The sequence below is a fragment of the Ctenocephalides felis genome, unplaced genomic scaffold (assembly GCF_003426905.1).
Source record: "Ctenocephalides felis isolate EL2017-DRISC unplaced genomic scaffold, ASM342690v1 CF-g0.4_SCAFFOLD_01604, whole genome shotgun sequence".
NCBI classification, from domain to species: Eukaryota; Metazoa; Arthropoda; class Insecta; order Siphonaptera; family Pulicidae; genus Ctenocephalides; species Ctenocephalides felis.
In genome coordinates, this window is record NW_020537758.1 from 36,208,291 (window position 1) to 36,273,711 (window position 65,421).

Sequence of the window (65,421 nt, forward strand, 5' to 3'; positions counted from 1 at the left end):
GTTTTTTAGATATAACTTAGCGAACAACAAATAGGATAATTCTAATAATAATAAGTTACTAACTTTTATAACAATAGTTATAAAGAAATACTATAATCAAAATTCAAAATATATATTTGCATTATTATATTTTAACATTATTAAATGTATTTCAGAATACATATATACAAATATAAATTAAATTTATTGATCCAAAAATTTAAACTCATAATATAGTATATTGATAAATATTTCCAATATGAATGAATATTTTCAATTTTTTCTTAGAAAAAAAAAACAGAAAAATACACCTTTCTCGGCCTAACTGTATATAACCCTTTAAAAAATTTAATATTGAAAGTTGAAAGAATATTCATCCAAATTGGAAATATTTATCAACCAATATACTATATTATGTGTATAAATTTTTGGATCAATAAATTTATTAGTTTTCTCAGAAAAAAATCTAAAAAATACATCTTTTTTGGCCTTCTAACTTTATATAATCCCTTAAGATATAACCCCTTTAGAAATTTTATATTAAAAATCGATATTAATTCATATTTTTCGGTCGTCTAACTACATATAAAAATATCTTTAATTTAAAATTTAAATAAGTTAAAAGCATATTTTTATAGATTTTTATATAAGAAAGAATAAGCATATTTTCCAATATGAATATTCATTCATATTGGAAATATTTATGAATCAATATTCTATATCAAGTATAAATTTTTGGATCAATAAATTTAATAGTTTTCTCAGAAAAAAATCGGAATGATTCACTTTTTTCGGCCTATTAAGGGTATATAACCCCTTAAAATATGACCCATTAAGAAAATTAATATTAAAAGTTGAAAGAATATTAGAAATATTTATCAATCAATGAACTATATTATATGCATTAATTTTTGGATCAATAAATTTAATTTTTCTCAGAAAAAAACAGAAAACATCTTTTTTCGGCCTGTTAACTGTATATAACATCTTAAGATATAACTCCTTAAGAAATTTAATATTATAAGTTAAAAGAATATTCATTCACATTGGAAACATTTATCAATTAATAAACCATATGTGTATAAAATTCTGGATTAATAAATTTAATAGTTTTCTCAGAAAACACCCTTTTTCGGCCTTCTAACTGTATATAAAAATAAATTTAATATTAAAAGTTAAAAGAATATTTTTATAGATTTTTATATAAGAAAGATTATTCGTATTATCCAATATGAATATTCATTCATATTGGAAATATTTATCAATCAATATACTATATTATGAGTATAAATTCTTGGATCAATAAATTTAATTTTTCTCAGAAAAAACACCGTTTTTCGGCCTTCTAACTATATATAAAAATAAATTTAATTTAAAATTTAAATAAGTTAAAAGCATATTTTTATAGATTTTTATATAAGAAAGAATATTCATATTTTCCAATATGAATATTCATTCATATTGGAAATATTTATCGATCAATATACTATTTTTGAATCAATAAATTTAATTTTTCTCAGAAAAAAATCAGAAAAATACACCCTTTTCCGTTTTCTAACTGTATACGTGTATAATCTCTTAAGATATAACTCCTTAAGAAATTTAATATTAAAGAGAATATTATTATTAATATTTAATATCAAAAGAATATTCATTCATATTGGAAATATTTATCAATTAATATACCATATGCGTATAAATTTTTGGATCAATAAATTTAATAGTTTTCTCAGAAAAAAATCAGAAAAATTTTTCGGCCTATATATATATATTGTTAGGGGTTATATAGTGTATATAACCCCTTAAAATATAACCCCTTAAAAATTAATTATTAAAACTTGAAAGAATATTCATCCATATTGAAAATATTTATCAATCAATATACATATGCCATATTGGTACGTTATATTCCTACGAATTCCTTGAAAAATTTAACAAACATTCATAGATAATAATGACACATTCAATGTGCACATATATTAATTATGAAAATGAAATGACAGAATGCAATATTACTGATAATTTGACCACTTAATATGTAGAAAATATTATTGATTTCATTATCTAAATTAATATATAGATATAATAAACCTGACAATGCACCTCCATGTCCTACCTATGATTCATGGTCAAGGATACCGGTGCCAAAACAGATGCACAACTTGCACACGCATGATATGTTATCAGAAATAGTTATTCTCTGTAAAAAATAACTTATCACTAATAATCACTCACCACACATCGTAAAACCAATCCCATGTGATTCATGGTTCTTAATAATATCGTAAAACTGAACTGTTTAACCATAATTTCGGCTTTTTCATAACTGAATAAATGACCCCACAACACAACTGTCAAACACGTGAACTAAACACTGACTGGTGAACAGTTGTTCTGGGGAAGGAAGGGAAGGGCGCAACTTCATGGCGGATGGGACGCATGCGTGCAACAGGAGCGCATTGGGAAGGATTTAGAAGGAAGCAATTGGTATTAAGGAATTTGAAATACAGTGGTACCAACCCTTGCGAGCTTAATTCGTTCCGTAAGCACGCTAGCGTGTCGAAATTATTAAAAAATGACTGAAAAACATAGCAAATAACTAAATTATCATTATACTAGTTTTTGAGTTTAAAAAAACTATCCAATGAGCATTATTTTTTTCTTCAATTTGTTATAGTAATTTGTATCTACGAATTTTCGCTCATATCTCAAAAAACACGTATGACGAGTCGCTCGTAAGGCGGGGTACCACTGTATTGTATATTATAATAAATTATAAGTAGAGAAGAATGGAATGCATAACAAAGTCTATTCAAACATAAATTTTATTATTTTTAACTTCTCTCAGGATAAGTTTTAGTAATCACAAAAAATCAAAAATATTTTTTTTCTATATCTTTACGTTTCAAAACATTCCGAAAATTCTGGCATACATTAGAAAAACTAGATGTATGTGCGTATGTATGCAAGTATGTAAGTATGTATTAAAATATTAGAAAATTAAATTATTATTTAAATTATTAAGAAGCCGACCAACTCTCTGTCACCATAAAATTTAAAGTATTTAACAAACATATGAGTATCGCTGGACAAATTTTTTACCACTTTTGGCAATATTTAAATAAAATAAGTACAAACAAATTATGTAATAGTTATATATATATATATATATATATATATATATTATAACTTTTAATAAAATTTATTCAATCTTCATTCTTAATTTATTTAGATTTAGTACTAATTGATAATAATGTGCATTAAAATTAGTTTAACAGATTTAACTACAAAAAACTCGTATACTGAATAAGTACATTTTTAACTTACCATAAAAACTTATATGGTTGCATAATACGTTGATTCCAGTTTTAAATATTGTTAATATTATTTAAATTCATAAATTTGTGGTTATAGTTGTTATCAATGAAACCTGCTGTTTAATTTTAGTATAACAATAGATTTTTAACCAAGAGATCGTGCTTTTAAGAGAAATTTATGTTCTTGTAAAATTATATTTTGTTTTGTTACTTCTAACTAAATTATCTTTGTACCAATACATCGTACATATAAAAATGTGCATTTTTTCACGTAAAATATTTAAAACAATCAAGCTGTCAACAATGTATATATACGTCTCAGCTCCAATAAAAGTGTTAGTGTATATTATATATATATATATATATATATATATATATATAATTTACGTCACGACTCTTATAATAGTGTCAGTGGCAATATTAATAAAATGCATTTTTATATTTGCGTATGGACGTACTATATTTAATCAGTGGCATCGAAAGCAATTTTTTTAGACATTTAAGACTACCTCTTATTTTGAGATTGATGGACGCCCACGCAGCCCACGTGGTTTCGACGCCACTGTATTAAATTAATGATAATCTTGAAATGTTTTAATTATTGAAGGAATGAGAGTAATACGCCTCTGTTTTAAAATCTATCTATCTGACTCAACTCATTGTCCGCTCATTTATGGGAGCGAGGTTAGTGACTGCTTGGAAAGGAACGGAGAAATAAAGAACTGGAATTAAAGAGAAATATTGCACCTAAAATGTCTCAAGACATTTTTATGATTCATAATTATGAAATATATTAAAAGACTAAAATGTTTATTATTAGAACTGCGAATTATTTTAATAAAAACATTGCAAGATCTTTATCAACAACAACAACAAGATCTTTATCAACAACTGCATTGCTTTCAACCCCTAATCTTTCAAAACCTTTTTGAATTTTCAAAATCGGTTCAGTAGCTTTCGCAAAACATTTTGTATTTAACTGCTAATTCCAATAATGAAACGGCTGAGCCGATCTTCGTGCAAAAATGATCAATGCCATCAGTACTTATCGCATTCAATGAAATGGTATTTCGAAATACCGAGAGATTGATCAATCTTTAAAATCGATGCTGCCATTGAGAAAACATTTATAAAAAGTCACATACTTTTAATATTATATTAATAAAATAAACCATTGACATATATACATGGCAATATATTTATTAAAATACTGTTCGGACGTATTTTCATTTTATTACATTGGCCGTGAAGGCGACGGTAGGCTGCTACCATACCTCCTGTATCAGGGGTATTATTGTGATTTTTATTGTGAGAGTTTGATATGGTTTGAGGGAACTAATTGTTCACTTCCAAAACTAAAGTCCGCGTAGCAACATGTACATAAATTATACCAACAAATTAGTGTTTAATACAGTCCACAGCTACGAGGGTAACCCATCAACAAACTGAGTTTTTGAAGGAGAGACTTAATACATTCCATAAATACGCAAATACACATACATTTTTATGAATGTACTCTATTCTTTAGATGAAATTAGATTTCGTTTGTTAAAATCCATTAATATTGAAATGCTTATATTTGCATGTGAAATTAGTTTGTGTTCATTAAAATTCCCTAAAATTGAATTGTCTATTCAATTGTCTATTGAATCTTTGTTATTGGACGTGCACGGTAAATTAATTTATATAATTTCTCAATCTGATAGTCTTGAAGATAGCAAAAAATATTTTTATTGTGATTTTTACGAAATGACTCAGATAAAAATAATAAATTAAACATAGATATCAGTTAAGAACGATTTAATTCGATGAAGAATACAAATGTTAAATACTAAATAGAATTAAAAGTTCCACTCTGCAAAAATCAATACGGTAAGTTATTTCCCAATATTGAGTACAATTGCTACCAGTTGCCCGAATTCGGCAATTAATTTTAAATGGCTTATGAATTTGACTTATTTTTTAATTGTGAGAAATAAAGCATTCGGCTATATTCTATAAAAGACATTGACCCTTTTTGAATATGCATTTATAATGGGTAACAGTTTATACGTATTACAAATATACGAAGATAAATCAAATTATAAAAATTTACTACGAATCTGAATTACTTTTTGCAAAGGTAGTGCCAGCGGTTATTGGGTTTTTTAAAATTATTTTCACAAAACAGCCACAATATTACTATGAGTGGAAAATCATTATTACAACTGAATAAATTTTGCATATTAACTTCCCATAAGGTATATATACATGTATATAAGTTAATTTTATAAGAAGTTAAATTTGTAAGAAGTTAATTTTGCATATTAACTTCCCGTAAGGTATATATACATGTATATAAGTTAATTTTATAAGAAGTTAATTTTGCATATTAACTTCCCGTAAGGTATATATACATGTATATATACCTTATGGGAAGTTAATATGCAAAATTTATTCAGTTGTAATAATGATTTTCCACTCATAGTAATATTGTGGCTGTTTTGTGAAAATAATTTAAAAAACCCCAATAACCGCTGGCACTACCTTAATCGTGAAGATATGCAAAAAAATTCATTTCGTTTTGAAGGTTTCTGAACAATTTGGCATACCTCAGAAAAAATGGATGTGTTTGTGTAAACACGTGTTTTGTATGTCCGCATTATTTCGTTCACGTTTTCGGGCGCACGGATCAACCGACTTCAACGGTTCAAAAAACATTCGATTCCAATTGATAGGGAGATGTGCTGATTAGTTTTTGGCAAGGACAAGTCCAGTCGTTTGGGAGATACGAAGCAAAGAGTGCAGAAAATAGAAATCGAGTTTTTGAGAGAACTGAGCATCCGATTTGAATGATTCAAAAAACATTCAATTTGTAATGATTGGGAGAAGTTGTGTTTAGTTTTAGGCAAAGACATGTGCAGCCGTTTGGGTATACTACTTTGGAGGGCTAATTGTGAGAGAATTAAGCATCCGATTTGAATGATTCAAAAACTTTCTGCTTGTTTTGACAAAATAATTGCTTTTGGAAATAAATATTTCAATTTTTTCTTTTCAAATTCAAAAAAAATTGTATATCTAAAATAATTTAGATTTTAATTTTAATTATTAAACCTCACTTATATACTTTAAATACATAATTTTAACTTTGCAATTCAGTTTATGAATATGTCTTATAAATATTAGATAATTTATAATAATATATTTCAAAACATTTAATAGTCCTCGAACATATTGTTACGATACCGGAAGTTCCAGCAATTTGCTTTAAGGCGCGATGTCATACGCAACTAGTTCACTTTGAATTAAGAGTTTTCGAGAAAACTCTAGCTGGCTCTTACAGTTCGTCATTTTGTTCGTATGTCCAAGCAACGGATAACCGTTTTAGCGGCTCGTATCTCGAAACACTCGTAAGCGGGGGTACCGCTGTATACTGTATATACAAATATATACTCACTTTTACTCTCACTTCCACCGTTTAATGATATGCTTCAAATTAGCAGATAATCATCTTTCTTCTGCTCTGAGTTCGTATTGTGCTCGGTAACGACAACGCGGCAACAATAGATAAATAAGTATAAAGGTTCTTTAAGAAGCAACGATATCGACCAGGAACCCTCAGATTGTCTGTGGACGTCAGAATGATATTGTATTGCGAAGAGTTCGGTTTTCCAGTAATCTCTAGACCTCACACTCTGCCGTTTTTCCACATAAGTCAATGAACGGCAATGCCCGATTTCAGTGATGATAAAAAAAATGTAACTCTATAATTAGTTTTATATCAACCTATTTATTTAAAAATCATGCTTTAAATATTTACAAATTTAGTTAAAACCTATTTGAACTATGAAAATCCATGAAAGGTATTAACACTGATGTACAATTATTAACAGTTTACGAAAAACCCTTTTTTACAAATTTTATACTTAATCTAGTACAATGTAAACTTACATATAAATATATATTCAATATCTTCAAATGTACGTACTTATGTACGTATATAGATTTTATACATATTTTATAAATATGTAGCCTAAATTGTATAAACTATAAACTACCTACTCAAAATATACAATGGTTAATATTGTATGAAGATGTAAACAATGCTCTGTATTTTAAATCTGACTATTATTTACATAAACCTCATGGAAAATCAAAACTAACGATATGCACATTATCTATCTCAAAAATAAAATGAAGCCTCAATGAAGTCTTTTCAAAATACGACATGCATATTATTAAATTGTCAATAATGTTAAACAAAATTGGAACACATTGACAAGATATATGTTTCTAAATACAAAGATGTAAATATATAACTATATATTATATTATTTAGATATAATATTTAATATATGTATATATTTATATATTATTGTTTATTTAGATGCATAAATCTTCACATAAAACCTGAGCAAATATAAACAAAATTGGGCAAATTATTTATTGATAATCATAAGAAAATGATTTGTTAAAACTGTTTAAAATAATTATAAAATAAATATATTAAAATATAATAGATTTAAAACTTTAAGATTATCACAATAAGATATTGATTAAAATATATGATAAATAATATAAGGTTCCGCAGTTCAAAATTATAAAATAATTCAATTCACAAAGTACGAACTTATCTCGAGACAGTGTAATAGCATTCTTGCAATTTGATACACATAAAACAAAGTTTATAAAATATTAAAATATTGCACATTTCATATTCAGCATTGAACAATAAAACTTGTGCTATTTACACAAATAATGCACAAATTCTTCAATTGTATTATCATATTTTCAGAAACTCATTATATTCTTTGGCAACTCATATTTTACGTATTTAATTGTATTTTCTATAATATTGAAATAGATAAAAATAAAAAAAATGCAAAGCATTTGTCATTCACAAAATCTATGTTAACTTAATGAATGAATTGAGTTATTCAATATTATGCGAGTTAAACTACGTTATTTTATGGTTATTGTTGCTTCAAAGTTAAAATTTTGATTATTGACAATATCATGTTATTTAAACAATCATGTCTCAATGATATGATCACATAAAATATGATTTGCTATGAATAGAATCAATTTAAGAAATAGATTTCTGTGTGTTCACTCATATGTATACACACTGTACATATTCTGTAAATATACATATACATATATACATATGTATATATATATGTATATATATATATACGTGTGTATGTGCGTGTGTGTGTGCTAGAGGGTATGTACATGGTATTTTACTGTATACAATTTTTACAGCTGATCTATACATAATGGTACGGCAGTATTGTTTTTATAATAAACTACATTCTCTCCGCTAGGATATATAGTCGAAGGTTCATATGTACAGACATTAAAAGCTTTACTGAATTCTTTGAGGTTGTATTCTTGCATTTCATATGGAAATTCATATGATATTGCTCCTTCTGTAAAAGCAGCAACAACTCGATAACCTCCAATGCTGACTGACTTCAAACTATAAATATATTTTTATAAATTTTAAAGAGATATTTATTGATTTATTATTTGTGTACAAACAACTATTAAGGAAATTATAACTCCTATCGAATAGAAATGCTCTTATAACAAAACCATCACATATTGAAAAAAAATATATATATGAATTTAAAGACTTGTATTATTTGTATTATTTGTATTTATTAGTTTATAACATAGAATAGACTATATCTGATAGGAATTTAAAAAAGGCAGAAAAAACTCAGTATTCGGCTGACGCATGTAAAACAAATATTTTCAACTATTTTGCTTATGAGCATGAATTTCCAGATTGAACAAAAAAACAAATTATTCCAAAATAATAAATAAAACTCCAAAAGATGTGGAAATATTAAATATTAATTCACATACCTTCCCATAAATACCTCTAACTGATATACATGTATCACTTTAAAATCGATCCAACTCTGATCAGTCGCAGTAAGCAGTGAAAATCTATTTCTTGCAGGATGAAAAATTAAGATGTGTAATGCAGATCCCTAAATCATTAAAAAATGATTATTATAAAAACTCTTGTAGTTCATTTTGATAGTGATGTTTGATAAAATAATAATAACTTACTTTGCTACCGCATGAGTCCATTCGCGCCCAAACACATTGTGTGGAAAACTTTTCCGGGCTAAAGATTGATTTTGAAATTGATGTTAAATTGACAATTTTGAGTATAGTTTCATACCCATGATGCCAAAAAACAATTTTTTCAGTATTGTAACCCAATATTATATCCGCTACAAATGAAAAGAAAATAAACATTAAATTAAATTCATTTATTACAACCCAGTAAACCACAAAACGTAACAAAGCCATGAACGTTACGTAACGCTGGCACGTCCGCACGAACCAGGTACGTAACCTGGGAGGCACACAGAAGCATCTATTTCGCGGGCAAGAACGTAACGGCTGTTTCGTTGCACACTAATACACCGCGGTTACATTTTTGCTACGTATCTAAATTGAATAAAAAAGCGTGTAGGTGTCTTTTATGTTACATACTTATTTAATTAAATTTCCTGCAAATATAGAATATTAATAATAATTTCGGATATTTAGTAATTTTATTAAATATTATCATTTACAATATACAAAATTTACATATTACATAGTTAACATTAGAAAACTAAAATTTGATAGTCCATAAAATGTTAGCCTATAAAAATAATTATTTATTTATTCATAATATGTATTATGTTTAACTCTCTTGTTAGTTAAATCAGACTTGGCAAAGTTAAGTCTTGAGTTAAATATGTTCAACTCACTTGCATCTGTTAATGTATCTAAAATAGAACCAACCATCTTAGAAACATTGTACACAAATTTTGAATTGAAAACATTGTGAACAAATTAGTCATTTGTGAACATTACCTCTAACCATACTCATTATTTGAAGTTAATGACTATGTAGTTCCTACGATCATATGACAGAGATAATTATTCCATGAACACACACTCAATTTTCTTGCATTGATTTTATCCTACTAATTTTCAAGATCTGAATTACCTAAAAGTAAAACACTACAAATTCGTACTAAATCATATTAGTTAAAATTCTCTTCATGTAGAACCTTAATATACCAATTCTGTAATGCAAGATCATCAGACTCGAAATATTCAACAATTCATGTTCTCTTCAACACTTAATCCATATAATGTGTGATATCCGGTGCATTCTTTGTTTTCCTTCTTGCATGTTTCTTTGGTGACAATTTATCTTCTTGATTAGAGTAATTTTCCCTAGTTTGAATTCCATTTTGACATAACCCATAGGGGTTATGAGCACTCTTTCTCTACAATTTATCAGTTTTTGCTTAACTGAATAGTTCTAATACTAATGAAATTATAAAGAATATGTATGATACCATATATATTACACTTATCTACCTCTAATATTCATATCATATCACTGAATTGAGGTTATGTGATTTTTGATTGGTCTGTCAGAAATTTCAATAATTTTGTGATAAATCAATTATCACAATACATAAACAGAATTTGCATTGCACATGACCTATATACTGAAAATAACTAATTAGTCATTAATATAATAATTTGTAAATTAAAAAAAAAAAACAGTGCAATTATACTCACTTTTGCTGGTTTCGTATTAAATATGTGAATTTCCTAAAAGTAAAACATTACAAATTAGTACTAAATCATATTAGTTAAAATTCTGTTTGTGTAAAACATTAATATACCTATTCTGTAATACAATATCATCACTTAAGAAATACTCCACAATTCATTTTCTTTTCAACACTTAATCTTAATATGTGTTCTTATTTATCGATATGTGTTCTTATTTTTCTTCTTGCATGTTTTCAAGCCTTGCTTGTTTTTTTTTTGGTGACAAAGGATTAATAATTTCTAATATATTATCTAACTTTGTATTTATCTTCTCTATTGGAGAAAATTTCCCTAGTTTGAAATCCATTTTCGTAGGGGTTATCAGCACTATAATTTTCTCTACAATTGAAAACCAACTTATATCAGTTTGTGCTTAGCTAAATAGTTCTGATACTAATGAAACTATAAAAAATGAATATGTATAAAACTATATAACTTACTTCTCTTTATTCATATATCACTGAATTGAGGTTATGTTTCTGACTGGTGTGTTAGAAATTTCAATTATTACATGACAAATCAATTATCACAATACATGAACAGACTTTGCATTGAAGGCGGCCTATATACTGCAAATGACTAAACATTATTATAATAATTTATAAATTAAAATATATTTCAGAACAATTAGACTCACCTTGTTTGCCGGTTTCATATTAAATACTTTTCCAGCTGACTGTTTAACTAATTTCTACAACTGATTTCGCACTAAATATAAAAGCAATTAATAAAAAACGCTTCAATAAAGGAAATATCTTGCATTTCAAGCATACACGATAAAATACTCAATTATGCGTCCACGATGCACTGACCGAGTTAACCTATATTTAATTTGACATTTCGATCATAAAACACTTCACGGCTATTGCCAAAAGCAAATGTATGTGACCGTGCAACGTACCACGCCACGTACCGACAGATACGAACAAAGCAGTATTATAAACGTTTAAACGCGTCGACGGTGGTTAAAGCTCACAACTATACGTAACAGCATCGGTTCGTTTACTTAACATCAGTTTCGAAACGAAAGTTACAAAATGTGTTACGTGGTGGTAACTTCTGTGGTTTACTGGGAAGTTATTTAGGTTACTACATAAAACTTCATGTAAAATTAATATATTGAAAATTAATAATACTTTTAAATTAATTTGTGAATAATTTTTGGAAATTTTTGGTTTACATGTACAAATATTTTTTTGGAAAAATTATTTAACTGAAATTAAATGTTCATAAATAGTTCATATTCAGAAAACAAAAACAAACTTACCATTAACGGCTTGTAAGTTTGTGCATCTAAAATCTACACTTGGTAATGTGATTATATCATTATTGCTCGAGTACTGTTTAGGCATGAGATATTTCTTCAAAATAAATAATGGTTTGTCAGAAGATGTATTCGTAAATCCTACAACCACAGCTCTATCCGAAGGCAAAACTGTGAAACATAGTTTATTCACAGAACTGAAAAAAAAACAAGATAAATGTATATTATAAGAAAATAACATAAGACAGACTTTAATAACAGAACACTTCAATTATTTATAAATCATAAAATTATAATTTTTATTTTGCTAAGATTAAAATGATATCTAAAATGACTTTTTAGTATAAACGGTTTAAACTCAATTTTATATTTTGAATTTGTTTGCCCTTAATATCCAAATGAAATTATAAAAAAAACTATATAAGATATTAAAAACTTATTATTATACATAATATTAATATAATTAAATATATATTTCTGCATGACAATATTCTATCAAATAATTTACCAGTTATACCAATTATCACAGTACTCTAATAAAAGTTATCTGAAACATTTTTAGTACAATACAATTATTTAAATATATCTGCTTCATTAGTGAATAATAAAATCAAACATTTTCTTTATATAAAAATAAAATATAATTTAAGCCAGGCAGAAATTTGTAGGATGTATATGTCATTAGTATGAAAATCCATAGACAATTTATATACTTATGATGCATTTTTGTTAATATATTTCATAAATATAAACTCACCATTGTGCATAATCAAGATGCAAGATACTTCTTTCAGGATAATCTTTAGTCGATCTATTGCGATAAACAACTGCAGACATTTCACAAACAGGACAATCATGTGAAGAACTTAACTTTCTTGGTCTCACTAATACTTCGACGTAAGCAGTAATTTTGTCAGAATACATAATCTGATTTGTCAATTGGTCAAGTCTCTTTTCTAAGATATTAAATAAATAGATAAACAATATGATAAAACAGATTTAAAGTGAACTACAAATTTACATAGAGTTCAAGATAACAAATATAAGTAAAAGATATATATATATATATATATATATATATATATATATATATATATACATATATGTGAAATAAATAATGAAGAGAAAATTCTCAAAAATAAAGAATGTCAATATAAGGTTTAAATATGTTAGTATTTTAGAGCTACAATCAAAATTAATTTTTAAAATTGAGTTATGTAAGTTATTTAATTCTCTACTAAAAATTATAATATTTTATACTAACAAATTTACCTGGATCATTTTGATATCGAGTTAAAAAGCCTTTATGGTGCCACAGTTTTGGAGATCGAAAGAATTTAAAACCAGTACAATGTTCATAAAAATGCACTGTTTTTTTTCTTACAATTATCACAATTTCATTTTTGATAAAGAAAGATTCAATTTCGTCTTCTTTGTTATTTTCAACATAGCATAAAGATTCAATATCACTTGTTTTATTTGTATCTGAACAAATATCATCATAAAATTTGTTAGAAAATTTCGATATATTTCCTGAATCAGTTTCTGTACTGCTCAACTTTTTATTATCATTTTCAATCAATGTTGTAGAAGATATTTGAAGTTTATTATTTTTCTTATTATTAATATATTTCAGAAGATCATGCTTGTTGTGAAAAACATATGATGCTTTCAACTCTTTTGGTTTATGAACCATTTTCTTCAATCGAGGCATTTTCTCGCAAGAACTAACTTTTTCTGTTTCATGATTATGGCCATTACTAGAAATTCCATTAGATGTTGTTTGACTCCTTTCTCTGAGTCTCCGAAAACCACCTTCATTGTTAAATGTAGTTGTAAGTTTTATTTCACCTGATAAATCAACAACCTTAGTAGGGATGGTTTTTTTACCAGAATTCTCAATGAAATTATCATTATCTTTTGAACTATTAGATTCTGTATCATTAATCAAACCGTTATCAAATGTAGAACTCAAACAAGGAGATTGTTGCAAAATATCACAGTAGACTTTATTACTAAACTTATCAAATATTTCTAAGGATCCGAAGTTTCTATTAGATAATAATGAAGTATCATTAATCTCATTTTTTTCTTTAGATTTCTCGAGCTCTTTGCTATCAACCGGTATGTTATTTCCTGATTGAAGTCTTTTCAGCCGAACATGAGGCCTGATGTTATTACCTAAATCTAAATTATTAATACATTTTTCTTGTATTGTTGTTTTAGGAATAATTTGTTTATCTAAAACTGGTTTTTGTGTTCTTGAACTGTTTGATTCACTATCGTCACTGTCATCACTTCTCAATGATAATTTAATTGATTTAGTTGCTTGACTAATATTGGCCACAAAATTTTCACTAAAGTTTCTTTTGTCTTGTGAATTAGGCAATTTAAAGTTTTTATTTGTATCTATTGAAGATTTATATTTTCGTTTAGACAGCAATAATTTTTTCTTGTTGTTTACTGAAATATTTGATGGCAACTCACATTGTGATGTGTTGTTAAATATACGAAGATCAGATATCGGAGAATTTTTTAAATTATTAAGTCTTAGTTCAGGTGAAATTGGTTCCAACACTGGAGGCTTATCATTGCAAGTGTGTTTATTATTGACTGTAATAATAGTTTCATTTATCAAATCATTGGGACATTCACCAGCTTCAAAAGCTTCATTCTCTTTTCTAAGCTTTAATAATTCTTTAGCATTTTCTTGTATCTGTTTTTGCCTTTCAACACGCAATGAACGTCTTTTTTTATTCTTATTTTCATTCTCCAAGTCACTTCTATTTTCCATTGGCCTTCGTTTGTCTAATTTAAGATAATCAAATATATCATTTTTTATATCTTGTTCATCATGCTTTTCTGGATCAGACATTGAATTGTGTGTCACCAGTTGTTTATCTTCTAAATGCAATTCATTTTCATCAATATTTATATTTGGATTAGTATTTTTAAAATCCAAGCGAATTTGTATATCCGATTTACCTTTATTGCTAGAACTAGTCTGCTCATAAAGAATATTGTTTGGACAAGGTGTTCCACTGGATGTTCTTAATCTAACACTTGTATCCTAAAATATAAAATAATAATGAAAAAATTATATATATATATATATATATATATATATATATGTACATAATCAATAAAGTTTACCTACCATTAACTTATTTGGACTCTCGAATTTTATCATCTTTTGATCCTTATCAATTTCTTCTTTAGATATTTCAACAAACATTTTGCTCTGCTCCCAATTCTTGCACATCTCATAAGAATTACTAAAAATTAGAAAGCATTTAAACTATTTATAAAATAAAAAAGTTAATTCAATCAATAAATTTTCTAAGAAATATTGGTTTTATTCATATATTATTGATGATACATTCATACAGCTTGATGTCGATTAGAATATGTTCTGACAGAATTGAATATAAATCAAGAAGCAAGTTAAATTAAATATATGAATATGTAAGATATTTTATAATTAATATAATATTAGATTAAAAATGAACATTATAAGCTTACATTAAATTCTCGAGTAAGGTGCTGGTATTGTATTTAGTTATAATATTGATATTGCAATTTTATATATGTCTGGAAATACTATATCGAAAATATAAAATTATCAAATTTCTTATACACTAATATAAGCTTAGCTATCAAATGCTTACTTACCAAAATTTTTATATACTAATAAAAACTTACCACAATTTTATAGCATTTTTTTCAAAACACTCAAATTGATGTAATTGTGCGCTTAAAGTATTAGATATTTCATCCTTCTTAACACAATTTTTATCAGCATTGCTGTCCTTTGCCACGCTATTTGTTGCTTTAACAATATTCTCTGTACTTAACTTTCTCTTGTTTTGAAAATTATCCGTTGTAATATTGACTGAAGGAATATTATCCTCAATGGACCCTTCTTGAAGTAATTTTAATCTTGAATCAAGTATTTGTTCATCATCAACAGTAGATTTTTTGTTTAACAAGCCATTCGAATCATTATTGATAGAACAAGTTGTGCTTCTGCTTGATGAACAATTTTGTAAATTTTTTAGTTTAGCATTTTGCTTAGTGTTATAATTATCAATATCTGGCTTTTCAGTTACAGAGCAATCTTCATCAATTATAGAAATAAGATTATTGTTTTCTATATTACTAACTTTACTAATTACTTTATCAGAAATTTCATAATTATGATTATAATTTGTACTTCGTGCTGCTTTATCGATTAGGTGGTTGTAATTGATATTCAATGCATTTGATACACCATTATCTTCTGAATCTGAAGAATCATCTGAAATATAAACTACATGTTCGTCACCTGTTTCTTCTTTGCGTTCCTTGAAGCTTTCATGATTAGAATCATCAGTATCTCCTGTCGTGAAATTAATATCTTTATTTAAATCTACACCACCGATTATTATATCATTAATTTTCTCTACTGATAAACTGCAACCATCATCATTAGGGAATTCATCATCTGATGAATCAATTACATATATTTCATTATTTATTTCCATTTGCTGTTCCTGAGCAATTTGTTTGGATAATCTCCAAGTTTTTGCCATCTTGTACCCATTTCTCAAACAGGAAATGTCACTCATAATATTTTGGTAGCATTAGCCATATTCTGATGCTTCTAAAATTTGTTTACTGCATTAATCATTCAACATAAAACAATTATATACATAAATATTGTTGCTGGTCTAGCATTTATTTCTTGGCAAAAGTGAACTGATTACGAATTAATCATAAAACAATTTCTTGAAATAAAATTGTCACATGACTGTTGTAGAGTAGAATAAATATTTTCGAATATATTTTTAATATAATTTAATATATAGTTTTGTGTTTAATAATTATTTTTTAATTATTTGTTTGACTTGTCTATCCATGGTTAGCTTCATACACTATACACCATTTTCTAGTATATGTTTATTTAGACATTGGGCAACACCAAAATATTACAAAGTAGCAGACATTTGTCACACAGCGACGTTGTCGGATCGAGATTTCCGAAAAATTAATTAAATTTAACTTTTTTAGGCTAAGCTAAGGTAAAAAAAAAACCTTTAAAAGACGACGAATTTTTTAATATAAGTTTCAAACCAAAAGTCAATGAGTACGATTCTAAATTCTATCTTAGCGCCGATACTTCCTTTGCAAGTACCGCTCAAATTTTCCGTTAAATATAAATAGAATAATTTTTATACAACACTAGTTGCAACAGAAGCCTTTGCAATAATGGGTTTTCTAATGTATTATATATATATATATATATATATATATATATATGATATGATAAAGTTGTTCTTGAGCATCCATCCAGTAATTAAAAACAGTTTTATTGAAGGAAAATGTTTTTAATATGAAAACATACGTTTCGGGTCTTGATTTGACCCATCTTAGTCCATACAAATAAATTAAAAAAAAATACAAAAACTCACGAAAACGTCGAATTATATGAACAATTTTGAATAATTGTTAAAATTGTTTTTATAATACAGTTTTTATACAAAAGCTTTTTTCAAGCAAGGCATATGTTGCCCGTTTCAATGTATTATTGAACACACATACACACATACATCCATTTTTTTCAGGTATGCCAAAATGTTCAGAAACCTTTAAAACGTAAAGATATAAAAAATTTTATTTTCGATTTTTTTGCGATTACTATAACTTACCCTGCAGAAAGTTAATAAATGTGATGAAACTAGTGCAAAAGATAACGATTTTGCCATTTTTATTCGACCACTAACACTGGCATAGAATAGGACTAAAATAAAATTAATACTTTTTTATATTAACTTAGACGTACATCTGGTTTTTCATATTTTATTGTTAAAAATTATTGGGTAACATTAGCAGTAATGTTGACAATCTTATAAGTTTAATATATGTCAGTTACATATATTTACTGCATTATCTCATTTTGGTACAATTAATATGGCATAAGAAAAATTTTGTACTATTAGTAATTTGTTTTAAAATTAAATGTTGCAAGTTGAAAAAATAAAAAATTATGTGATTATTTGGGGGCATCAGTAACATACAATTATGCTAATTTGAATTTTTATTTAACGTTGAAACAAATTACATTTAAATTGTATTCTACAAAAGAATATATTCATCAAAGGAAAGTATTCATCAAAGGAATAGTGAAATTAACATCAAATAAGGTATAATGAGTTATGCTTTTATTACCATATGTGTTACATATTAATACCATATGTTTTGACTGAGATCTAAAGATATATGAACATAACTTAAACAGCGACTTATATGTTATTGTGCCCACATGAATAAATCCATAATTATATGTTCAAATTATATTCAAACCTTCATAAAAATTAAAAATCTATGTTTCCATATATATATAGATATATATATATATATATATATATATATATATGATTTTTATATTATTTAAACTTATACAATTTTAAAGTTTTGTTCATTGATAAATAAAAATTTACTTTTACATCATACTACACATATTAAAACTATGATTATAAATACTTTAAGCAAATACCTTACATTAAGTTATCTTCGTGGTAAAAAGAATTATTTAATCGTAAGCGAGTTATTATAACACAGATGTTTCACATTTATAATAAACAACAATACATACAAATATAAAATAAAAAAAAGAATAAAAAATGATTCTAAATCTTCACATTATATAGTGTCTCTAAATTAATATCTTAGGTAAAACCTCTTACAACATTAAAATCATTTTTTATGGAACAAAATGAGAACACAACCAAATAAATATGTTAATTAAAAATACACATATCTAATTAATTTTATATAAATATATTTTATATTGCAAATCTTAGTTAACTATAAGTTATTTTCTTAACCCTACGACTATCAAAATATGATGACTTTTTTTGAATCTTAATAGAAAATACTAGATCTTTTTACACAATTCATAAACTCATTTTCATAAATGTAAAAAAAAAAATTCAAAAATATTATTTATTTAAGGCTACCGCAAAAATATATTTATGTCATTGAATAGAAGTATGATAAAGAAAGAAGTGTGATCAGTAAATAGCAAACTAGCATGATGTTTGTAGCATAATTATTACAAACCCAAGTCGAAGGTAAGATATAATTACCATCAAATGCTTTACATTTTAATGCCACATTTCACATGCATAAACTAAATGAACTTAAAATAATAAATTGCACAATTTATTTTGTTTCTATATATTGTGTGCTAAAATTTGTTGATATATTTTTTTAATAACTAGAAAAAGAAAACTTATTTATCACAGACTTCACGAAACTATGAGTACTAAAAATATGTAGTAATATAAAATTTTTAGACTTTCAATTTGTGATTGAGGTAGTATGGTAACCATTCATGAAGCCAAAAAATTTTAAACATCTCATCAGAATATATTGTCTATAAAAATACTACTATTTAAAAAATAACAATAATAAATAATGATAAGGATAAAATAAAATAAATTAAATTAAATAAATATTTTTATCACCAATATCATGACTAGAAAGATCTAATATGGAATCACATATCAGTAAACTTTATGGACCGGCTCTAAAATGGTTTATAAAACCAATGCAATCGCAATCCTTTTACAAATTATATTTAAAATAAAGTGTGTTAATTCATCGAAGTTTCACAGATTATAATATGGCTGTATCTGCCACATTATATTAAATTTGTCAGCTTAATATTCATCATTTTAAAATAATCCCTTATGTACATTGAATATTTATATCTTCTAAATGTTTACATCTTCTAAGTCTGAATAAGCTACAGCAAATATGGAATGTTTATTCCTATCTACATATGTATATAAAAATGGCATGAATCAGAAAATAATTTGAAAAACAGCTGGATGTCAGCATCCAACATCCAGCTGTTTAAACTTTATAGTAGAATTTTCTACGATTTAATTAAGTTTAAAAACAACGTGTCTCTATAATAAAATATAAAATTTGCAGATGGCATGCTATGCATTGCAGGTTTTTTGTTCTAAATTTAAGTTGTTTCAAATATACGCATTTTATTTAATATAAAATATTTTATGCAGCAGATTTACTGCTAAGCTTTAAAATGCGTAAGTGTAATATATTATACGCATGACTAACTAAATCTATATGCAGTACATATTATTTTCATTGATAATATTAACTAATGACTGTGGTTATCCTATTTGGAAGTTTGTGACTATAGTATATAAGCAAAGTGAAACTAAATGTATATATTATGTAGGCATATTGTAAATTAAATCATTTTTAATATTTATTCCCTCAAAAAATATGAAGCAAATAAATAAAATCAATCTCAAAACGCATCTTTTGCGGCCGACACGAAAGCCATAAAATCAGCGCCCTGAAGCGAGGGGACGTCCGAAGCGTTCCCCATATCACTCATTCAGGAGAGTAAAGACTGCCCTCCACCTCCTCCAGGAGGTTGTGGGAGAGGCGTAGGTGTAGCCACCTGAGCACCTACAAGTGTGGTAACAAATATTGAAAGTTGATTGAAATATTCCAGTAATGTCTAAGAATAATAAATACACGAAAGCAAAATAAACTACAATGGTACCCCGACATACAGGTGACCTGATATTGTCTGGCATATGAACAAAATTTAAGATACATACAAGCATTGAGCAAAGTTTTCTCGAAAAATGTTAATAACAAAATGAAAATATGAAAAGTTTCATCATTTGTAACAATGATTTCCCTACCATGGAAATATTTTAGCTACTTAATTATAGTAAATTATTTTATAATATTATTAATTCTGTAGTAATGATTTACCCAAGAATATATTGAGGATTATTATTATTATTATTTTTTTTTTTTATTTTCATTCTGCAATCTATAAAAATAATTATATTTAGCATTAATTGAGGATTATTTTAACGTTTAAAATTTTAAGTATGCGTTAATATAGAGCTAAAAACCTGCGTTTGCTAAAAACTAATCACATGCTCTCCCAATCATTACAAATTGAATGTTTTTTAGATAATTCAAATCGGATACTCCATTCTCTCAAAAACTCGATTTGTATTTTCTGTACTCTTTGCTCCGTATCACCGTAATGGTTGGACCTGCCTTTGCCAAAAACTAATCAGCACATTTCCCTATCAATAGGAACGATTCAAATCGGTTGATCGGTGCGCCCGAAAACGTGGAGGAAAAAATACGGACATACAAAATACACACACACACACACACACACACATACATTTTAAAGATATGCAAAAATTTTCATTTTCGATTTTCGGCCCGTTACCCCACGGGAAGTTAAAAGTATTCATTTGAGCAACATTGCAAACATATTTTGCCTAATTAAAACAAATAAATAATTCCTAAAATCAATTAAATTAAATATGAGTGAATACCTTGCAAAACATGTGCTGTTATCATTGAAGTCTGATTTGACACACTGGTAGTATTATTCTGGTGATTACTTGCACTTTGAGGAGTAGGATTACTCCCATTACCAGACGTTGGACCAGATTGCTGGCTGAGTTCTGCCTTGACCCGGCGCGCTATATGCGACCGGGTGTGTTTGCGCAAGTGATCTTTGCGATAGAAACCTAGGTGACATTAATACATTACTACAAAAATAAAAATTAATAAAGAGATAAAAATTACAAACCTATTTGCTTCAACTTTCAATTTATACAATAAACTAATAACTAATTACATAATTGTATTTTATGCATGAATTTCAAGTAAATTTTTGAATAGTAAGTAATTACCTTTAATTAAATAAATTACCTTTTCCACACTCTGGACAAATATGTCGCTTTTCTCCAGAATGAATGACAAAATGAAGAGTCAATTGTTCCTTGCGTTTAAACGCTTTCAAGCAAACAGTGCATACGTAAGGTCGTTCAGGGTTATGAGATTGTTTATGCCTGGTCAAATGATCTTTTCTTTTTAAAGCAGCATTACAAATATCACAAACAAATCTGTTTAAGAAAATGCAAATAAATAAAATTTAATTAATGTGTTTATATATAAATGAAGACTTTAAGTGGTGTTTACCTTCGTTCTAATGTATGACCAACAAGATGTTGCTCCAGCAATTCTTTCTCTGGGTAAGCCATTTGGCACTCAGGACAGCAATATAATGTAGAACCATCTAACGCAGTTGTCAACCGAATTTCTCCTGGTTTAGGTCGAGGTTTTTTTTCCTATACGAGTTAATATTGAAATACTACTATTCACATCTGAATTAAAAACTAATCATGTCATTTCTAATTATTTATGATTGAAATATATAAATTTTTAAGTAAACATATATATATATATATATATATATATATATATATATGATAGTTTTGTCGACGTTGATACATATTTGTAATATTTTTGCAGCCCAACCATCAAATTAAAAAAAAGATTAAATAACAAAATTATTTATTCCATTAAACGTTTCGCCACTTGATGTGTGTCATCATTCAGTAAACTAAAAAACATATAACATAAACACACAGTTGATGATAAATATAAATATATAAAAGGAGGAAATTATACATAACAAACCAGGAAAAACAACAGAAAACATTAATTATGATGTAAAATTGATTGAACACTGATATGTGTAAAATAATAAAATACTATTTTAAACAAACGAGAAATAGGAGGAGCACATATTGCCCTCCTATATTTGATGTTATTGATAGCATTGCATTGTGCGCACTGTTCAAGGTTAAAAGTACACCGCAGTACGAAAGGGGAAAGAGAAACAGAGAAGAAATATAATAATAAAATATAATTTCCTCCTTTTATATATTTATATTTATCATCAACTGTGTATTTATGTTATATGTTTTTCAGATTACTGAATGATGACACGGTTCGACGGTTGGGCTGCAAAAATATTACAAATATATATATATATATATATATATATATATATATATATAATATAATTTTAAATACCTTTGGAGCCTTTTTCTTCTTTTTTTTCTTAGCCGGTGCATTATCAGTTGTTGTACTGGTGTTGTTCACAACCAAGTTCATGTTACTTGTACCATTTCCAACCAGATTTAAGTTTGAGCTCTGACTAACAACACCAACAAGATCTGCTTGCTGATTATTAAGGCTTTCCTTTTTAATGCTCTCCGCAGAGTATTTCAGAAAATGATGCAGAGACAATGGTAATGTAGATGCTGGCAGATGTGATAAGTAGTCAGCGACAGTGGAGCCTGGTGCAGCTAAACTCTGCCATGTTGCTGGCATCGCAGTTGATTGATTATGATGGTGAATTGATTGTTGATGCATAGCTGTGTAGTAAATGAGTTCAATAAATTTCAAACATAATAGTTTACTTAATATACATTTTAATTTTGAAATTCATAAATTATAACTTAAGGGTGAAATAAACTAAATAATCTCATCTCATCAAAACTAAAAACACCATTATAAATACTTTGTCCAAAATTAATTAAATAAATTAAATAAATCAATTTTCTACATGAGTAGATTTACCATTATTATATTCATTTTCTCCACTGGCAGGTCTATCATCTTGCTGTTCTCGTTCCTGTTTCACTGATTTATCATGCCTTCTATCTTTATTCGCTTCAGGTAACTGTCCACTAGCTTGCATTATAGCACATAAGTCCTGTGCAATCTCATTTCCATTTTGTCCAGAACCTGCCTGGTTGTGATAATTTGAATTGTTAATTTGTGTGCGCCCTTTATCTTCTGTGCGATTTTGTACATGCATCTGAAAATTTTGCTTTAATATAAATGTTCAAGTAATGTAAAATAGAAACTTATTTAAAATAAAACTAATTCTTCAATAGTTGAAAAAATAACTTAAAGAGTTAATAGCTACTATTTCATTTATTATAGTTTTTAGCAGATATGATAAATATCTAAATAATCATCCACCCAACATTTTTAATATATTTTAAAATCTAAACTATGACATAAATAAATTTTAAAAATTTTGTTAAATAACATACCTGAGAATTTTGTTGAATATTATTGGGTTGCGAATAGGGAACTGCTATATTCGCTGATGGTGTGTATTGATGAGTAATATTCGAAGCAGATGTGTGGTATTTGGAAGTTGAAACTAAATATAAAATTTTGGATTAAAAATAGAAAAATTCAACTTCATAATTACTGTAATAATAAAATTAAATAAAAATCGGACTTGATATTAAGAGATGATAAGTATAATGCATAATGATACACATAATGAATACATGTATGTATCAAATTCAAGCGATTACATTTGCTTATTGTACAAATACAAAATAAGGTTTTCAATATGCTGATAATAATTCCGATCAATTTAATATCTCACCATTATTCATCATATTGTGTTGGCTTGTATTAGTATTATTAGAACTAACAATTGTTCCAGCATCAGTCTGTCTGAATTTTCCCATATTAACGGGGACTCCTAAAGGAGTATGGTGTTGATTAAAATGGGCCATATTGGCAGTATGGTAACGATTAGTACCATCTTGTGTCATTAAAGAGCTAGTTCCATCATGAGTAAACTTTGCAGCAAATTGGTGTATGGAAGGAATTGTGGCCGGAAAATGGCCCCCGAATGGAGAGAAATTCATTGTTATGGAGTTTGTAGGTAATCTAAATCACCTGTAATGATATAAAAAATAGTTTAATATTCTTTAAGTATATGGCATCTACATTTATCACATTTAACATAATATATATTTAAGGAAAAAATAATTTATTTATTAATAAAGTTAAATAAATTTAGTAGAAAAATAATTAAGAAATCCAGATGTAAAATAGTATAAACATTATTCAAAATAACTAATTAATAAAATAAATATTAAAAGTGTATGACTAATTCCTTCAATTGTGTTTGTAGTTATACTAAACTAATAAGGTAATGAACAAATTACATAATAATAAAAGCAATCGGATTATAACAAAAGCAACGTTACTATAAGCTCTTTCGCTTGGCAAAAGTTAAACTTTTCGCAATGAAGGAGCTTAAAGCTCCGTATGAACGACGCTGTCGCCATCAAGTATTTTGTCATTTCCCATCCCATCCCATCGATTATAAAAGCTTTTACTTTTACCGGCTGTTTACGTTTTTATGAAAGGATCAATCAAGAACACAACACTCTCAAAAGCTGTTATTTAAGGAAAATATTATTGATAATTTATTTGACTCACCATTTCTATATAATAATTACTTTCTTTATTAGAAATATAATCACTTTAACAAGAGAATATTCAATACACACAAACACCACTTCAAATTGCAGCGAAGGGACATCTATTTCGCAAGGGTTGAAATAATAAAATGGCGTAGTGATTTCAAAATGGATAATGCAAAGATGGATAATGACATCATTTCAGCATAACGTATTTTATACTTATAAAGTAGAAAAAAATATATTTTAATACATTCCATCCATATAAAAAATTTCAAACCGAATTTAACCTTAATTAAAACAAAAATAAATGATACATGAGCTGATTCAACAGATGGAACCCCCAGCTCACTCAAGGACTGAAATATTTGTAGAACATACTAGTTAGCGGGTATATAACCATTAAAATATATTATTTTCTAATATTATCCAGGAATAAAACTGTCACTTGCTACGCTTAGAGAAATCGTTATCGTAAAGAATTAATAAAAACCATTTTGAAACTATGAAAATCTTTACTCAATTCAAATAGGATTCTAATGTGATACTAATAAGATTCCATACCAATATCCATGGATATAAAGGATCCAATAAGCTTATCATTGGATTGTTGTTTCTTCTCTTTTATATATATGGAATTAAATAAATTTTCACCCCTCGAGATGAATGTTACCCACTGAAATAAATTTTCATGTTTTTTCATAGATATTTGACTTTGTACCCTCGAAACCATTTGTTAATTAAAATACAATAAAGTTGAAAATATATTATTATAATGAAATTAGTTCATAATACTTAAATTTCACTTTCAATCATTTTTACCTCATATATTAAAAAAAAACTAACAAAAAACACTAAAACAACAAATGGTAACAAAGACCCGCAGAAAACAACCAACCACCTTTCATTTTATATAGTTTATATAAGTAGAACCAAAATAAAACTTAAAACAATTTTAATCTCATCATCATAATATGCTTAAATCCAATTAAAAATCAAATGTTATACAAACATTTTATATAAATCATTTTATTTTGTATCAATAAAAATATTTTAAGTACAAGCATGATTTAAGTAAATCAAACAATCCACCAGTACCCCAACGGGCTATTATAAATAATCTATTAAAAATATGAAATAAATAATTATGTTTATATATTTAGAATTCTCATTTTACTACACACAACCAAATCTTCATAAATGTGTACAATACTCACTTAAGAAAAGAAACATTGTTTGTTTATATATGATTACATGTCTTTACACTACCAATAAATTTATTATTTTGAAAGATGCATTGTTATGGAAAATATAATTATATATATATATATATATATATATATATATATCCTATTTCAGTAAAGATTCTGTTAAATTGAAAATTATATTACTTTATTCATCATTCTCATAAACAATTTGAAATGTTTACTTAATTACATATAGTAGAAATTTAACATAATATATATGTAATTAGTGGCAATCATCTAAATACATATATTACATATTTTTATGTACAGTTTATAAATATAAAATATATATTTATAAGTAACCTAAATATATTATTTTTTTCAATAAGAATATATTTTAAAATGCTTTTAATATGTAACAAAACTCGTCAAAGAATTCAATAAAATAAATCTGGCATTCAGTTTGAGCACTTGGCAATTACAACCTAGGTCATATCTTTGTCAATACAATCTAATAAAATTTTATAACAGTGATTTGGTCATAATACTATTTGATTAATATAATTAGATAAAAACATAATAATTACTTTAACTAATAATGATTGTTTCACTAAAGACATTTGTTTTCCTTTTTAGTAGAATTCATCTTGGCTTATAAGGATAATACTTTATTGTTGAGTATTATTTTAAGTGTATATATGTGCATATATACATCGTTGTAAAAATGTTTAATTAATTATATGATTTATGAACACTGTGCACGCCTAAGTAGCAAATTATAACTAAATATAATATTTATTTTCTCTAAAATTATATCACTACTAATATGCCTGCATTTTATTGTCCCAAATGGACATGCTTTCATAAAAATTGATAAAGTGGCATTAATAAAATTATAGCCTTGGTTAATAAATGGCATATTTGCAAACGGTATGTCAATAACGCCTTAATTGTATTTAAATAAAAAGTATTCATTAAATAATATAACTTTACTCTTACAATTAGAGCCACTGATAAATTTAGAGTAATTTACTAGTTTCATTCAATTTATGGACAATAGCAAAAAAAATTAATCTGAAACATCATATTGATAAAATCAAATATACAATAAAATATACCTATCTAGAAGAACACGCACGCCCATACCAGATATAAAAATACTTTTTTTAATCAATATAGATATTCTTTAAATTCAAGTATAATGTATCTTTTATATTATAGTTATGGATAGAACATACAAATTATTAATAGTGCAAAAAAGAAACTCTAAAGTATGCAGTAGCTCTTCATATAAATAAAACTTATAAAAAACCATTAATAAAATAAAAATGATTTTTAAAAAGAATATTGTCTATTTTATAAAATCCTACACCACAATTTTAAAAATGTAATGAGAAGTCAATATAAAACTACTTATTTCTTACATTTTCAGAAACAACTTTAAATTCTTTTGGTGTCTTGTATCAGTGGCGATGCATCAAACTCATTGCTCCTGTTTCAGCAGCGGAAGGTAATACAACTGTGCTCATGTTGGGGGAAGTACTTTCTGAACTTACAATGTTCTCTTCATGTGGATTCGGAGATGGTATTAATTGTGGAACAGTGATTTGTACAGGTAATGGTAAATTACTTGTAGGTACCTGGAACAAAATAAAGATCACCACATAAATATTTATATTTAAAATATGTAGTTTCTATGAAAATTGAAGGGCATCTTCTATTTAAAATATAATATTATGTAAAAGTTGCTTTTCTACTTTTATATATTTGAGAAGTATGTATTATTGAGAAGTATGTATTATTATTGATGTATGTATGATTGAGAAGTATGTATTTCTCTTATAGTTGGGACAGATTTGCAATGAACTACATATACTTATAAATATAAATTTTATCATTGAATTACCTGAATAGTTACATTATTTGGTAAGGTTATAGAATGTTGAGTTGGTTGTTGCATTTCTGAAGTATTGCTATTGCCTTCTGTAGGTTGTTGCTGGTTTGCAGCGGACTGTTGGGATTGCAGCATCATTTGTTCTTTCAATTTCCTTGTAACATGGGAACGTGCATGTTTTCTTAGATGATCCTTTCTATAAAAACCTACACCAAAAATATATATTTTTGTTATAGCATGTATGATACTATTTCCTATTGATTAATAATTTCTAATATTCATTCCCATAATTTTTAAGTTTTAATTAAATAAATATATATATATATATATATATATATATAGGGGCTGAAAATATATGTATATATATATATATATATATATATATATAGGGGCTGAAAAAATTTTTACAAATATATATATATATATATATATATATATATATATATATACATACATATAACTTCTTTCAGTTTAGATAAAAATACCTCAGGCAGTTAAATGAGTGGTCAGATCATTTAAAATTATAAAAAAACATTGTTAATAATAATCAAAACAAGCACTAATTTGTAACTGACCTTTGCCACATTCTTCACAAACTTCAGTCTTCTCTCCCGAATGTATAACAAAATGTAAATTCAAATGTTCTTTACGTTTGAAGCCCTTCATGCAAATAGAGCAAATAAACGGTCGATCAGGATTATGTCCTAATTTATGCCGTTCCAAATGTTCTTTTCGTTTCAAACCTGCACCACATATATCACAAATAAAACGACGTTCTATTTTGTGGCCAACTAAGTGTTGTTCTAAACATTCTTTCTCTGGATAGGCCATGTGACACTCTGGACAACAAAATAATGTGGTGCCGTCCAGAGCAGTTGCAATTTGTACTTGTCCTGGTTTTGGTCGCCTTGGTTTTGGAGGTTTCTTCTTGTATTTCTTTTTACGCTTGGGTTTATCTGTTGAACCGTCTATTAGAAATAAGTAAAATAAATTAGAAGTATGAATATGTAAAAATGTGTAAATATTTGAATTAGGAAAGAAAGATAATATAGATGATTCAAGATTACATTCTCATACATTGTATATATAAGAAAGTTAACAATTATAACAAAGGCTAAAAGAAATAAGAAATCTCAGCTCACCTTCTTGAGTTTCTGCTTCCTCCTGAGCATTATTATCTGGCAGGATATGGGTTTCAGGCAAAGCGCCACACAGGGGCGAACTCTCCACCAGTGACTCCCTCTTAATAGTCTCGGCCGAGAACTTGAGAAAATGGTGCAGAGACAGCGGCAGGGTCTGTGATGGCAAACGATTTAGATATTCGGCTAAATCGGTACCCGGCGCAGAAACAATCGACTGCCAACCGGGGGGCATCTGAGTAATACTTGTTGTTGTGGCACTACTAGAAGCCGTTGTATTGTTGCTTATCTGTGCGAATAAATTTCAAGGTTTTTCGAGCGGCAAAATTTCATTCGTTTAGGACATGAAATAACAAATTATCAAAAGTAACTACTGAATCTAGTCTTTCTTTTTACAAAATTAATTCAAATGATTAACTTAATAACAATTAAGAAAGGGCGGCTCATTTGTAAAAAACAATAAGTAAGTTTACAGATTGTTTTATTTAAACTTATAATTGTGTTGTTTAATATATACTACTAAAATATAAATTTTCAGAAAAACAATTAAAACAAACATTGTTGGATCAAAATCTATGTTTATGTTTTGTAATATATTTGCATCAAGCACTAAACTCACTATATAATTGTCTTATGCGTCTTATGAATAGTCAGGGGCCATATATAAGTAGAAAAATTACCATAATAAAATGCAGTATGCTTTTACCATGAACACTTAAAAAGAACTCCTTATCCTATACAGCTATAAGGCTATATTTTTGTATATAGAATAACTGTAGCCAGGAAAAGTTTTTGATTTTTAGAAGTTTTTTACAGTATTTTTGACTTAATGGGAGATTCAAAAAACCGAATAAGCATATTACCTTTTTGTAATAAAATTATATTTTTTCAAATATATTGAAAGAAACAATAACAAATTGAGAACAAAACGCACATACAACAACACCACAAACATTTGAGCACAATTACATGCTTCGTTTCATTGATAACACAAATTAAAATTTGCTTCAATTTGAAAAATAAAACGACAAAAACACAAAAGGAAGGATTTACAGGCCACAACATCAAGATTTATATATAAAGAATTTATGCCATCATAATTCAATAAATATGCTATATATATATATATATATATATACATATATATATATCATGCTAACCATTCCAATTCTAGCATGCACATATATTCTGCCACCAACATATATAAATGTTAGCATTAGCAATATAATTAAATATGTTAGCTTTCGAAATAAAGACATGAAAAATTAAATTTGACCCCTATTAAGCATATTGACTGTTTAAACCAAATTTTAAAATCAAAACGATTTTTATAATAAATAAAAAAGAAAGTACATCACATCTCACAAAAATAACACTTATTGAAAACTACAATCTTGTATATGTTTACATGAAACACACTAAACAATCTTTGAAAATTATACCATCTATTTTGATATACATTGTACAAAAAAACAATTCTAGTAAACAGTATTGTTTTTTCTTCTTACTATACATACAAAGTTCTTGTATAAATTTGTATAAATAGCATATTTAAAGTGCACATTTATTCTTTTCAAAGCGCAATAAAAACTTTCTAAGATTTATTATGTGTGGTATATATACATACCTCTTGTACAATTTCCTCTTTTATTTCTTGTTTTATTACAGTCTCATCTTTAATTTCAGTTTCTTCCTCTTCTTGCGGTTCACAATTTTGAATACTTAAACCACTATTGGCCAAAAGTTGCAAGTCCTGAGGTTGAATAGCAGCAACCACCGTCATGCCTGTGTTCCAGTTATAATTAAAATCAGCTCCATAATTATCTATTTAGTGAAATCGAAAGAAAAATCTTGCTAATACACTAATAATACTATTATATTGTGATCACCCTGTGCAGAGTAATAATTCTTTACTTAACAATTGTAATATTTTTGAATCAACATTGTACCTAGACCATATCATATCAATATTGTCACCCAATTTGATCCTTATGATCTGAATGATTTTCAAATGCATAATAGGCTTTTTGCATTTATTTAAGCTGTACTGAAGAACTTAGAAAAATATTTTTACTTAAAATATTGTTATCAAAAACTTGAACAGAAGATTTGAAAAAAAATTACTACTAAATATTTTATTAATAGTTATTAATATTTTTAATTGAACATAAATAGAAGGTACCTTCGGGCAGGCCTTGGTTACCAAGAATTTGCACTCCATCTCCTCCTTCTTGTGGATTGTATGCAACTGTCAATACTGTTGTGCCTTAAAATATAATTTAATAATAGTAAAAACATTATTATTTCATAACAGTATATAATAAGTAATTTAAAAAATGCATTTAGAATGTAAAATATATTCAGTATGTCTAAAAATTACCTTGTTGAAAAGTTTGTAAAGGTAAATGCATCTGAGCAACTTGATATTTTGGTTGCTGTACTTGTTGGGCAGCATTTGTATTCACTACTTGTATCTGAACAGTTTGTTGAGGTTCACCTAATAATTCATAAAAATAATGATGATTATATATTATAAGTTTAATTAAAGTAATGATTATTTCGATATATCACATATTATTTAAATATTAATGCAATTGCAATGAAAAAAAGACTGTAAGTGAATATAACAAGAAAAATATTCACCTGGTTTAGATCCTGGCATAGTTATAGGCAAGGTTATGAGAGTTTGAGTATTAGACGTAGGGACTTGATTTGTAGCAAAGTTAGTACCATCGACTGGTCTCAGATAATGTACACCTCCCTCACCCCCAGAGAGAACTCCCAAAACTTGTCCATTGGCTGATGCTATGTTCTGTGCAAATTTAGCGGTTGCAAACTGATGCACAGCACCAGTTGGTATTGTACCGGCAAACTGCCCCGTGAATGGAGTGAAATTCATGATTGATAGCCAAATGGATTACTGAAAAGAAATTTAAATATATTATTAGAGCTATTGATGTAAAATAGAAAATATTTGATAGGAATTTACAAATGTGTTATTATTACATTCTCCACTCAATTTGGAAATAAATATGATCGACGGAAAGCTATTTTTCAAGATCAGTTATGAGAGAATGAAATCTGTAATATTAAAAAAGAATTGAACAATTAATTGTGAGTAAATAAAATTATATTTGGCTCATAAACAAAAATATTAAGTTTATTTCTGTGCTAATTGTATTATTTCTTGAGCAATTTAATTACTTTTTTTAAATCTTGTATTATTTAAACAATAATTGGGGTTAAGGTATGCTCACAAAATAAATCAGTTGTCCTATCAGATTAATTATTCCACCTTTTGCATATTGAGTGGGGGTAAAAATGTTTCCATCACACCAGGCTACTAATTGTAAGGGAAAGAGCATTCAAAAACTCTTATAAAACATTTAATATTAAAATGTTAATGAATAGTCTTATAAATAGAATTTTTCACTATTTCCATGAATAATTTTTTTTTCAACATTTTGGTTTTCATAAATGTTAAAATTAGTGAACACTCACTAGTACTTAGATAGTTTAGAAAACATTCAAAGTGATTTTAATACAATCAAATAAAAAAGAAAGTAGCATGTAAAAGAAAGTAATAGTTAAGATATTCTTTTATAACGTTCATATACGAACGCATACGTAAACGTATACATATGCAATCGCGTTTAAGTAAGTTATCCATTTTCTAGATAATAAAATCAAATAATTTTATTTTAAACAGAGAAAAATTTTAGAGTATAGCAGTAATACACATATATTGCACCCATAAGGTTTTATGAGAATTGCAGTCTTCCATTTTAGAGATGACCTACTTACCTATTACAGAATACTTTTGAGATAATCTCAAACAACTTTCTCATTTTATTCTATAGTTAATACAATGACTATTCTTACGGTATATATAATTGCTACTATACGCACGTTACAAAATTATTTTCGTGGTTGCAATTAATAAACATATGAACTAAAATTATTTAAAAACCTTGTTTATATTTTATTATTAAGTAATTAAGTAGAAGGAGAATATGTTCGAAATGCTGAAATGTTTTTAATATCATTTGACAGCCACCATGTTGATGATGCAAGACATTTATGATGGAGTATTGAATACTAAAATAGGATCTGCAAAGACGCATTTTTTGATTATTTCTGATATTTAATATCGATGTTATGATAATAATAAATGCTTTTGGAAGTCAGGAAGCGAGCAATAGCGATCGCCTATAACTCTCGATGGGTTATTCACCCCCCTACTAAAAGCGAGCTGCTTGGCGTTCGCCGAGTTTGATCCCCACCTAGCAAAAACCAACCCCCACCATTTATTCAAGAAATATCTCAAAAATCTAAGCGCCCTTTACCTTACCTTAAATCAGTTCAAAACATAGCACAGCGATTCCTCTTTAAAAACTAACTTTACACGTAGCCACAAGTAACGGTACACATGCCAGTGACTTCGGAAATATGTGCCTATATTTATAATTCAAGAAACAAGGCTCGTACCTCACTAATTAACACACACTGATTATTCATAAAACTTATTAATGTTCATATATAATTTTTATTAATTTATTTAATTTTTCTACACATAATCCATGTTCACATACAAAATATGAGAATATATAATAACGGGGCCTTAATGGAAGATGACAAACATGCAGTACTGCCATGAAACACCTGCAGCTCTCTTTTCACTTGCGGTTCGACCAATCATTGATAGATGGCATGACGCTTTCGTTTTTCAAATATAAAATTAACATTGCTGTTGATATTTCCTTTTTCCGTAATATTCAAAATAGTTAATAAATATTAATAAATCCAACACATTAAGAACATATTTTTTTTAATATTGAAGATAGATAAATTAACAAATTTTCAAAAAGTTGCCGAATTAAAACATAATCCATTTAAAAATATAGAAAATAAATCAGATTTTTTATTTATTAAAATGATCATATATCATTCCACTGGATCCTCTTTGTTTTTAAAGATAAGCTAATTCGAGGCTCTAATTATATGTATTAAATACTGTTTTAAGAAAATATAACTACTTCTCATTTTTCAATATACCCATTAACTAACTTACCTGCCTGATAACTATATAATGAGTTTAGAAATATGTATATAGAATTAAATATAAATATGTAGAATATATATATATATATATATTTATATATATAATATTAATGTGTGCTATGCCCTAGAGCAGGTTCATAAGCTGATTAAGCTTCATCTCAAGTCCGAATAGAATTATGTGAGAGATTTCGCATTGCCTTTTACACTGCAGTATTTTGAAGTAGAAATTTATATTTGATCGAAATTTTCAAGTGAAAATTTATATCATTGCAGCCTGATGTCAAATTGAGAAATGATGAAATTTTTTTCCTACTGAAGATGACTCCGGTCTAGTATTTGAAAAGCACACAACAAATCTTAGAATTTCTAATTTGTTTTCATTTTTATTTTGGAAGAATTGGCTGCAATCATTTTAAGGAATGTGTTTCTTTGATGAATAAACAATTCTCAAGATTTGTATATGAAGCATTATTATAATATAGACGATTCAGTATTTTACCTATTTGTACATACTTTAAGTATTAGGCTTAATTTCAATTTTGCTCTTACATGAAATTAGGATAGAACATTTCAATGTTCTTATGATTTAGTTTAACCTTGCTACAAAAAATAATATATAGAAACAATCTACCTAACTTTTATTTTAGTATTAGAACAGAGTATTTTAAATGTCTTTTAGTTTTTGGAATAATTCATTGGAATAATAATAGAGGATGTATAAGGTTTGTTCTGGTTTGTTTAAAGAATTTCTGTTTTTAGCAAAATAATATTGAAAAACCATATTATTCAAAATAATTTATAAGATTAATAAATACTTGATATAATTAATTATAATAACTTAAATCCAGTATGTAATCATTTGTACCACTATCCGAATTGAAAGGCACCATTCCTTTGCATTCGTTCCATATATAACTCAAATAACACTTTATTATTTTGATAGTAAAAAGGGTTTTGTGAGGCATTTAAATCTGGATTATAACCATTTGTAACTGGTGCATCTGATTTCACATTGTTTTCTCGTGATGGCACTGATGAATTATTCGAGTTTTGGTTTATCTTCATAAAATTACTTGCACTATTATGTATATGTAGGTTATTTATACGTTTTGACAGGGGCATTGAAGCATCATTCAAATCTTCATCTCTTGATCTCTTTCTGTAGAAGTAAATAATGATAAGAAACATACTGTTTACTATATTAGGACATTCTTACATGAAGTAATTCAATACCTATTTTCTGCCGTCATTTTCATAACATTTTTATTATTGAATAGATAAAATTATTTTTATAGTGTTTATTGATAATGAACTGCTAGGCCACATTTATAATTGACAATTAGAAGTTAAAAATGTATTTTAAATTTTAAATGGATTAGTAGTATATGAGTAGTATTGTCATTACAAGCTGTCAAATTATTTTAGAAACAAACCATCGCACACGAGCGTCATCTGACATCAACTCAGATGAATAACGTAAAATATTTAAGCCAATTTAAGCTATTTAAGAATACAAATTGCAAATTTCAGCCAAATACTGTAATTATGTAAAAAATCATAAAGGATTTAAATAATTTATATTGTCACAATCAGAAAAAAATTAACATATCAAACATGCATTTTCAGAATTTATTTTACCTGATGTACTATTGTGAGAAGTTATGAGGACCACGAAAAATTTCCAATCACCTGATTTCCCCTTAAATGAGGCCTTACTTAAAAAATCTTATTGCATTAATTATTGCAATTTTTTTCAAAACAAGTATTTTTTGTATTGAATATTCTGTAACTAAATTAAATTTGAAAATTGTATGAAGTACATATATATATTGTTTTAGCGATTTTATTTAGGCAAATACTTGGGGTTTAATTTTAATAATAATAAATTATTTATATTAATTGGAATATATGTTTAGTTGTAAATTATGCATTAGAATAGTTCTGAAAATAACACATGATTTCGAAATTGATATATTTGATCAAAAGGAAATCCTGAAAGAAAATGAGTAAAGTAAATAAAAGATACAAATATTTTTTATAATTGTAATAATTCATAGTTTATCTTACAAATTACAAACATGAAGTCAAGCCGTTTGATCCAATATGAATATTGTTGGATATAAATATCGATGATCCAAATACAAGTCTGTTGATCAAACCTTCAAGTGATATAATACAAAAATTATGCTGGAATGCTTTGGGTAGGAACTCTTATCCCGATTAAAATGACGAGATAAAAATAAAAACAGCAAATATGCATAAAATGAGGATGATGTAGATGAAATAAAGATGTTAATATTAATTAATGATGTTAATGAACACTTTTCTTAGAAGCACTTCCTGTGTACAATTGATGGGCCAGATTCATCATATTCCTGCTTTGAAATCCACATCTGTTGGAAGGTGGATAGGGATGCTAAGATGGATCCACCGATCCAGACGGAGTATTTCCTCTCTGGTGGGGCAATGATTTTGATTTTCATGGTTGATGGAGCTAATGCGGTGATTTCCTTTTGCATACGGTCAGCAATTCCTGGGTACATGGTGGTGCCTCCAGATAATACTGTGTTGGCGTACAAGTCTTTACGGATATCAACATCACATTTCATTATGGAGTTGTAAGTGGTTTCATGAATTCCACAGGCTTCCATTCCCAAGAATGATGGCTGGAAGAGAGCTTCTGGGCACCTGAACCTTTCATTTCCAATGGTGATGACTTGACCATCAGGAAGTTCGTATGATTTTTCTAAAGATGAAGAGCTGGCAGCGGTGGCCATTTCTTGTTCGAAGTCCAAAGCTACATAGCACAATTTTTCTTTAATATCACGGACAATTTCTCTTTCGGCAGTAGTGGTGAAGGAGTATCCACGTTCAGTTAAGATTTTCATTAAATAATCAGTTAAGTCACGGCCAGCCAAGTCCAAACGCAAGATAGCGTGAGGGAGGGCGTATCCTTCATAGATTGGTACAGTGTGAGAAACACCATCACCAGAATCCAAGACAATACCAGTGGTACGACCAGAAGCGTACAATGACAGGACAGCCTGGATGGCAACGTACATGGCAGGAGTGTTGAAGGTTTCAAACATAATTTGGGTCATCTTTTCCCTGGGAACGAAATACATAAATTAGACACAGGCATAGATTAAAATAAGAAAAATGAAATCCTATTTGATATTTACCTGTTTGCTTTAGGATTCAATGGGGCTTCTGTGAGGAGAACAGGGTGTTCTTCTGGGGCAACTCGGAGTTCATTGTAGAAGGTGTGATGCCAGATTTTTTCCATATCATCCCAGTTTGTGACAATACCGTGTTCAATTGGGTATTTCAATGTGAGGATACCTCTTTTGCTTTGTGCTTCATCACCAACATAACTGTCTTTTTGTCCCATGCCGACCATCACACCTTGATGACGGGGGCGCCCAACAATTGATGGGAATACAGCTCGTGGAGCATCATCCCCAGCGAAACCGGCTTTGCACATACCAGATCCATTATCGACTACGAGGGCGGCAACTTCTTCGTCACACATTTTGAGTTAGTCTGCAAATAAAAAAAAAACACTAAATAAAAGCACAAACTTTGAGCACAACAAGTTAATCAGATCAGTTCTTAAGCAAATAAATAAAATATTAAAAGTAAGACCGTTGCTTAAGATCAAGATAAAGTAAAAATCTAATTTTAATCTAAATTTCACAAGAAAATGCGGATGGAATCTACTTCGGTTAATGGAATAAATGTGCTGAGCGTTAAAACATTTCCGTAAAATAATGATCGTACGTGTTACGTGTGTAAAACTGTATAAAAATCAATCAAAAAACCGCACAAAAGATTCTAAATTGATTATGAACTACTATGCCAAACACCGATAATAATCCATGAGATTTGGTAAATAAAAATTCATAACCAAATAAGGTAAATGCAACACACGAGACACGTAAGACCGCACCCTTAAAACGTCGCCCACTTCAAGCACTATATCCAAAAATCGCACAAATTATCCAAAAATCACTGACACAAATCGATCACAATAATTGCACAATTACAAAATAATTAAAATTTACTTACATTTGGTTTATAAAAAATAAATTAAATAAATTAAATTAATTTGTGCACCAACTTAACACGGTGGCACGATGCTAATACTGCGAACACAAAAGCAGGAATGTCGACAAACGGCCACCGAATGGAGTATATAAAGTACTCATTACGTAACCCCTCTCCCCGCAATGCAGCCAACCAATGGGAAGCTTCTTTACCATATATGGTATTGCAATGCACCATGTTCAATATCAACTATTGTACAAATTTTATCTCATTTACCATTGAAATGCGATTAAAAAATTCAGAATTACCTTATTATCAATCATTTTACTTGGGATTCAATAATCGACACATACTTTTATATGGGAACATTCCAGTAAACGGTAATTTATTTTATTTAACTTACACATTTATAATATTTTCTGTACTTCGTGATTTGATATAGTGTTTATTGTAATATTTTTGGTATAGATTTTATATAGTTTACATTATAACCTTACTTATACTACAAATTGCGGATTTTATTTAATTTCTACATTTGTAAATTTTATTGCAATTCGTTTGATTTTTTACAAAAGCATACTAGGCTAGGATAACTCAGTGATCGATTTTCGTAAAAGTGCTTAGCTATTCTATTCTTATACGAGTTGTTCTAATTTTAGCCAAATCAAGTTGTACAAAAACCACTTGTTCTACGCACCTGTTAAAACGTTTACAAGATATTTCTTGGATGAAAGCCAATAAATTAAAGGGTTCTTAACTCAAATTAATTGACGCCTCAACAATAATTTACACCGGATAACCTCACTTTCATTAACCACTAAAATGGCTTGCGTAAATGGAATTACTTGGTTTAACTAATAATGCAATAACCTAATGCATTATAAACTACAACTAATTTGATGATTATTTATAATTTTTAAGCAACTTACCAAATTTTACACGTCACAACACTACTGCACAACACACAAAAGATGCGGTAAGTGAGAAATATTGCCGGTTGCTTCGAGGAAGCCGTGTTCAAAATGGACTCGTCGGGGATGTTATTTACTAGCTCATTTCTGAAACAAAATCATTATGGCCCTAAACTAGGAGAAATCCTTTGAATTTGGAGCTGAAAAGGTAAAAGTATGGGAATCTTGCAATAATATAATGCTTTGCAAGTCATATTATTCATATTTTATTGTTATAAAATCATGTTTTCTAGCGGGCATTCCCCTCGAGTAGAATGGACTCGTCCATGCCCCTCCATGCCGAGTCTTGCCATATATGGGCATAAAGTGAATAGAACGATCTGATTGGCCAGAGTGCGGCTGACTAAACTGCCGTTGAATCTTTGATAGCGCCAAGTTCAAAGTTTCTAATATTTGATATTAATTTATATTATGTATTTAATTTGGTTTTTGTAATAAATAATGAATATATAATTAGCAATGCTCTCTGAAACTTTATGCAACGTATTCTATCTCTTAATACAGCAACAGCATCAGTTTGAAATTTGTACCTGCAAATAAAATGTTTTAAATGGTACTGATGGCCTATAATAATAGGCAAAAACTATTACAGGTAAAATACCTGTGACGTGTTCAAAGCACTTCAAAATTGTTCAAATTGATTACCAGAATTTATACTAATGTATTAACTTATTAAAACTTGTTCATAAAAAGATTTTGCAAAAAATCAATTTTTAACAAGCAGGTACATTTTAATAATGTTAAACTGAATTATAATATGTACAAATAATTAATAATGCAGATTTGTGACTGTCATAATTATTTTTCAGCAAAAATACTGCCGCTTGAGTTAACATTTTTACAAAATATTAAATATTTATTAAAATTATTTATTTACAAAAAAAATTAAATGCTTAAGTATATTTTTAATTTGGGCTATAATTAGATTTAATGTCGAGGTACTGCTGAGTTATGTGCTGATGGCAAAGCCAAAAATTTAACTTTTCGTGGCATGAGTCAAACACATCGGGCGTGTCTAAGGGCATGGTCATCCAGGCAGTCCTCGAAGAGCACCACAAAACCAAAAAAAAGTAATTAAGTTTTACTAACATCAATTAGTGATTAATTGTTTATATAATTAGTATCTAAAATATTACATAATTTACAGATAGGACTATTTTTTTCTATCAATCATTCTATTTAAAATACAATTAGTTCTTTTGATTTTATTGATATGAATTATGCAAAAATATTAACGAAGAACAAAATAATTAAAGAGATTTCTTAACCAGGCCGTATCATTTCGCGTGTTCTCAATAAGTAGATTGTACCTGCCTACCAAAGTTTTTAATACACTTTTTCAATTAGAAACCTGGCATTGTTACATTTATAAATAAATTTTGTGAGCGTATTAATTGAAACTGACATGAAATCTGTATGTTTAGATTGATACATAATTATATCATATACATAAAATTTAAAAATTATAATATCTGCACTAACAAAATAAATGTTAAAATTATAATGTATATAAATTTATAATTAAAATTGATAATAAAATATATCAAATGTACTGTTTAAATATATTTATAATTTTTTTAATGTGAAATACAGAATATTCTGTTTCATAACCCAAGATTATATTCCAGGAAAGATAACAATTAATCAATGTTTGCGCATCAGCTCTTCATAGCAAATTCAGTTCTAATCAAATATTTCAAAAGATTATTTCAAAAATAAATGTGTCAGAAGCATTTCCACATTTTGGAATTCCTACAAGTAGATTAGAAATATTATTATTCATTTCACATGAATATAACAGAAATTAAATAATATAAAGCGGCCATCTCCATTTTAGGAAATCCATTAAAATTTGCCATAATTACCCAGAAGAAATCGTTGAATTTTCTTTTAAGTAAAATGTAAACAATGTTATATAAAGGTACCCATTCTAAATTTTTATGACAATGCAAGTCTGAATGCACGTACACTTTTGTTTTCATTTGTTCGGACATCGAATAATAAATTTTGGATGACTGTTTTACAAACAGAAGTCCTTCACATAACTATTAAATAAAAAGTAAAATAAAATTCATGCCACATAACAAATCGTTGAATCATTATAATTAATAAATTTTTAATTAATTTCAGTCACCATATAACAAAATTCATTAATGTATAAATAAAATACGCATGTACCAATAAAAAGATTTTATTCAGGTATTAATAATAACTAATATACTACGAACTGGACGTATATATGTTTACAAGATAGTATATATTTGTACAAAAATATTGTTTTTATTTATTAAGAACTATGTAGATTAACAAAAGGGAACAATCTGATTTCAAATTAAATATTTTACAAGTAAAATTAATTTCTATGAATAAAGATATAATATGAAGGTATCATTAAACAAATTTTATTGGGGTATTGTTATAGCTAATAAACTATGAACTGGACTTACAATGTATACATAAATGTTATTATATATTCATATATATTAAATATTTTTTAAATAATTTAAATAATATTTCAATTACCGAATATCTACATGTAGGAATTGACCAGAAGGCTACTAATTTAGTTATATACACATTGTTATCATGGACAATCTATTCTATAAATATATAATAATATTTTATTATATTATAGTATTGCATTTGTATTAATAATTATGCTTATATAGTAAATAAATTTGATGCAAATTTAATTCTAATAATAAGTGTGTTTCATAACAAACTTGATTAATCCAATTAGAAATCCATTGAATACTATTTCATCAATTTTCTTATAAATATTTCTTTTCTCTTATGTCTGTTCATTTAAATTATTAATAGAATTTGTTTAAAGATTTTATAATAATTGAAATGTCTTATTTGAGACAATAACTAACTATTATTGGAAATTAAATAAAAACTATATTACTTTAATCTAGTTGAATGTACATTTGCAGGTCTTTGTAGTTAGTATGTAAAATAAAATCAGCATACTTTTTATTAAGCACAATACTTGTGTATTATTTTCGCATATTTTGATTTTAATTTACAAATCAATTATTATTTACCAATTAACTAACAAAAAATACAATGAAAATATATGTTTCATATATAAATGTTTAGTAGCATATAGATCATTAGTATAGGGTGCTGCGAGTTACCGGTACTTACATATCCAGGTATTAATTAAATTTAAAAGGAAGTATTTTTAAATTGCAAGTCAGTCTAGACAGTGACCGTTTCTCAAACTTTACAAAGGCATCCAGTAACTAATTGCAAAATGTGTAATAAACAAACTCAAAAAAATAAAATCAAACACACATATAAATGTAATTGTTGTAGCAAATATATAAATGTAATGCTCGTCTTGTATAAAAAATATTATTTGCATAAAAAAGATTTAGTTTGCTTTTAGGAATAATATAATAATAATAATAAATGGTAGTCTGTCCGAAGGCAGGTCCATGGTGTGAGAGCCACCACAAATAAATGATTCCCTTACCCTTCATCTCATTACTACTATTCCCCCTCCCTTTTTAGGAATAATATAATTCTTCAAAATTATCAAATCAATTTAACTTTCAATAAGCATTAGCATATTAATGCCTATAGATTATAATTAAATATTTTTAATGAAAGGAAAATTTGTAATCGATAGTGATAAAACATTTGTTTTTAAAAGAGCAGAATATCATTTGTATCATGTTTCGCTACTACTAAAGAAACTAATTGTTATGACAAAGTTAGGTTGGTCAAATTTTTACCTGGCAAGTTTAGAATGTATAAGGAACCGGCCCCTATATACATCTATATATAAAAACATATGTATGGAAACATATGATGTTCTATTCTTTAATAATATTTAAGAAAATAATATGGTAAAGCCATACATTCAAAAGAATAGTCTAGAATAATCTAATTTACATATGAATTATAGAACACAAAGTCCACTATAAAAGAATCAGATTTTTTCTCGGCATTCCAATTTCCAGGAGGTTTGACCAAAATGAAGTTCGGTTTCATTTAACAATGAAGTGATATTTAAAATTTAGGAATCAAATCAGAACAATCTAGTCTTAGGCCTTATACCAACCTTGGCCAAGCTCGATATCAAGCGGTATGACGTCAAATTTTCACTTGAGGTTATAGATCTTAAGTAGAATATAAAGCTGCATCACATATGAACCAACATTTCCAGATATTTATATCTAATAGTAATAGTGGATATCAAAGAATAGTGGCTAACCAATGGGTTACACCCCTCGAAGAAAGTAACTAAAAAAATGGCTGTCAAATAAATAAAAAAACTTATTCATAATAAAATCTGGTTATTACAATGCATTTTTCAAAAGAGTGCATCTAATCGATGAAAGCAAAGAAATAAAACTTAATATACAAATATACCCTGAAAGCTAATTGATAGCAAAATAGGCAAGGTGGTTTAGAAATATTGTACAAATTAAAAAGATATATTATATTATCATTACTTACAATTTATAATTACATTATTTTTTATAGCAACAAGAAAATATAATTTAAGAATTAATCTTTTAATGAGAGCACCGAGAACTGATGCTCTTCCTTAGAATTTGTGTTAACCACGATGATATATAAGTTAAATTTATGTAAGTTAGTAATAATAATTAGTTAAAATTTGAAGATTTACCTAGTTTCTGAATTATATATTAACCATTTGTTTATAGCAACAAAAAAAGTATGATATTTTATTTATTTTATGTTAAGAGCAATCGTATGAGTATAGTTACGGCATGGATAGGAAATGAGAAAACTACCGCATTACTAATTTCCCGAATAGAATTGGAAAATGATTGGACTAAATACTGCTGTTACTAAAAAATCTACAGAGTCATTTAACTATATAAGTATATATCTTATATGACTCTGTAGATTAATTTTTTTTTTATTAATGAGATACACTTTTAACCCTTCATGATCGACAACCACTGTATTGTACAAGCAAACTACTTTTTAATCTTCATATTTAATATCATTTTTATAGTAGTTTGAAGATAAAACAGACAAAATAAATAAAATATAATTCGAAAGACCGATAACTGTCTTCCAGCGGATGTTCTTCGTGTCCGTGACGTGCCTGGTAGCCGCTGATAAAATAGCCAAACACTGGAAGGACCTTTTTACACCGGTCCAAAATTAAGAAAAAAATTGAAAATAAATTTATATTATAGAGATTTTAAAGATTTAGTAATGGCTTTCTGTAAACTATTCTTCAGTTATTGAGAAATTTGATATTTTGTCTAAAATTGTAAAAGATAGTTTAAAAAAAAAAACTATTATAAAAGAAGATTTTTTAATTAACAATATGACTGTTATTATTAATTAAAAAAGTAAATAAAGTTCTTCTAATGCTAATATTTATTATAATAATATTTATAAGCTTAATCAGTATATTTAAAGACAAAATTACAAACCAAAATAGTAAAATCTGGATTAAAATCATAGAAACTAGTCTGAACTTGTTACAGAATTTAGCATAAATATAAATATAATTGAAGTACTTTTCCTTTTATATAGATTTAAGTCGCTAACGGTCCTAGTAGCTCTTCAATTCAAATAATCATATACATCTTCTTAGAAGATTAATAGAATGTGGTTATAGAAAAATCAATAAATAATTTTATCAAATATTTTTGGCTGAAAGTTGGAATGACTATCTCTGGGTACTATTTTTGAATATAATCTTATACATTAGTCACCAAAATTACTAAATGCCTTCCAGTTTGTAATTATATGGTGATAATTTTTTTAAAATAAATTTGGCAAAAAATCATCAGTCAATAAATAAAAATCAGATAGTGAATCATTACTGAGTATTTCTTGTCTACCTTATTTAGCTTATCAAAAATACCTTTTATACTGAACTAATTTATTCATTTTCTTGAATAATCAATTAAGAATTAATATACCCTATTGAGTATGGAATTATGGTAAAATTTTGATTGATAAAGATCTGTTGCTACATTATTAGTTTATGAGTAAAAATGTAAATAAAATATACCAGAAAATATATTATCAGACAAAAAAAAAGATCAAATAAAATCGATCTAACTATAAATCAGCACATATTAATTTTATTAAATTAAACATCTTTGTTCACAAATTCATAATAAAAGATGTCATCCAGAGAGACAATGTATATAAATCAACAGCAAAAGATCATGACTTAAAACGTAATTATCAAGGTAAGAAGTAATCAGTACATGTACTTGAATTTTTGACAAAATTTATTTGAATTTAATGAAGTTTGAATATTAAATAATATTGGCAAGTAATTTATTCCATTATAGATGATTGCCTTTTTACTTCAAAACCTTTTTAATTCAACTTAAAATTGAGTAAAAATATATCAATTCATAGAGTGTCCGTTAATATTTTTTGAAACCGCGAATAAATATTAATATAAGGGTAAACTATCTTCTAACAAATCGCAAATTGTCAGAATATATAGGGTGCAGCTTGGAAAAAATAGAAATTACACATATTTGTATTTGTGGCTCTTTTTTGGGGTTTGAGTTAGAGGGGTATTTTGCAAGTATCAACTTGTTGAAACAAAATTGTCCAGGGGAGTTGAGAATTGTCTGTTATTAAATCTTTTTTCAAAATGCTTGTTCCTTATTAACAACTTTCAACACATTTTTATTATTACTTATTTTATTTATATTATTTGTGAGTATTAATAAATATTATTATTAGTTATATATAGACAAATTCATATACCATATTTTTATATGCATTCTTTATCACATTCTTGTGCTTATTCTTTGGTTTTAGTTAATTTTCAAATTAAGTGTATTGTAAGAGTGTTTAAAACAAGTCAGTATTTTAATTTTCTTAGAAGTATAAAGTGAAAATTTCATAAAGTTATTTGATTATTTTCGAAGATAGAATAGACGTGCATCTTAATGACTTGGCCAGTAGGGTATACTTGTAAGGCCAGAAGGTTGAAAAAAAAGTTGCCACAAACCTCATTTAGTAGAGTTAAATACAAATACTTGAAAACAGATTGCAGAATAAAATTAAATAAAAAAACTTAAATACTTTTGTTTTGCTATATTATATTGATTTTTTCTTTTTGTTCTATTTATTTGTATTAGTATATGTTCTAGCTACTGTGTGTTGCTACTACTACATATTTCTAGCTAATATTGTCAAATATATTTTGTTAATAGTTTCACCTTATTGTTGGTAAAGAAACAGATTGCAAAATAAAATTAAATAAAAAATCAAAGAGATAAAAAAATATATTTTTTTGATGTACATAATGCTCATTAGCTCTTAGCAAAATTATTTATACGTAAAAATGTACTTTTTTTATATTTCTCGGTTTTTATTCGTGTGAAATGCCCTACCGTCTGATATATAGTTAGAAAGAAACCAAAACAATACAATGAGCGCCGAGGGACCCGACAACAGGCCAAGGGCGCCTTGGGTGAGGTCATAACATATGTGTATGCAAGTCGCGTCGATGGCATCCAGTCGCAATGACAAAATCCTCCTGTTTTAACTTCCACAATTCATTAAAAACATTCGAGAACTGAGAACGATAAAAGAATATAAAGGATACTTGTAATAAACACGTGCTTACTTTACATTATTTCCACTTGTTAAAAAATCCGCCATTAGACCTGTCTATGCCATAAACTAATCAACACGTCTCTTTATCAATACGAATTGAATGTTTTTTGAATTATTCAAACCGGTTGATCCATGTTCCCGAAATCGTCGACAAAAATTTGTATCCGCACTCACTCACTCACACACATACATACATCCATTCTTTCTAAGGTATGCCAAAATGTTCACAAACCTCTAAAACGTAAAGATATATAAAAATTTTGATTTTTAATTTTTTGCGATTACTATAACTTACCCTACTGGAAGTTAAAAAACAGATTAAGTAATAAAATGCAATCAACTTTTAGACTTATTAAAACTGTAATAATTAGAAACTCTGCAAGATTTATCCTGTATTTTCTTACCTCTTTGCTTTGAAGGAATGCTAAAAATATGTATATTATTTCACAGAATGGTTCTAAATATAACGTACACATGTCCTGTTCTGAAAGTTTCAATGCAAACGGCACCTCTTAAAAGTTATTGATATAGGTAGCAATTTACCTTTGAATGAGCGAAATATATATTCAACATTCGACAAACATTACATATTATAACGAAACATAATATTTATTAATAATCTTAAAAATTATGTAAATATTAATAATCAAAAGATCCATAGCTACATAAGATAAATCCTGCAACAAGTAACGCAAAGAAATATTACTTTTCTGATTTTGTTATTCCTCAATATGCGATTACAATCTGTTTTTATAATAACAACAATATTTAGTAATTATGAATAATAATAAGCAAAGTCAAAAAAAAATTCCATCCAGAATTTACCCAAAGGTATCTACATTTTTGTGATAATTGGTTTTTACATAAAGTAAATAGTGGTGTATGGCATCGTGCATTTAGGTAAATAGCTGAAACTTCCTGTACCAAAAATTAAATTTTTTAAAAAAGATTAAATATATTTTAAACTTTTAAAAAATCAGATTTTTGAGAAATTTTAAATTCTCGAAAAAAAATTACTTTTTTGGGAAAAAATGTTTTTACAAACACACACACATACATCCATTTTTTCTAAGGTATGCCAAAATGTTCAGAAATCCTGAAACGTAAAGATATATAAGAATTTTCATTTTCGATTATTTTGCAATTTTAGGTAATTTATTTAACTCATATCACATTTTTGTGATAATTGGTTTTTACATAAAGTAAAACTAGTGCAAACTTAGGCAAATAGCTGGAACTTCCTGTACCAAAAATTATTTTTTTTAAAAAAGATTAAATATGTTTTAAACTTTGAAACAATTAGATTTTTGAGAAACTTTAAATTTTTGAAAAAAAAAATTACTTTTTTGGAACAAAAACTTTTGGAAAAAAATGTTTGTACAAACACACACACATACATCAATTTTTTCTAAGGTATGCCAAAATGTTCAGAAGCCCTGAAACGTAAAGATATATAAGAATTTTCATTTTCCATTATTTTGCGATTTTAGGTAAATTATTCAATTAATATCAGTTTATGAATAAGTAGCTAAATACATTATTAAACGGAATAAATTATATTATATCTAGTAATACCAATTAAATAACAACAATTGATTACATGATCAGGAAAACCCGGAGATAAAGATAGACAAATTGAAAGTGATGAGAATGTTGGAAAAAGATGAGATCTTGAGGATATCGGTGGGAAATCAGAAAGTGGAAGATTTGGATATAACTTCTAGTACTTGCTAAGCATCTGAACCATTAAAAGAGAGACAAAATTGTACTGGACAAGAAAAGAAAAGGAAATTAGACCAGATCCATATTGTAAAAAGAGTTCCTTCTCTACGATGTTATATTGAAAAAATAAGGGTCTAAAGAAACAGAAAAATGCATATAATCTACGATTTACTTCAGAAGTAAAAATAGAGGAAAGTGAATTCAATATAGGTAAAAAATGCTGTTTTTACATCCCAGATTTGACGTCGGGTAGAAGACCAATATTAGTATTAATAACAATTAATAAAAATGTATATGTTCCAAATACTTGATACAAACAACCTATGCAACATCAAAATAATATAATTCTATTCAAGGGAAACAATATTTTTGTGAGTATACCAGTAACAAATGGAGCTGCCTTATGTTTTCGACATTTTAAAATTACAGAAAAAGTTACTCAGCCTATATATTATTGATACAAATACAAACAACCAAATCCAATTTAGAAACTCACGATATCATAAATCGAGATCCTTACGAAACATTTTATAGCAATCTCTATACTATAGAATATATAGGAATTATATTGCTATAGAGTCTATACCAATATAATTCCCCATCAACTTATTAACTGATATTAACAGACCTCATTAAATGATGTTATTAAAATATTATAATAGTTGATTCTTATAAATTAATAACCAATAAAATGTTCAAAGTTATTTAGTACAACTCAGAATTAATTACTTGAAAACATATTTTATAATAAGCTTATCGAAAGAATGCATCAGATTAATGGTAATAAAATGCATTTAACTTTCTATATAAATAAACAACAACAAATACCACTTATAAAGAAAACAGTACGATATTGTTGATACTCACTTTTTCTATATAACTGCTATTTTATGTAAAATTATTAATTTTTAAAGCAAAATATTAGCTGATCTTAAAACAATATTACTTACTAATTTTACTACTTCTTTATTATAAACACTATAAAAACTGCATAGATAAGATTTTTTTCCGATGTGATAAATTAGATTTGAGAAGTGAGATCGACAATTTTTATACAAAACTCGTGTTAAAAAAACATTGAAAAAATAGAAGCAAATTGCTTTTGATTTTTATGGTTCAAGTGGATCATTTGAATGGAGAAAACAGTTGCAAAACCCAAATGCTTTTTAAGTATTGACTCCTGAAAAACTCATTGATTGGTGTTTTTGAGTGATTCTTAATAATATATCATCAGATCTTTTTAGATTTATTTATTAAACTCATACAAGATAATTTAATTGTGAATCTTGGTAGGTGGAAATGATAAAAAAAAATCAATTTACTTTAAAAATTTGGTGTAATGTTCATTTGTATTATGTCTTTATATCTTTAAAATGATGCTGTTATTCTTATTTTTGATTTTTCTAAGTTTGTCTTATACTTTGGCTTTCAATTCTTTATATTTTGTCTTATAGGATAAAATGTCCACCATCTGCCAACATCTTTGTATTTTAATCCTTCTAAGGCACACTTTTCTGAATATAGATTCCTTTACCAAATGTGGTAGAACAGTAGAGTTAAGGTAATGCAAGTTAACTAATTTATATATTATAAATAAATCAAAATTTATCAGAAAAGCAATAATGCAAAGTCACGAATTCCGACACCAGTTTTACCATAAGTTAAACTGAATGCCTACATTAATTTTGCAACACTTGCACCTTAACAGGAGTTCTGCAAATGTCTAATGTTCTAATGTCGTTATTTCTTGCAAAACAGTTGCCAAATATCATTCTTCAGCAAATGCGAGCACAATACGAGTTAGATCATTAGACTTTCGAAGACCATAAACAATTCTAGAGAATGAGGGCAACGAATATATTTATTTAGAAAGAACACATGTCGAACTGGCGAGAGTAGTTCTTATTCATAAAACTGCATTTCTCGAGCCATTGACCGTTTTCGAAATGCGGAGACGGAAGATAAAATCAGAAAAGATGACACTGTGTGACAGAAAATAATAATAATTGATTGATTTATTGTTATTTAATATATTGGAAATAAAATTTGGTAATACTAATCAGTCGAAAAATCAATTATGAAATTAGCCCGATTTATTAATTTCAATTAATTTTGATGGTCAGTGGATTCTCCTCACTTTAGCTTATAGAAATTTTAGAATATTTTGATAAATAAATCTATATAAATATTTTTCTTTTTGGTGATACCGATTCTAGTGTTAATGTTAATACGAGGACTTATGCAGGATAGTTTTGAATTGGTCATAATTTTTAAAAGTTTTCCATTTTTTACAGGTTTGGATTAGCTTACATGCGATTGAGGTAAAAAGAATCACCTAAACTGGCGAGGTATGAATAATAAGAAAATAGTAAATAAAAATGTAAAAAAAGTTAAAATTATACAAGAGATAAATTAAATTGATAGTCTTATGAAACAAAACAATTCAATTAATTTATATTATGAATTCTAATTTTGTTGTTCAACCTAATAATTGCATCGTATTGATCGAATAATGTAGGTAATACTCTATAAAACTCTTTTAAAATTAAAAATAAAATAGTGGATCTTCTTGCTCCTGACTATTTCTTTTTACTCCCGCCTATAAGACACAAAAAACAAAAAAAACATATTTCTACAATGATAGGAGTTCTACTGAATATATAATATATAACCTAATAATTAAACTGCATCTCATGTAGATAACACTCTATAAAACCCTTTCAAAATTCAAAGTAAAATCGTGGATCATTTTGCCCCTAACTTTTTAAACCGCCTGTGAAGTACAAAAAACCAGTTGACAAATTTTTGACAAGAAAAAAAAGAAAAACATATTTCTACAATGATGGGAGTTTTACTGAATATAGTCAGATAGTAGGTTTTTAATTTGTGTTATTTGTTGTGATATAATTGGTTTGTTTTTTGTTGAATATAATTGATTAAAATTAAATTGGATCTTTGTGCTTCGCCTCTATGACATATTAATGATAACCAATTTTAAACAGCCCATTACTTTTAAAGTCCAGATTTGATATTAGTTCTTAGGGATTCTACAACAAGAGGTAATGGGCCGTATATTTAAAAAATAAATAAATAAATAAATCAAAATAATAATCTTTTTTTAGTATGGAAATATACTTTGCTGTCCTTTTCAAATAAAATTAATCAAGAATTACAGGTCCTCGATTACTTATCGAGATGTGATAATACGAAACTTATAAAGCTTCTCGATTATTATAAGTCCGATTCTGTATTTTTAAGATTATTCATCTCTGTCATTTACAATCATACAATATACAATATGAATATACTACTTACTACTTGCTGGGTGGCACATCGCGTCATGTATTGGCGCTGCGCTGCCAAATTTACAATATGAATAACTACTTACTACTTGCTGGGTGGCACATCGCGTCATGTATTGGCGCTGCCAAATATTAGTAATTAATTGTAATTATAAACGTATAGAAGTAGAAATGTTTCGTACTATACTATTACTATTGTCGTGAATGTTTTCGCGCGCTATTCAATGGCACAATAACGGTTGCGGTCAAAGTCTTCGTGTGATGGAATGTGATCATCGGTCACTCGTGCAAGCCAGTCTCATTCTGTGTTAAAATCGTCAATGTCGGCCTTATTCAAAAAAATAGTTTCAAAAAGGTTTAATGTAAGACATCCCTAGCCCTTAAGAGAATTAGGATACAGTATTCACGCGATAGATTTTTGGAGATTTATGAACCTCTCCTCTCCCCTTTGTGGTACATAATGATATATAAAATTGAACCTCCTCCTCCAGCAAACATCATGTGTATTTTAGTAATTTTGGTTTTAAAAAAAAACATTAAAGCCTTTTTTCACTCCACAGATATCCTAGAAACATTTTCACCCACTTAGTGTTAGATGGTAATACTTAAAATGAATCCCACTCCCCCAACAAACATTATGTGGATTTTTCGTACCTAGAAAAAATCTAGAAATTTAGGATTTAAAAAAAGCACATGGTATATCTTACTAGACCAACACCACCCCCCACATGTCATTTCGAGATTTTTCCTCGCGTGATTAAAGAACGCCTTATAAGGAAATGAAGAAAACTTGGAATAATTTGTAAGAACTGATCACAAAATCATTCGGAATTGTAATGCTATACAAAACGTGGCGAAATGTTAAAAAAAGCAAACTCGTTAAGGATATTTTACCTTCTGACCATATTTTTTTTATTAATGCCTTAGGGGCGTCCAATAATTAAGGATCGATTTTTTCAAGATTTTTGGACCCCCTCCCCTTTGATTAAGAAACAATTATAATCAACTTTTCATTTCCAACTATATAAGAAGTTTTTGTATAAGAGTATATGGGTATTTTTCATTATCCCAAGCATGTTCCATATAAAGTAGAGATATAAATGTATAATTGCAAAATGATGACTCAATACAAATAGAATCAATGTTATTTGTACTCTAAAGCAATCAATTTTGTAAATCATACACATTTTAATGTATGTATTCTATATTTTGCAGTTATACACATCTCAGTATGTAATGATGTGTTAAATCATCAATAATCTATCTAGAATAACAGAAAATTATATTAAATACATGATTTATTGATTTTTAGAATATCATTAAAGATATCTATTTAGTTGTATAACATAATTTTATAACTGTTGCATAATAATATAATCACATAACAAAATAGGTTCTTCAAAACAGTAAATAATTGTAATTAGGTGTGCTGAGATATAAGTTAGAGTATTCTCTCATCATATATTATATGACAAACATTTCATGACAATTCAAAATTGAGCTGTTTGTATTAATATTAATGTAAAATTTTAATTTGAGAAATATCTTTATACTGCAATTCATCTATTAATGAAGTAAATATGCCACAAATAAAAAGTAATGAAATATACATAATATATATAAAGAAATAAGGCAAAGTCAAGAATATTCAAAATGTAGACATGTTTTATTGGTGTGACTAGATTTAGAGCTATTAGCGTTTTGGATTATTTAAAAAAATATGAATTAACAAATTGAATCTTTTTCAATGACTCAGCTCCATCATCGGTACAAGAATCATACTTTTTGAAGTAAAATTATACATCTTTAATAAAAGTTCCAACTTTTAAGTAGTAGTAAGTGTATCCATTAATCATCAACATAAATTTCTCTTAAATTTACTTTTTACTCAAATATGATAGTAAACAATGATACAGAAGATACAGACATAAATGTATCACTTATATATCAAAATTTACGATTATTATTTAATACTGCACTGAAATATATTTGTAAAATATCATATTTTAATTTAGATGAATAAACAATCAATTCCTAATTAAATCATCAATTTATTATTTAATTTGGACCATTCAATGCAGACGCCTGATGGCGACACACGAGTAACACGCAGTCCAATGGGACTTTTAAATAATCTACCGGTAAAAGCAAAGAAAATATTGTCCGACATACAAAAAATGAATATTAAAATAATTCTTTTTATATATCAGACGTGTTAATTGGGTTAAACAAAGCATATCCAGTTCCACCCACGTGCCACACGGTAACTGAATGCAAATTAAATGGCAAATTTTACGCTAATTAATCTATTATAATTATTACGCTAATTAATCTGGTTATAATGTACTAAGATCTACAAACGCAAAATATCTCGGATTAACATCGAATTGTTAATAAATTGCAACAATTACTCAATAGCATCCATGCACGCGAAGGAAAAGAGATTTCAAGAAATGCCTGGAATTATTTAATTTAGAATTTTATTGTTGGCGAGAGAAAATTCCATATCTGAATCAAATATACAGTTGCAAAAACCGATGATAGAAAATAGAAAATTGATATTGAATCGTACATTAAGAATACAGTAAGAATAAAATAGCCATGAGATAAATGACATATTCCAATCAAAAGAGTATAGTAGGAAGATGCATTGGATGGTGCTGGTTACCATTAACAATATATTTTAAATTTAATACAAATTGAGGTTTAGGGATTATCTTTCTGCATACAGACTCTGTCTCCAAAAATAATACCATTGATATATTTTATCTTTTTTCGCTAGATTTAGTAAATGTAAAAATACTAAAGTAATTAACACACTTCTTTACATAATAATTATTTTCGGTCACTGTAAATAATGAGGTCAGTTCTGCATAAATTCCATTTTCAGTCCTAATGGCTCACAGCAGAGTATTTAAAGTTAAATCTCTGGAACCTAATTGCAACCCTCAGAATACCTTTCTCCACTAATTTATTTTTACTGGGTATATATTTCATTCGTTTTAATTATCCTTAATGGGGCCTATTTTCGTGAATATCAAGAACCCTAGGTCTTGGCAATGATTCCGTGTTTCTTTGATGATTACTTTCATTTCATTTCACATCATTTGATTCGGTCGCGAACAATTGATTTTCTAATCATTTGCGACGTAATAGAACAAAACCTTCTTCGTCGATTTGTATATTCTCTTTACAATGAGATCAGTAGATTTACGCTACCAGCTTGGAGAGGTTGATGTCAAAACGAAGGTCCAGATATTTAAATGATCAGATCAGATTTTAAGATAAAAAAAATAAACATTGTCCTCTTCTGTTGTCGTATGCCAAATTAAATTTAAATTAATAATTATTATTATATTGAAAGTAAAAAGTATAGAGTGTAAATTATAATTTATATTTTTGGAAAAGTTAACATTGTAAAAGATTGTTATAACGTATGCTCATACTGTATAAACTCAAATATTATTGGTACTAATGAACCACATTTTTTTAAACTTTGTTTTATTCAGCAATCAGAAATACATAAGGATTCCTATAAGCTAAATTGACAATATTTGAGAGCGATGTCTAAGAAGAACTCCAATGAGATCTTCTTAGTTTAACAATTGAAAAGATAATGTTATATTGAAGCTAATCTAAGACTAAATCTAAAGGCCATTGACGTTTCAATCTTCTTACGTCAAATTATTAGGTAATGTCGCCTATTAATGGGTTTGAATGTGATTCCAGTTTACGTTTGTATTTTTCCTTAAATTCTTTGAACGTTAATTGCACCGTTTTCATGTTGAGATCGCTGTGAATGGTTTCATTTGTCACGTACCACGGAGAATTAAGTATTTGTACGTAAAATTTTTGACTGAGTTCTCTGCATTATAGCTATATTTGATTTGTAAGCACATCCTCAGAGCTCAATTCCGTAGGTCCAGATTGATTTAATGATTGATTTATATAGCAGCAACTTGTTTTCAACAGAGAGCTTAGACTTTTTGCAGTAGCCAATCAAATTCTTTCATTTTGATCATTGGTTGTTGCTGTTTTGTCTTTATGTGGCTTTTACAAGTAAGTCTGCTGTAAAAAATAAAACGAAAGAGCAAACATAAAATATTAAACTAAAGAGCAAGGGGCTTGATAAAACATAATCATCTCTCTATGAAATATTTAATTATTTCCATTTTTCTCAACATTTTTCGAATAATCGGGAAATCTCTATCTATCAACTCTTTTTGGCTGTTTTCAAATGTTATGATAAATTGTTGAGCAATGTTTTATTCAATTTTATACGGGTTTTAAAATTCACTACTTTATACATTCCTATGTATGAAAATATTAATATAATTTAACTTTAAACATTTAAATTTATTTTTTGTTAATGAAGCAACAAAGCATCTCGTATATGTATGGATGGCACTATCTCGTATGTGATTGTATGGATAGAGCTTCTAGATTTACTGAAACATTTTTGGTTATATTTGCTTCTTTATTTTTACAAACATATAAGAGAGCAAAACCAGAAAAAAATAAAAATGTTCTTTTTCAATTTTGAAAAAGCAAAAAAAATCTTTATGTATCGTTATGATATTGTTTGGCTACCACTGTTATAAGTACGATGCTGGGAAGAGAAGTTCGCTGACCGATCTGTGAAATTCAGCATTCGCGGAAGAAGGCCAAAAGCTGCCAAAGCAAAGATGTGACAAGACAATACCGATATAACCGACTTAAATAACATTTACCGTTTATGGCAGTTTTAAGGCCTTATATTCGTATGTATAAAATAAAATTTTCAAAATCCACGAAAATATAGTAATAGGTTCTATACCTATATTAGTATAGCAGTCCATGAATGAATCCTGTCTCCGCAAGCATAGTATCAGTGATATTCTATTTTTATAATGAGAAATATATATTTCTAATTAAATTCGTACTTCAGTGCGAAAGTTAATGGAAAATCTATCATTCTAATCTTCTTTGAATTGAATTTAAATTTAATTTTACTCCTTGAAGTGAGTAGAGATTTTCATCATAACTATGATTTGTGTTATTATTATTATAATCATCATCACGAATATTATTATATATACTGACCAAGTAACAAATGAGTAAAAGTTTAACAAAGAGAACTTTATTGGATTCGTTTCTGAAGAAAACTTAAACTGGTTTAAATCTATTGATGATTGAAAAATCGATCATTCTAAGCTTACTTGTCTACTACTAAATATTACCATGATTACCGTTATAAGTATTATTATTATTATTAATATTCTATCAGAAATTAGAAAGCAAAAATAAAACAAAAATCGAGTCAAAAGTCCCCAGAAACAGCACTGATTGTGTTTTTTTTTAAACTTTTGTTTTATAATATTATCAAAATCAGAAACATTTTTGAAGGTGTGAATATTTTTTTTGATTCCTTAAGCCAGTATTTTTCGAAGTAGTCCGAATGGACCTTCCAGGGGTCCAAACAATTTTCATAGGTTTAGCGAAAAAAAAGTTCGTAGTCCACAAAATGAAAATGTGGGTCCACCACAAGGAGGTTTAGCGTTATTACAGATCTCCTAATCGATCAATAGATTGAATACAATAAAATAGTACAAAAAGCTGTAGACTGGACAACATTAGCTAAGAGATGTAAGTTAAACCTTACACAATTTTTGCCAACTTTATTTATTATTTTGTTATTATTTGAAATTCAATTAATAAATGTATAAAATGGTGAATAGAGGACTACTAATGGTAAAGCCCAATAGTTTCACAACAGAAAAAGTTTAAGAACATATTGTTTATACAATAAGCATGTTATTTATATAAAGAAAAATAGTTTTGGATTGGTTTTCTTTGAAAAAAAAATGGGTATTAATTTTCATATTAAGAATATTATATACATAAATACACGTGTTATTGATAATTCAATATTTACATCATAAAAATTTCTTGTGCAGGTCAAAAAATATATATGTTTTTTGATTTTTTGTTTCAATTTAATGGGTTTAATAAGAGCAATTTCCTCCAAAATTAAAATTGATCGTATTCCGTCTACAATTAACTAAAATATGAAGTATTTGATGTATGTTGGCTGCTTTATGACAAATATTTTTTATGAAAAAATCCCAATTTTAAGAAAATAAATATACATAAATAAATATTTTCGAATTTAAACAAACCCCACCCTTTTGATAATATCTCGAAAATGATTGAAGTGCAAAAGTATAATGCTAGGAATGCGAGACTTTCGACTTTTTTCATCTCCATTACATTAGTACATTAAAAATTATATAATAAGTAAATTATTTTTATTCCACAATGTCAATTTATTAGTTAAAAAAAACATCTTTTAAAATTTTATTTACAGTTTACAGGTGAAAGACCTCTGAAAACAAGACATCAGCATTAATTTACCTGACTTGTCATATTTATAACTAACATGCGCCGCAAAAAATCAAACAGTTTTTATGTCGCGTTATTAAATTATCCAATTGTTTTTAGAATCGTTGTTGTTATCGTTATCGAAATCTATATCCATCACGTATATTTCAAAGAATTATTGATAAACTAACGGAAAATTGATATGTGAGAAAGATAATTAACAAATTCGATAATATGTTGTTACAAAATATGAAACGTGATAAGAACTTTTGTCTTTGGTAACAATGATAAGAAAAAGATAATACTCGTAAAAAAATAAAAATTTTGCAATATAAAACCGAAAAATATTATGTATTTAATGCACATACATTTCGTATGTATTGAAGTTTTTTATGTATATTTGAACAGTCATCAGAACAATGTATTCAATAAACTGTTGTGAATAAACTGTTCAACAAACATTTTTAATATTAGATTTTCTTTAATGCCTTTACGTCTACTTTCATGTGCTTTCAATACTGCTTGATATCACACAGGCTGCGGCGAAAATCAAACCAGAAACCCTTTGGATGCAAGACATAATATCTTACCAGACAGGGCATTACCAGTGCGAATAATTAAGAATAATATAATATTACGACGCTCAGAAATGTTGTTTTTATTTATTTTTTTATATTTGTTTTAATGTTTTATTATATGTTTGTTTTTTAAATAAAACACAATGTCAACGAGACATATTTTTAATTATTATGCACTTTATAATAATAAACAAAATAAAATAGTCAAGCTCAAAGTGAACTCGAACACTGATGAGAATTTCAAAAATTTTAAAAAGTAACGTTGATGTTAGATGTCCATCATCATAAGCTCAATTTTATGCAGTTTTCCCATAATCCAAATTTATTTTTTATAGGTTTTTATATTAATATGTTATGATTTAAACACATATGTATATACATATATTAAACAGACTTTTGATAAAAACTCTAACTACAAATTTTCTGTGAAATTATATCAATTTTAATGTTATTGCTACATTCTTTGTATATAATACTTACAACAAAAATACAACTTAAAATCTATACATGTCTAGATTTTCATATTTTCATCTTATTTTCAATTTGCCACCTGACCAATTTTTTTTTATTTATATATTGAATAGCTAGGTGTTTTGCAAGATCTTCAGATTTAATTAGAGTTTACAAATGCTGTCAAGAACGCAACCCAATGATTATACCTTGTAATTATTATATATTTATTTTTAATTATGATTATATTTTTAATTCGCTGCAGCAATGCCTTTAAACGCGATTCTTACTTGAATCACTTTCTGATTACCACTAAGCCACGAACAAGTGCAGAATACTTATTTTGGCAAAATTATTTTTTATCACATCTACATATTAGACCTATCTTAATATTATGGCTTTCACTATTATTATTTATAATAAGAAGGCTTTGGACATTTTTGTTTATAAACCTAAACCGCTTACTAGGTCAACAAAACACAATTTTGCTGAGCCTTATAAATAAAATTTTAAGATTTTTTTTGCGTACTAACCCGCATTTATTCATTATGAGTAATAAATTTATAAATACATATTACAACTTAATAACAATTTAAAATTTTGATAAACAATTCCGATTTTCCAAGAACAAATCACAACACTGATAAGTCGTAAAGTTGCTCGTACCAGTTTTATAGAGATATTTGTTATTCTCGTGAATGTGATGTAATTTCTAATGACGTCAAAAGAATAATAAGAACAGATGAAACTCATATCCACAAACATGTGCCTTAATTAGCTTTTTATGCAAAAAACTTGGATACAATACTATCTTTGAATGAGCAATAGTAGAGTCAACAAATATTTGCAGACTCATTAGTTTAATATATATTATTGACGACATTGTGGTAATTAAAGCGTAATCAAAAGAATTGATAGAATCTTATTCACAGTTTTATTTAAACAATTATTTTGCAAATATTGAAAAAAATATATACTATCTGGAATTTGTACTTCATCAATGGATTTTACCATAGACAAATTTGATAGGCATTCTGGATATGCTTAATGAAAAATATTATTTAAATGAAAGTAATATTGAAGAGCAAACAATGAAATAAAAAATATGACTTTTTATAGGTCTTTTTAGAAAATTATATGAAAAACTGCATAAGTGATTTAATGTAGAAAAATCTATATAATATATAATACTTTGTATGTAATAGATTCTGTACAAATAAAATAATATTGCTTGAATCTTGATCTTGTAACAATTTACAAACCAATGCCATAGATACTTCAATCTACGTATATGCAAATAAATTATTCGCGAAGTCCAAAAATAATTTGAATTTATGAAGGGCAACATCATAAAAAACAATAGTGCGACTTATATGCAAAAAGCAATTATTATCACGAGCATTTTTCATTTTCAAAGTCGCTGGATTATTTTTTGGCAATACAAGGCTAGATGTATCTAAAAATGGTTTTATCAAAGTCACATTACGACGCCTTACATTACGACGAGGCGAACGTTTGCGATTATTTCGCAGAAGCAAATATTCTTGAATGCTTGTTTCAGAAAACAGCTATGTAATAAATATTTAAAATCACATATGTATGTGCAGAACCGCATTTGGAAATTAGGCACCCTGGGGCACGGCCGAAAGTGCCGCTCCACCCCTGAAATTTTACTTAAATAGTTTTTATTAATATTTAAAATAAAATGTTCAGAAACCTTTGAAACGTGAATATACGCAAAAATTTTCATTTTAGATTTTTTTTTCGATTAGTTTGTTACAGTTAAAGTAATAAATATTTGAAAAGACATATCTACGTTTGAAAACTTAGTGTACAGGTTATTTTGAACCCAAACATTTCAGAAGGTAATTTTTGTTCATTTTTTATATATTGTATAGCATTTTTTTCTCACTTTCTAAATTTTGCCCAGAAAATTTGCTGCTCTGGGCACTAGCCCCGACTATCCCGTAAATCCAGCACATTATAAAATTTTGTTTAGCAGATTTGAATTGGCTACTTTGGGATACTTTTTCAGGAGACTTTATTATTTTAATTTTGATCTAATAAAAATAAAAGCTTGATCTAATATATAGTTTTTAATTTTTGAGCTTCAGAAATATTCAATCGTGCTTTGGTAGATGTTTCTGTTCAATTAATAATACCCAGGATTATTGCATCTAGAAATACAATTATTACAAATAAGATAAATACAACTTCTACTCGAAGAACATATTTCATAGACGCATTTTTTACAAATCACTTTGCATATAATCTAGGTTTGAAACTCATCAGAAAAATTCATTATTAGAGTTGATCTTAATTTATTTCTTGTAACATTGATCTTTATAACTTATTTCAATTTTATATTTATTTTTTACCTTTTGCTAGTGTAAAGAAGGTTCAGGTGGTCCTTTTAATCACAACCACATGTAAGCTATTTTTGAGGCTATATGAAAAAACTATTGAATCTAATTTACCTACTTAAAAATTATATTCAGGTATTGTGATTTAATCAACGGTAGGTACTCAAAACCAAAAAAACTTTTGGTCAAAAATGTACAATGTGTTTATCTCATGATAGTGATGTCGCCAGATTTTAGGTGATAGCGGGTTACACAGCTTTTGCTCTCTACTTTAAAATAGTATCGATTAAAAATACCATACTTCACTTGTTTTTAGATAATAGTGATGAAGTAATGAACCTTATTACTGGAGGACCTGTAGGCCTCACTCCACCCTATATAAGTAATTATTAATTTTTATTCCAAGGTAAGGTCCAACTGCTGAAACAAATAAATTTATAAATGTAACAAGAATATATATATATATATATATATATATATATATATATACATATTTATAATACAGATTTATATTTATAGAAGGAGACAGTGTAAATATAACCCCAGACGAGAAGTTCATTCATGCATTGATCTATTTACAGAACGCAGACTCATGTCGATGTGTGTCTAGGAACTTCGAGATTCTATGTTACCGGAATTTGGAACTTGGCCAAATCGTTAGAGTATCCGATCGTAAATATTTGAGATTTTTCGAATTGATCACATACCCGATTCAATAGTATTTATTGAGAATGGTTCGCCAACACTTCAACAACGCCAGACGCGCCGGAGACGCTTTCTTCGGCAGAGATGTCAAAAGTGACAAGACGAATTGAAGTTAATGTGATTAATTTTTGCAGAGCCGAATTTCGAAAATTTATACCTATTAATATCGATGAAAGTGTTTCCGAATTTACACAATATACTAAAAAGAGATGGGCTTCCCTGTGTGCAGTGGATTAGATTAGCTATAGTTATGGATGGGGATTCCAGGTTCAACACCTATCTCGGCCAGGTTGGTATCAACCAGTAGTGACAACGGTTTTCAATTCAAAAAAATATAAAAATTGAACCAACAAAATTTATTCAACGATCACATTGTATCTTCCAACAGATCAATTCATGAGTCACTCGAGTTGAATCATTCGCCTTGTAATAATGAATCTTTAATCCCAGAATTACTATAAAATGCTAATTATTAACATCACGTAATTATTATAGTAAAACCTCAGCCATTCAATGAATTTCAATTCCGTTTATTTATTACCAAAATATTTTCATGCGCAGTAACGTGAATCACAGTAAACAAATATGTGAATCATGCGTCGTTAAAATATGTTTGTTAAAGAAATAACATAAATTTTACACGTTCTCGTGTTAACTAATTTAATTGTGTCAGTGCTGAAAATAAATGTTACATACTGCTTTTTTGTATTATGAGCTATGCCAATAACTGTAAAATTAATATCATCATAGTCATTTGTAAACAAACTTAAGGTCAGTCATTTTTTTACTGTTTATAAAGCTTAAATGTAATGAAAAAAAATATAAAGAAAGATTCAAAATAAATCAAAGACTTCAGTTTTTAATTTTATATCGATGAAGACGTGTCAAGAGTCCAATCTGACCTAAAAGAATGACATAATTAATATTAGGCACTTCATGTCCTTCCATAAAAAATCAAAATGTTGATACTTTTTGTATAATTTAAACAACACATTGTCTTACTTAAACATTTTTGATAAAATTTCTGAAAAATATAAATTACCCCCCCCCCCCCAAAAAAAATATCAGATTCACCGGTGATCAGTAGTAAATATATTTAATTGAAAGGTGATATTTAAAAATGTTTAGGTGTATGCAATTAAGTAAATCACATTTTCAAGTAACAAAAGAGACTGTTTCATATCAACCTAAACAATGCCATCATAATAGATTCATTTACAATCATATGCAAAATTCGGTTTTAGAAAGGCTTGTTCACTTCAGAGTACCTACTATATGATTAAGCATAACGTTAGAATTAAGAAGAAATCAAGCATATTGTTCTTTGATAATAAATATCCATTCTCACAGTTCATAGAGTATTCTTTATTAAAAAGAGAAATAAATACTGTGAAGAAGAGTCACTTTCTATGCGGCTTGATAAAACAATGAATGTTCATAAAACTGTATGAAAAAAATTAGGGCAGAGCGCCAGTATAGAAAGTACATTGTTTCATTGGGCTCATAAAATTCTTAGGCTACCGAAATCAACAATTTCCATCTGTAATGGCTTTCGTGAGTTAATTTATTTCGAATGAATCAAATTGCTGAATGAGGTACTATTTCCTTTCTGCGAACGCATTTGTTATAAATCAAACAGGTGGGATTGTAAATTAGAGGTGTCAGACTATTATATGGTATTATTTAAGCTTTCAGAAAAATTTTGCCGAAAAATATCAAAAGAGCTTATAACATTACATGTTACAAGTTCTGAACTGATTTTTCCTAGGTTGCTGCAAATGACTAGTAGAGTCTCATATGGCCAGTATAAATAAATAAATAAGCAAACACCTTGGGATTAATATTTAGTTGATATTGTTTTATCAGATTTGACAATAACCCAAAATCAGAGGGCCAATAGTGTTCTAAGTATAAAACTCTAAGGTTAATATAAAATATCAGATGATATCTGATTCGATGATGTGATTTACTGAGTACGTTGTGACCATAATGTTCAAGGTAAAATTATTGATATCTTTCTGTTTAATAAATAAAAAATTCTTGATTTGATGCAGAAATGTTATATGTATGATTACTAAATTATTATTTTTATATTTTGGTTTATATGTTCACAGCCTTGTTTCACCTAAATCTATCATCTAATACGATTGTTGAACACTTCAATTAGAACAGTTTGAGTACAAAAAAACTGACATATTTCTCATCTCAACTTTAATAACAACATTAGGTTACATTGAACTCATTCACCTGTCCATTTGCCGACAGTTCGAGTGTTGGAACAGGTCGATTAATCATGAGAAAAAATTATGTATATCATTACTTTCTCTAGCAATCAGTGAAAATGTATCATAGGATGCCAAATATATAAATATTAAATTTGGTATTAATATTTTATATTAGAGTTTGCAACTTTTTTGTTCGTTGGTGATACAACTTATTAGTAAAGCTAGTTTTTCCATGTAAAAAGCAATTATGAGTAAATATTTGTCAGGCGTTATCTTTTTGATAGTGAAATGTATTATAATAAATGATTCAATATATGTAATTTGTGCATGAGCTGTTGTTATACAACATTCGTTTTAAACAATAAAATATTAATGTTATTATTGATAAAACTAGTTGGTGTTGGTATTTAGCCTTAAGGCAAGTTACATGAACTTCCCGATATGTGTAAATAATCGACTTAATCAATAATAAACAAATTAATTTATGAGTGAT

The 65,421-nt window shown here is 27.4% G+C and overlaps 7 protein-coding genes and 1 long non-coding RNA gene across 16 annotated transcripts in view; 1 reads left to right on the forward strand and 7 right to left on the reverse strand.

The window, feature by feature from the left end:
• LOC113372306 (ATP-binding cassette sub-family A member 3-like) overlaps nucleotides 1–2,352 on the reverse strand; it is a 27,646-nt gene extending 25,294 nt beyond the window's left edge. The window contains exon 1 of the mRNA XM_026612631.1: nucleotides 2,215–2,352. The gene's annotated coding sequence lies outside the window, so the exon portion shown is untranslated. The remainder of the gene's footprint in view (nucleotides 1–2,214) is intronic.
• Nucleotides 2,353–8,355: 6,003 nt separating this feature from the next.
• LOC113373036 (probable cyclin-dependent serine/threonine-protein kinase DDB_G0292550) lies at nucleotides 8,356–16,969 on the reverse strand. 3 transcript variants are annotated; one of them, XM_026613373.1, is made up of 9 exons: nucleotides 15,886–16,969; nucleotides 15,341–15,458; nucleotides 15,169–15,253; nucleotides 13,456–15,084; nucleotides 12,941–13,139; nucleotides 12,187–12,380; nucleotides 9,360–9,526; nucleotides 9,150–9,277; nucleotides 8,356–8,757 (listed from the first exon to the last, which is right to left on the reverse strand). In XM_026613373.1, the coding sequence occupies exons 1-9, from the start codon at nucleotides 16,788–16,790 to the stop codon at nucleotides 8,535–8,537; spliced, it is 3,648 nt and encodes a 1,215-aa protein (XP_026469158.1). In that variant the 5' UTR covers nucleotides 16,791–16,969; the 3' UTR covers nucleotides 8,356–8,534. The 3 variants fall into 3 exon arrangements, with proteins under 3 accessions (XP_026469158.1, XP_026469157.1, XP_026469156.1); XM_026613372.1 differs by having other exon boundaries at nucleotides 13,456–15,087; XM_026613371.1 differs by having other exon boundaries at nucleotides 13,456–15,253.
• Nucleotides 10,417–11,760, reverse strand: LOC113373037. 2 transcript variants are annotated; one of them, XR_003366839.1, is made up of 7 exons: nucleotides 11,693–11,760; nucleotides 11,557–11,627; nucleotides 11,360–11,488; nucleotides 10,991–11,258; nucleotides 10,884–10,916; nucleotides 10,677–10,810; nucleotides 10,417–10,582 (listed from the first exon to the last, which is right to left on the reverse strand). It is a non-coding gene; the product is annotated as an uncharacterized LOC113373037 (long non-coding RNA). The 2 variants fall into 2 exon arrangements; XR_003366840.1 differs by having other exon boundaries at nucleotides 10,655–10,810.
• Nucleotides 16,970–19,825: 2,856 nt separating the features above from the next.
• LOC113372611 (zinc finger protein 37-like) lies at nucleotides 19,826–25,473 on the reverse strand. Of its 2 annotated transcripts, none has more exons than XM_026612969.1 (9): nucleotides 25,351–25,473; nucleotides 24,503–24,801; nucleotides 24,156–24,268; nucleotides 23,674–23,914; nucleotides 23,125–23,468; nucleotides 22,225–22,373; nucleotides 21,955–22,148; nucleotides 21,573–21,770; nucleotides 19,826–20,670 (listed from the first exon to the last, which is right to left on the reverse strand). In XM_026612969.1, the coding sequence occupies exons 2-9, from the start codon at nucleotides 24,768–24,770 to the stop codon at nucleotides 20,597–20,599; spliced, it is 1,581 nt and encodes a 526-aa protein (XP_026468754.1). In that variant the 5' UTR covers nucleotides 24,771–24,801; nucleotides 25,351–25,473; the 3' UTR covers nucleotides 19,826–20,596. The 2 variants fall into 2 exon arrangements, with proteins under 2 accessions (XP_026468754.1, XP_026468755.1); XM_026612970.1 differs by lacking the exon at nucleotides 25,351–25,473 and adding an exon at nucleotides 25,254–25,317.
• A 2,404-nt stretch (nucleotides 25,474–27,877) lies between these two features.
• LOC113372300 (zinc finger protein with KRAB and SCAN domains 7-like) lies at nucleotides 27,878–34,261 on the reverse strand. 4 transcript variants are annotated; one of them, XM_026612624.1, is made up of 9 exons: nucleotides 33,903–34,261; nucleotides 32,195–32,471; nucleotides 31,932–32,048; nucleotides 31,734–31,817; nucleotides 31,179–31,375; nucleotides 29,555–29,708; nucleotides 28,988–29,380; nucleotides 28,425–28,618; nucleotides 27,878–28,158 (listed from the first exon to the last, which is right to left on the reverse strand). In XM_026612624.1, exons 2-9 carry the CDS (start codon nucleotides 32,448–32,450, stop codon nucleotides 27,982–27,984), a joined length of 1,572 nt encoding a protein of 523 aa, XP_026468409.1. In that variant the 5' UTR covers nucleotides 32,451–32,471; nucleotides 33,903–34,261; the 3' UTR covers nucleotides 27,878–27,981. The 4 variants fall into 4 exon arrangements, with proteins under 4 accessions (XP_026468409.1, XP_026468405.1, XP_026468407.1 ...); XM_026612620.1 differs by having other exon boundaries at nucleotides 29,555–29,840; XM_026612622.1 differs by lacking the exon at nucleotides 33,903–34,261 and adding an exon at nucleotides 33,356–33,372 and having other exon boundaries at nucleotides 29,555–29,840.
• Nucleotides 34,262–35,479: 1,218 nt separating this feature from the next.
• On the reverse strand, nucleotides 35,480–35,996 carry LOC113373681. The gene is made up of 2 exons (XM_026613962.1): nucleotides 35,846–35,996; nucleotides 35,480–35,771 (listed from the first exon to the last, which is right to left on the reverse strand). Exons 1-2 carry the CDS (start codon nucleotides 35,866–35,868, stop codon nucleotides 35,480–35,482), a joined length of 315 nt encoding a protein of 104 aa, XP_026469747.1. The 5' UTR covers nucleotides 35,869–35,996.
• A 659-nt stretch (nucleotides 35,997–36,655) lies between these two features.
• LOC113372231 (actin-5C) lies at nucleotides 36,656–39,705 on the reverse strand. Of its 2 annotated transcripts, none has more exons than XM_026612557.1 (3): nucleotides 39,589–39,705; nucleotides 37,795–38,155; nucleotides 36,656–37,720 (listed from the first exon to the last, which is right to left on the reverse strand). In XM_026612557.1, the coding sequence occupies exons 2-3, from the start codon at nucleotides 38,142–38,144 to the stop codon at nucleotides 36,940–36,942; spliced, it is 1,131 nt and encodes a 376-aa protein (XP_026468342.1). In that variant the 5' UTR covers nucleotides 38,145–38,155; nucleotides 39,589–39,705; the 3' UTR covers nucleotides 36,656–36,939. The 2 variants fall into 2 exon arrangements, with proteins under 2 accessions (XP_026468342.1, XP_026468341.1); XM_026612556.1 differs by lacking the exon at nucleotides 39,589–39,705 and adding an exon at nucleotides 38,681–38,804.
• LOC113372233 lies at nucleotides 38,763–39,682 on the forward strand. Its single transcript, XM_026612558.1, has 2 exons — nucleotides 38,763–39,039; nucleotides 39,581–39,682. Exons 1-2 carry the CDS (start codon nucleotides 38,778–38,780, stop codon nucleotides 39,637–39,639), a joined length of 321 nt encoding a protein of 106 aa, XP_026468343.1. The 5' UTR covers nucleotides 38,763–38,777; the 3' UTR covers nucleotides 39,640–39,682.
• Nucleotides 39,706–65,421: the final 25,716 nt, after the last annotated feature.

Bases quoted from the DNA above. Each gene is read 5' to 3' on its own strand.
- LOC113373681 (XM_026613962.1), bottom strand. From the start codon at position 35,868: ATGAAAATGACGGCAGAAAATAG. The intron at 35,772-35,845 runs GTATTGAATTAC...TTACTTCTACAG, and splicing joins AAAATGACGGCAGAAAATAG to AAAGAGATCAAGAGATGAAG.
- LOC113373036 (XM_026613371.1), bottom strand. From the start codon at position 16,790: ATGAGTGACATTTCCTGTTTGAGAAATGGGTACAAGATGGCAAAAACT. The intron at 13,140-13,455 runs GTAAATTTGTTA...TTAATATCTTAG, and splicing joins TCGATATCAAAATGATCCAG to AAAAGAGACTTGACCAATTG. The intron at 9,527-12,186 runs GTAAGTTTGTTT...TTTCATTTGTAG, and splicing joins AAACTTACAAGCCGTTAATG to CGGATATAATATTGGGTTAC.
- LOC113372231 (XM_026612557.1), bottom strand. From the start codon at position 38,144: ATGTGTGACGAAGAAGTTGCCGCCCTCGTAGTCGATAATGGATCTGGT. The intron at 37,721-37,794 runs GTAAATATCAAA...TTTCGTTCCCAG, and splicing joins TTGAATCCTAAAGCAAACAG to GGAAAAGATGACCCAAATTA.
- LOC113372611 (XM_026612969.1), bottom strand. From the start codon at position 24,770: ATGAATTTCTCTCCATTCGGGGGCCATTTTCCGGCCACAATTCCTTCC. The intron at 23,915-24,155 runs GTATGTTATTTA...CAAAATTTTCAG, and splicing joins ATATTCAACAAAATTCTCAG to ATGCATGTACAAAATCGCAC. The intron at 21,771-21,954 runs GTAATTTATTTA...AATGTCACCTAG, and splicing joins TTGTCCAGAGTGTGGAAAAG to GTTTCTATCGCAAAGATCAC.
- LOC113372233 (XM_026612558.1), top strand. From the start codon at position 38,778: ATGTCGACAAACGGCCACCGAATGGAGTATATAAAGTACTCATTACGT. The intron at 39,040-39,580 runs GTAATTTATTTT...ATAATTTTTAAG, and splicing joins TGGGAACATTCCAGTAAACG to CAACTTACCAAATTTTACAC.
- LOC113372300 (XM_026612620.1), bottom strand. From the start codon at position 32,450: ATGAATTTCACTCCATTCACGGGGCAGTTTGCCGGTACAATACCAACT. The intron at 31,818-31,931 runs GTAATTTTTAGA...TTATATTTTAAG, and splicing joins TTTACAAACTTTTCAACAAG to GCACAACAGTATTGACAGTT. The intron at 31,376-31,733 runs GTACCTTCTATT...TTCACTAAATAG, and splicing joins TAACCAAGGCCTGCCCGAAG to ATAATTATGGAGCTGATTTT.